At 40.3% G+C, this 64,774-nt stretch overlaps 1 protein-coding gene across 1 annotated transcript; it reads left to right on the top strand.

Moving 5' to 3' along the window:
* The first annotated feature begins 11,799 nt into the window (after positions 1-11,799).
* On the top strand, positions 11,800-52,086 carry CTDSPL2 (CTD small phosphatase like 2). The gene is made up of 13 exons (XM_065412150.1): positions 11,800-11,878; positions 15,622-15,831; positions 21,675-21,813; positions 25,422-25,571; positions 26,044-26,259; positions 27,074-27,152; positions 27,449-27,560; positions 28,646-28,732; positions 42,365-42,427; positions 42,539-42,618; positions 46,085-46,211; positions 51,146-51,241; positions 51,741-52,086. The coding sequence occupies exons 2-13, from the start codon at positions 15,646-15,648 to the stop codon at positions 51,804-51,806; spliced, it is 1,401 nt and encodes a 466-aa protein (XP_065268222.1). The 5' UTR covers positions 11,800-11,878; positions 15,622-15,645; the 3' UTR covers positions 51,807-52,086.
* Positions 52,087-64,774: the final 12,688 nt, after the last annotated feature.

Below are 64,774 nucleotides of genomic sequence, written 5' to 3'. Positions count from 1 at the left end.
TCCTACCTTTAGATTAATCTTCTGTTCTAAATCATACATTTCCATGCACTGGCCACTGCTTTGCCTATGTAGTTTTGTTTTGTTTATGGTGCAGTAATTGGAGGTACAGATTTCTTCATTAATAACATACGGTCTCCCAGCCTACATAAGACTGTAAATTATATGTTCTTTCTGCTACATGAGACTGTCAGCCAATTTTGAGATATGTTAACTATTTTAAGATAGATTCATCCTCAGCTTGTCTCCATTGGGGAGCAGTCTGAGTCAAAATACAAAGACTTACTTTTTATCATTTTAGTGTGCATCATACTATCAAATACTATCAAACTACAGAAAATGCTGCGAGAAGTCAACACAAAAAGCAGCCAACTCGGACTGAAAATTAACCGCTCCAAAATTAAATTTATGTGGTCTGATACTTTGCCAAAAGTCCAAATAACAATCAAGGGAGAACAAATAGAAGAAGTTGAGCAATATGTCTATTTGGGCCAAGTAATTAACATGCACCATGATCAGGAAGGTGAACTCTCGAGAAGAAAGAAAGCAGGTTGGTGTGCATTCAGTCCTATCAAGGATGTCCTCCAAGGAAAAATCAACAAGGCAACACGCGCCAGCCTCTTCAACTCAACAATACTGCCAGCAATGTTGTATGGCAGTGAAACATGGGCGCTGACGAAGATAGAGGAGCAGCAACTGTCTGTCACGGAGAGGGCGATGGAAAGAAGAATTCTGGGAATTTCAATCTGCGACCAAGTCCCCAATGAAGTGATCAGAGAGCAGAGTGGAGTGCAGGACGTCGTTGTTGAGAGCAGGCATAGTAAAATGTGATGGGCTGGGCATATAGCGAGGCTTACTGACAATCGATGGACTGCAGCTGTCGCCGAGTGGTACTCCCGGGAACTGAAACAACCACTCAGACGAGAGGGAAGATTTTATCATGAAAAGACATGGCTGCACATGGAGAAGGAAGGCCAGGATACGAGAAGAATGGAAGATGTGTTGTGATGGGTGCAATCTATACGAGGGCTGAAGGACCGATCGATCAAGGTGATCAAGGTGAGTGTGCATCATTTGTTACAGGGAGAAGACTTTTATATGGAAAAATAAAATAAGAACAGCATTTCATTTTTTGGGCTATCTAGGCTGGGAGATCATGCATTATTAATGAAGAAATTTGTAACTCCAACTTTGCACCATAAACAAAACAAAACTACATAGGTAGGCAAAGCAAGGGCCAGTGAATGAATGGAAGTGTATGATTTTTATATCAGAAGAATAATCTAAATGTAGAATCTGTGTACAGTTGCCAATTATAAACAAACGTCTTCATTCCTAGTCAAAGATATAATCTTTCTAAAGAAGGCAGAAAGTTATTGGGACAAATATGGAGTTGATATATGATAGTTATGAATACTTCAGCAGTCCAAGGAGTGAGTCTTCAAGTTTTTAATTTCTAAAACTTGAGTCGCCTCACAGCAATGAAATTTGCTGATGTGATCTGACTTGGATGATTCATCTAAAAGGAACTGAAAGATAACTTTTACTCTAATTAAATTTCTGTATCTCTGAATCTGGCTTTTGTGTTACTGTTTGTCTGTCCCAAATCATTTAAAAGTAACATTGACAAAGTTTCTTATCAATGAGATCTGTTTAACTGAGGTGATTGTTAATGGAATATTGAGCTTTTCACTTCTAGGGTCACTGGTTCAAATCTAGACTAAGTTAATAGTAACAGAAAGTTATCATTGGAGCAGTTCACTGCTCTATGTGAAGTGAGTTGATCACAGACAAGTGTCCACATCATAAATGGCAGTAATTGACATCTTTATGAATAGTCTCAGTAGAGGGATTATGGAGAGACTGAATTACCTTCTTCTCTTTGAGAACATTGTTAGAGATGCATGGATGGGGCAGTGTGGGAAAATGTCTACCACTCTAAGACCTGAGCACAGATGAGTAAAGTATAAAGATTCCTTCCTTCTTCCATTCCAACCCTTTACCCTAAACAAAAGATGTTCCACTTCACCACAAAAAGTCATCACTGGCCAGGAAGAGCCTCTTCCAGACATCAGCCAAGCAGAATCTCCTTAGTCAGAGCAGGGAGAAGAACGAGATTTTTTGAAATGCACTTGGGTCTACATATCTAATCTGCCTGGAGAATGCTTAGATCAGGGGTGGGCAAACTTTTTGGCCTGAGGGCCACATGGGGGAATAGAAATTGTATGGCGGGCCATGAATGCTCACAAAATTGGGGTTGGGGTGCAGGAGGGGGTGAGGGCTTTGGTTGGGGGTGCAGGCTCTGGGGTGGGGCTGGGGATGAGGAGTTTGGGGTGTAGGAAGGTGCTCTGGGCTGGGACTGAGGGGTTCGGAGGGTGGGAGGGGAGTCAGGGCAGGAGGTTGGGGCGTGGGGAGAGGCTCAGGGCTGCAGGCTCCGAGTGGCGCTTACCTCAAGCGGCTCCCGGAAGCAGTGGCATGTCCCTTCTCCAGCTCCTACGTGGAGGCGCAGCGAGGCGGCTCTGCACGCTGCCCCATCCGCAGGGCCATTGGAGCGCGTAGGAGCCGGAGCAGGGCCATGCCGCGGTTTCTGGGAGCCACGTGGTGCGGCCCCGATCCTGTGCCCTGGCTGGAGCACCAGAGCAGGGCCGAGCCGCGTGGTGTGGCCCCCACCCTGCGCCCCGGCTGGAGTGCCGGAGCAGCCCCCGGCCAGAGCGGGGCCAAGCCGCGTGGTCCGGCCCCTGACCCAGCACCCCGGCCGGAGGGCCAGAGCAAGGCCAAGCTGCGTGGTCCCCTTACCCAGCGCCCCGGTGAGCCGCGTGGTCCGGCCCCTATCCCAGTGGGAGTTTGTGGGCCAGCTTAGACACTACAATAGGAAAAAAACAAACAAATGAAAAACAACTCCAAACTTTTTCACATACTTTGCTTAGTATTCATTTGCTCCTGCCATTCATTTAAACCACACACCAGCAATGACTTAAATTTCAGTTCCTGCAGTGCTGCTATTAATCCTCTACAGCATATACCATACTTATTCTTGGAATATATAGGCTCTTGAGTGATGGCAATCCAACATTACTGGTCACCTCCATAATTCTTAATTTTCTTATCAAGCATAATTTACTGTTAGTCAGCATTATCATGTGTAGCATAGTTCTTGCTGTTTTACCTTCTGTTTTGTCTTCCAACTTTCCAGTTTGGGTGGCATCTTCCTCAAGCAGTCTTTAGCGATTTAAATTAATGATATGTGCACACCTAAATCTGCTTTTAGTGGTTTCATAGAAAATTAGATCCTGCTCCAACATCAGCGATGGAAAAAATTAAGAAAAATTCATTCCTGATTGACAATGGTGTAGAAATATGCTCTTTATTTAGAAATGCTAGTCATACAAAGGAAGCTCTTTCCAGTACACACACAATATCTGAGCTGTAGAACAGAGATAATATTTAAAAGGTAGTGAACCTTTACAACTCAGTATGTAAGAACTTGAGGGAATAGAGAGAAGCTCTTTAAACTTCTTGATTTTAACTGTTCCTTTATTACTTATTTTCCCCTCTGTCACATATTGCTGAATCAAGGCTGCAGTTATAATCAGGGTGGATTTGTATGAATCAAGCCGATTTAAATCACCAAGTGGAAAGCATTGATTTAAATAATTTTAATAAATTTTTCCATTTGTACTACAGTTATTTTTTAAATACAGATGAATTCCTATTGGTTGATAAACCATTAAAACATGTTGATTTACACAGCCTTTATACTAGATTTGGTACCTCTTTTTGCTACTTAAGAGGGTAAACTATAACTATATATATTTATTTAAGTAATTATATAGATTAATATTTTCAGATTCTTATTAATTTTACATTTTTAGTGAGTTGCAAATGCTGAAAGATGTATTGCTTAATTACTAGTTAATTAACTTCTTGCTCATGATTTGTGTCAAGCTGCATTAGGATGGTGCTTGGAATTAAATTAAACACACAACAGCAAATAAGATTTATTTTTATTAAACAAAACAAATGTTTTGTATACATAAACTTCTATAAAAGTATGTTTCACGTTGTAGTCAGATAGTTAAACTGATTATTTCAGGTCAGCCTGGAAAAATTTTCAAATATGCCTAAGTGAAAGTGACTGGAGCTTAAGTTCCTGCTTGCCTGACTCTCTTGAAAATGAGACAGTTTCCTAAGTTACGTAAGCTGTCCTTCAAACTTTTAATACTAGTAGATCTCACCCTCTGCTTCCTTGTTTTTATTCATTTTAAACAGGTTTACAATTTTATTATAAATTAAATAACACAATAAAAAGATATTTTTTTAAAATCATTGATTTTTATCCACCCTGGTTATAATCCCATTCTACCCATTCCTTTTCTTGAAAGAATGAATTTCAGAATATTGTGAACTCATAGTTTGTCTCCAACCTTTCATCATATGTCTACTTTGTTTTTTTGTTATTTTTTAAGATTTGGATAAGGAAAGAAGGGAGGCAGGATATTTCTCAGAATTTTTATGTTATATAAATAAAATACGGAGACACCAATGACTTTAATCTTTTAGTGTTGGGCATACCCACGGTTAATGTATTTATTACATTTATTTATCTTCAAGTTCTTTGTCAGCTTTTCATGATGTTATTATGTAAATGCTGTTATTTTATAAGGTGGGAATTCCAGATTGGCCAAGCTATCTGCTCTTGAAAGAGACTCTGCTGCAAAGGAATTTGTTTGTTCTAATTATTTTTTTCTACTAAAACCCCAAATGCAGTACAAATATATAGGTTTTTATGCATCCTCTATTGTACAAACATTGTAAAGACACAAGCAAGTCTTGTCTTAGCAGAATGTGCTTAAGTGAAATGTTCAGTTACATAGTATATTGGTCAGGCTCTTAATTGAATAGGATACTATGGTCGCTAGCTGAATAGTATGTGTGTGAGCAAGGAAATTCATGTGCATATTTAGGCTAAAGTATTTATACACAGTCTAGTAAGTCAGTTTCTTTTGTGCATGTTTTAGAAAATCACACAAGAAGTAATACAAGTAAAAGCAGCACACTGCTGGCTGCATTGAACATTAGGAAAGCAGACTTCTGTCAGCGAGAGGATTGTAGGTAACTGTTGCTAAGTTCATTAGGGATATTTATAACTTGAGGCTTGATACCCAGGATGTGAAGTAAGCCAAAGAACTCTTTGGCATTAATGTACAGATGAGTTGAACAGTACCTTAACAGGATAAATATATATACACCATTCGGAAACATTAACTCAGTTCATATTTTGATTTCTTAACTTTTGTTCCCTTTTTGAAACAGGTTACATAACTTGTAGTTATAGTACATTTTATGAGATTTCCTTTAACAAGTTCTATGTTTATATAACTAATGTTTCTTGTAATTAAATATTCTTTCTGGTATCTGAATTTTACAGGTATTTGTTTAAACATATACATGCACATTTGCTTGTTATAGTAGAACTTCGCTCATTCAGACCCCCAAAATGTCAGTCTTATGCCCAAATAAAGCTTATGCCCAAATAAATTTGTTAGTCTTTAAGGTGCCACTGTACTCCTCGTAGTCTTTCTCTGTTTCTCATCAGAATTTTATTAGAAGATTGCTGTAGAACTGTCATATTATTAAGGGTTGTTATTACACTAAATATACTGCAGTACTTTTGCTAGGACTTTATGAAGCATAAATAAAATTTGTTCATTTATTTTAACAACTGTAGTTTAACTTTTGGGATATATTAAACCATGCCTTATTTTATTGTTCATTCACTTAATACCTAACTTGTAATATTCAGTAGTTGATAGGTGTCTCAGTCAAAAATGTGAATTAGTGAGGTTCTACTGTGTTCTTGTGCTGGGTTTTTTTGATTTTTTTTTTTTTTTTTTGGACTGGATTAAAAAAATCTACTTGAGTATAATTTTTAATAATATAATCAGGAGATAATGAATGTTTGAATGATCTGATGAAAACTATTCCTAAAGTATAAGAGCTAGAGTTCATGGAATGTCATTGGAAGTTTCACTTTCTTTAGATTGATCAGTTTATGTACTTATGACCTCCCATCACCTTAGCGTGATTGTCTCATAAACACTAGTGAATTTATTTTTGTAACACCCGTGTGAGGAAGACTAATATTTATCTCCCTTTTCAAAAAGGAGAGCTGAGAAACAGAAAAATGGTGATGTACAGATGATCACACGTGGCAGAATTGATCCCAGATCTCTGAGTTCCAGTCCAGTACCTTAATCTTGATGAGCAAGAAGGGAGGAATGTCTCAGATTTGACCTTTCTGTCACAGTAATTTGGCCATCTATGTACCTATGGGTACTCGTATTAGTAATTATATATTATGTTTATATAGCATCTTGAATACCAAAAAAGATCTGGAGCAATATGCAAACTTTGCCTTTTTAGGAATCACTGCAGCCATCTCTGGGGTGGAATTGGCAATTACTTTATAACACCCTGCAATACTACATAACACTTCAGGAATACTGTATTAGATTGAAACTACTGGAGAAATTTAAATAGATTCACAGATTTTTCTTAAGGCCTTAAGGTTATAGTTATTCAAACTAGAATTTGATTAGGTTTAACTCTTATTTTATTTTCAGATGTAGCTATTTTACAACTGTTTTTATACCGTTAGAATGCAGGCTGGAAATGGTATTGGTTAGTTTTGCTTGAATTGTTTTTTCTGTTTGTACAGTATGTATTTCTGTTTATATTATGTAGTAGAGCTTACATCGCTAATTAGTAATGGATGTATTAAATACATATCATCCTAATAAACTATCTTAAAAGAATGTAAAAATTGTAAAGTCAAGCTCTCAAAAAGTTAGGAAATGCCAGAATCAATGTTGTGTGTACAACCTTAATTTGCCCCCCTGTGTATATGCATATGTAATTAAAAACTGAATCATAATGCACAAGCATAAGGGAGATGAGTTAGGGTTGCATGGGCATTATTAATTCTAGCATTTCCTAACTTCTGAGAGCTTGATTTTGCAATCTCATTCTTTCAATGTATTTTTTTGGAACTACTTTACTACATAAAAAAATGACTCGCAGCAGGGTCATCAGCAGGGCTGGGATCTTGGGACAGTTTTATACTGCTTGAGCTGAGTAATTCAAAGCAGTAGACTCCTGTTGTCTTCTATAGGCATGTCTACACTTTTGGAGGCGTGTAGAGAACAGACACCACACATAAAGCTAGCCTGGGTATAAATAGTTTTGTAGATGGCGAGGCACCACTTGGGCAAGTAAAGTACAAACATGCCAGAATCTTGTAGTACAGGGTACACGGTTCTCTACATGCCCAAGCAGCGCCTCCCACATCTACATTGCTATTTTAGCAAGATAGTGTCCCACTGCCTCCTTGCTGCTGGAGACTTTTCCTGCCACAGTGAAAGGTTCTGGTGGGGGCAGGAGGCGAAGGGGGAAGAAGCTCTGGCAGCTTCTGGATGCTTTCCCCGCTACAGGGAAAGGCTCTGGCAACAGGGAAAGACCCCAGCAGCTCCCTGCTGCTGGAGCCTTTCCCCACTGCCTCTCCCTTGCCAGAGCCTTTCCTTGCCTCAGTGAAAGGCTCCGGCAGCTGCGAACTGCTGGAGCCTTTCCCTGCTATTTCCCCCACCAGCTGCATGTAGCTATACACTGCTGTGGACGCACTGTGGACGTAACCTACATGCCACCACCAGGGTAGAAAAGGCCTATGTGGACCAGCCACTAGATGAGGATGCAGACACACTTTGCTGGTGGGTTTCACAGATTTTGTTAGACAGCAAAGGAATGTTGAGAGTCAGAAATAATGGGTTCAATTCCAGGTTCTGTAGGGGGGTGTACCCTTGTGGTTACAGAGCCTTCTCCTCCTGTCCTTTCAGCCTCTTCTTTCACCCCTTCTGCTCTTTTCCGACCGCCTCCATTTCCTGTCCATCTTCTCCCCCTGAGTCCTGTGCCCTGCCAGCCCTTCTGTACTCCCTCCCCCTCAGCTCCTGCTCCTGTCCCAAGCTTCTGCCCCTGTGTCCCTCCCTTCCAGCTCGGGAAACTTCCCCCCTTGTGCCTTATATTTCTGCCTTTGAGGGGGAGCATTGAGAGTCAACGAGAGACAGTCTCTCAGTTCCTGTTGTTACCCAGAGTTCTCAGAACCCAAAGCAGTGGTAAATTAACTGTTTCACTGCAGGTGGTATCAGGAATAAATCAATGGGAACACAGCACTTCCAGCTGAATAAAGATTAATGCAAGTAAGCGTGCTCATATCTAAAACTACTGTTTGTTAGATTTAAGTACACACAGACATAGCAATAGGTTAGAGCGTTCCAAATAATTACCTAGAATCTGAGATGGTATGGAGTAATAAGCAGCATGTCAGCGATGGCCGGTTGCTTCCCCACCAGGGAGTATGGTGTCGGGAAAAAAATCTCAAGCTAGCTTCAGAGAACTGCTCCAAAGCACACTCTATTGTCTAGTCTTTTTAGAACTAATTTTTACAAAACACATCGCTCATAGTGACCCCTATTGGGTCATCTCTTCTCCAACTTCAATACACTATTTATTAACAAAACATTTCTAACAATCTTATGCTATGTCTACACTACGCAGCTTTTAGCGACACAGCTATGCTGCTGCAGCCGTGCTGCTAAAAGGCGCGCAGTGTAGCTGCTGTTTGTCAGCAGGAGAGCTCTCCTTCCATCCCAACGAGCGGCGGTAGCTTTATTTGCAGGAGAACGCTCCTGTTGACAAAGCGCTGTTCACACCGGTGCTTTTCCTCGACAAAACTTTTGTCTTTCGGGGTGTGGTTGTTTTTTTTTAACACCTCTGCCAGTGTAGACAAAGCCGTAGTCATAATAAGCTTCTATATCAAAGGCGCCCAAACTCAAGATCTCCATCCACTTATTTTCCTTCAGTCTCAATTTGTTGACCCTTTTCTCACCTTCTCCCATTCTGATTAGCAGAAACTGCAAGTCTGCAGCTAGCATTTGACCTTGCCACCAGAAGCTCTGCTTGTTCAAATTAACCCTTAACTATGTGGTGTTCTAGTTTATTAATTCATGGTGGCTGAATGCACACAATATGGTTGCAATTAGCTTGTTCAAATTCTGGGATAACACACCCCTCCATTCCGGGGCAGCACTGTGCCAACCGCCACAGTGGCCCCTGGAGGCTGGAAGAACAGTTATAGGAAAAGTCCTGCTCAACTCCTGCAGCCCTACGATGAAGCATGCTCTATGAGGATGGTGCATAGGAGCTATGAGCTAAGTTCTCTGTAAGCTGTGTGGCCATGCAGTAGCCTGTTTAGCACCGTGCAGGCACTTAGGGAACCCACCCAGGGCCCGGCCAGGGACGGACGCCCCGGCCCCAACCTAGCCCGGCCCCCAACCTGCTGTGGCCCGGAGGGGGGCCTGGCCTGGCCCCGGCCGGAACAGTTCAGCCCAAACCCAGGTGTGGCCGGGGTGCCCCTCCCCCGGACTGAACCCAGCCCCGGCCCGGACCCGCTGGGGAAGGGGCACTTATCCTGCATCCTCAGCCCCGGAGCTGCTGCGGCACTGAGAGGCGACTCTCTCCCCCAGCCCAGGTGCTGCTGGGGGGACAGAGAGCTGGGGGGAGTCCTCTCTCTCTCTCTCTGCCATATCCCCGGAGCACCCTCCTGCACCCCAAACCCCTCATCCCCAGCCCACACCCCCAGCTGGAGCCCTCACACCCCTGCATCCCAACCCTCTGCCCCAGCCCTGAGCTCCCTCCCACACTCCAAACCCCTCGGCCCCACCCCAAGCATATGAATTTTGTTAAGTGCACCAATATAGAGGTGATGTGTCACACATCACCTCCATATTGGTGCACATAACAAAATTCATTCTGCACATGGGTGGGAAAAATTAGAGGGAATACTGGCTGTGAGTGAATGGAACATGCACAATGCAGACAGAGCCTTTAGAAAATTTACTCTAACAAGTCTCTGCTGAGCATTTGCAAACTGCACTTTTTCAGAGGCTTGTAACTTGGGCAAATTTTCATCAGGATGGCAAAAGATATATCTCTGAGAGCAGGGCAACCCATCTGCCAAATTTCAAGTCTCTGTTTCAAAGCATGGAGGCACTGTAGCTTCTCATTGAAACAATTGTCAGATTTTTTTTTTAACGTGACAAAACAGCATATTTTCCCCTAACCTCATTTTTAGACACAGCAGAACCATTTTAGTTGAAACTTTCCCAAAAAATTCAGCCTGAGGCAGACGGGTCATGGAAGATTTCAGCCAAAACAGTTGAAGTTTGGCAAAGTTATAAACAACTGAAAACAGGGACATATAATGGAAAATATTGGAGAACCTTGACTATAGGTGTCACTACTTCCATTGCCTATAGCCAACAACATGAGTTTAGTTTATGATGTAAGCCTTTAAAGCCCCTTTAACCCACAATGAGTAGATAAAAACAAAATCATCACGAACTTATATATTTTTAATATTAAATTATATAATGTAGATGTTAAAGTATCTTTGGCCCAAACTACCAATAAATATTTGTCAATTTCTTCCATTTTATAGAATACATTTCCTTTAGATTTGTACATAAGCACCTAACTAGGGTTCTAGGTGGCTGTCAGGACGGCCACCACCAATGCACTCCCTAATGATTTCAGGGTAACCCTGCAAGCAGCTCTTGCTTTGTTGTCCCTCTTCTGGTGTCACCGCTTTTCAGGGGCTGATCTCCTGTCCACATTTTTCCACCATATGTGATAAAGAGGGGTTCTACCTGGGTTGCCCTTCTATGTCAGGCTGTGGCATGCCCAGTGTGCCTGCCTCAGTTTCCCCTTCCCCTTCCCAATAACTCAGTACAGCTTAGTATATAAATCGACCTTTGCAGGGTTAATTTATTATAAAAGTCCCACAACCACAGTCCAGAACCCCCAGCACAATCCAAAAGTACATCACCGTCAACAGTCCCCAGCATTTCATCGACAATCCAAGTACAACTCCAGCACCTTTCACAACAGTCTGCAGCTCTCTTGTACAGCTCGAGCATCCCTCGCCAAGCTGCACCATTCAGGGACCACATGTTACCCAAGCTGAGATACAATTCCAGCTCTTGTCTGGAGACATCAGTGGGCCCTGGCCTGCAACCCTCTTTGGCCCTTTGGCTTCAGCTCTCTGGCAGGCATCTCCATCTGCTGCTCTCAGCCTTCAACTCTCTCTAGCCCTTTCTGGCCAGGGCTCTCTAGCCTGGGGAAGTTTGTAGGTAATTCCCCCTCCCCCGTTCTGCTTTCTTGCCTTCTGCTTTCACTAGCCTGATTTGACTTCACTGCTCAACTAGGCCATCTCACTACCCCTTCCTTCAGGGGCATCCCCCTTCCTGAAGCTGTCAACCCAGCTCTGCTCTTCCTCTAAGCTCTCTCTGGACTCAGGGTTCTGAACACCCTTTTGGCTTTGGTCTGTCTTTTATTTATAACAACTCCCGAGGCAGCCCCACCCTCCTCATATTATCAAACGAGGACACGCTTGGACTGAAACAGGAGAACTGGGCCTGATTTAATTCAAGGGGTGAACTACCCTGTTAAAGTGCCCCTGCTATAGATTACACAAAAAATGAATTTAGCAGCCTCAGGTCATGAAGAAGAAAATTATATTAGTAAATGCTGTTATTTTGAACCTTCATGTAAAAAAGTTGTAAATAACTTCATGTTCTTTTTCAAGTGATTGTCCCTATTATATTCCACTGTGGGTTATGCATGTGCAGCATCAGCCTGGAGCCAGAAATTTTGAAAGTAGTGATGGTTGTTCCACATGTGAGCCTGGCTCACCTCGTGCCTCCGATGGAGGGGTAAAGGGAAAGGCAGACTGTTCGCTTCTCCAGTTCCTTCTCGTCACCTCATGGTCCAGGTCAGAACCCTTAGTGTCTGCAGCTTCGACTTCACCTACAAACAATAAAGAAACTTATTGTAAATAGTTATCAGTCTTAATCGTTTATAGTTTTAGCCGTTTTAACAGTAGTTTTAGCATTAGATTAGACTTCATCAGGGTAACCCTAAATTCTGTCACCACAGGGGTGTACCTGCTCATGGACAGATTTCAGACCATGAACAATATCATAGCTCACATCACACGCAACCTTCAGGTACCGGTCAAAACACGTCTGTCCCTACTAGGTCACATGACCTGTGCACTTATATCACCCTGTTCTCAAGTCTCCACTGTTGTTGCCTTCAAACTTGGCTATAGTCAGTATACTCCCCAAGGCATCATTCCATGAACCCCATGGTACAGTTCCAGCCAAGGTACTGTCCTCCCTGTTATGGTGGACAAATTCCTCATCAGGTATGTGTGGGGGTCCCCTTTCTCTCCAGACAGGATCATTGTTACAGACACATCCCAACTAGGTTGGGGAGAGCACAGAAACAACCACAGAGCACATGGGACTTGGACATCTCGAGAGGCCAGGATGCACATCAATATCCTGGAACTACGGACAGTATGGAAGGTGTGCAAGTCTTTTTTTCCATCCGCACTCACCATGTCCTTATGTCAGACAACACTACAATTGTCTTCTACATCAACAAGCAAGGGGAAGCGAGGTCTGCCTCCCTGGGTGCAGAGGCAGTCAGCCCCTGGAACTGGTGCTTCAGCACCCTACGAGCAGCCTACCTTCCGGGAAAGCAGAATATGCTTGCAGACTCCTTCAGCAGACATTTTGCACTTGACCATGAGTGGGAGCTTCATGATGCAGTACTCCGCAACATTTTTACTCTATGGGGAACCCCAGCCAGGGATCTATTTGCTTCTCAAGCAAACAGCAAATGCACCACATATTGCTTCAGAGGAGCCCATGGTCATCACTGCCAGGACGATGCTCTGCTTTTTACTTGGTCAGACCATTTCAACTATGCGTTCCCACTGCTACCGCTCCTGCCATGAGTCGTATGCAAGATCCAGCAGGACAGAGAGAGGGTCATCCTGATCGCCCCCTTCTGGCCCAGACAGTTCTGATTTCCCAACCTCCTAGCATGTCATCCTGCCAACTAATCATCCTTCCAAAGTTCCCCGAGCTATTTACCCAGTGGAACAGCAAGATCAAACACCCCAATCCATGGCAGCTCCACCTCAGGGCCTGACATTTGGATGGGGAGCATCCTTAGAATGTTCTTGCTCTTCAGCTGTATGAGACATTCTCTCTAATAGTAGAAAGGAGTCTTCTAGAAAACGTTACCTAGCTAAATGGAAATGCTTTTCGTCTTGGACACAACAAAGAGGCCTTCTACCAGAAACTATGGATATTCCTCTCATCTTAGACTATATCCTATGCATGAAAACATCAGGTTTATCTATCAGCACTTAGGAATCCAGTTGGCAGTGATCATGCATGCCATCCACCTTCTCAAGGGTACTCAGTTTTTGCACACCCACTGACCATAAGATTCTGGAAAGGTTTAATAAGAACCTTCCTACCTGTTCAGAAGCGCCCCAGTGGGATCTGAATCTCATTCTCTCAGTGCTAACAAGGCTCCCCTTTGAGCCTTTAGCTACTTGTTCCATGTCCCTCCTTTCCATCAAAGTCATCTTTCTCGTAGCTATCACATCAGCGAGAAGGTTGGTGAACTTGGAGCAATGATGGCAGAACCTCCATACACAGTATCCCATAAGGATAAGGTTTCTTTATATCTACACCCCAAATTAATCCCTAACATAGTTTTGGAATTTTACCTTAACCAATCCATTCACTTACCTGTGTTCTTCCTGAAACCACATTCTTCTGCAGAAGAATGAAGACTCCACTCCCTTGATGTTCGATGAACGTTGTTTTTTTTACCTGCAGAGAACACAACCAATCCCTGAGACTGTTTGTTACTGTAGCAGAAGGAGTCAGGGCATGCCATCTTCACCCAGAGAATCTCCAAATGGATATCTGGTTGCATTCTACTCCTGCTGTCAGCTCTCAAAAGTCCTCCTGGACATTTGCAAAGTGGCCTCATGGAGTTCCATTCACACATTTGCAAGGGATTATGCCCTGTTGCAGGACTCTTCTGCTGATCCTCCTTTGGGATGTCAGTACTCATCCTCGCACCCTCCTCCTATTTAGGTACTGCTTGTCAATCACCCACAGTGGAATACAGTAGGGACCATCACTCAAAGAGGAGGAGGAGGAGGTTACTTACCTGTAACTGGAGGTTCTTTGAGATGTGTATCTGTATTCCACTACCTACCCTCCTTCCCCTCTGCTTTGGATCTTATCTGATTCATGGTAGAGAAGGAACTGGAAAAGCGATTGGTTCGCCCTGCCCTTTATCCCCTCAGTCGGAGGCATGAGCTGAGTCAGGGCATGTACGCAGATCAAAGTACGCTACTTTTGAATTCCCCAGCCCCAGAGTATAGATAGGGACCACATGTCTTGAAGACCCTCCAGTTACAGATAAATAACCTCCTCTTTTGGTGGATGGGTGGGAAGAGATAAAGTGGATTAAAGTCTTATCGAATGTTTTCATTATTTCTTTGCCTTAACCTTTCTGTATACATTGTTTTACAACTAAATGTGATTTTATTGTAAATATTAATATGAGGACACATAAACCTAGACCCTGAGTTGTAATGCTTCTGTTACTTGATACACACAAGATTATAAATGGTCAACTTTTATAAATTTGTGTTACTGTTTCTGTGAGCCTTCATTAAATTCTGGAGAACACTAAGTATTTATTCCAATCTTTGAAAAATCGTAACTCCTTTTACTCTTTGATATAATAGTTGGCAAATTTGGTGCTGGTTAAAAGCTCCAGATTAACATCTGTGGAAAATGAAGCCCTATGTTTGTCAACAGTTATAGAAAGTACAACATAACTAGCAGCAGCACAAATCATTCTAATGCAGTTCAACCTTGTTCTGTTGAAAGGCCCTGCCAATTCATCACTTTGCTGCCTGTTGAGTCTACTAAAAAGCATGTAGGTAATGATACTTTTTGTTACACGATCATCTCTCTACTAGGAATGGAAATGAGACTACCCAATTGCCAGCATTTTTTTGTAACTTTGGTCACTGTTTACTTGGGTTGGATTTGAAGTGGCCTACGGGTGAAAAGCTCAGAATCATATCACTGTGACCATGAACCATCCACTTCCCTACTGGTATCTTTTCCTAAATCCTCAGAGCAGTTGTTGTTTTGCAGTACCTAAACATCTACATAGTATAGGTAATTTCATCTGTCTACTCAGCAGTTGGAGTTAGATGAGCACTAAATTTCTGAGAAAAAAACAACAACCAAGTGATGGGTATTTTATAACTAACTCCTATGTCGTAAATATGTTTAGGACATAAACATCAGTCTCTTATGATAACTCCAGGTATGGTAGTCCAGAAGATCAGCTTTCTATTCCTTTGGTAAATTGTGATAGCCTAACACACATCTAATGCACAGTCTCTACTATGATTTATACTTCGGTGCAAAGCGTGACACCAAGTTAGCTCTATTACCCGAAAATGCAGTATTCTTTAAATTAAGGGAGATACATATTGAGTGAAAAACTAAGCACAGTGCATCAGACTAACATTTATAAATATATAACTGTGGGGGATTCATACTTTCAAGCTTAATACAGTACCTCAGTAATCTAGTATTCTTGTTTTTCCTTTTACAGTTTTACATGTGGTACACTTAAAAAATGAGGCTGAGAACGCGGAAGGCTTCTCAGCAGTCAAATCAAATTCACACCCAGCGTGCTTTGAGAGCAAAGAGGAAACATTCAGAGGTAGAAGAGAGCTTACCTGTTGGAGGAGGAAAACCACAGAAGAATGAAACCGGTCTGTTGTCATCAATCAAAAAATTTATTAAAGGAAGCACGCCCAAGGTATGAGCTCAGTGTTTTGTTGCTTTTTTTAAAAAAATTGAGTCATATTATTTTTTTCTAAAATTGGATCAAGTATTGTATTAAGAAGAATAAGAATTTGTAAAGGCATGTTCTGTGGAGGCAGAACAGCTTTATAAACAATAGAATACAAAAATTGCCCCATAATAGTTGTGTGTGAATGCAGAGATAGAAGTTAAATTGCAAAGTTGCTGACACTGTCCGGCTGTAAAACAATTACAGACGTTTATGATAGTGCCATAAGTTTGAGGATTTAGTATCAGATGTTCCATTGGAGAAATAAGAAAAGTTGCCTTATAAATACAAGAGGCAAAATTCAGCTATAGTATAATCAGGTATAATTTCCGTGTGCCTCAGTGAATTTTGTATCTACTTATCGCACCTTAGACATGAAGTTTCAGGGCTAAATTACTTGAATCTTTTCAAACTCTATCTAGGCACAGATCTGAAGCACACAGATTTTCATATTAAAACCTGCTCAGTGCAAATTCTTAGGGGAAGATTATATACAGTACGTTACTTTTATTGAGTGAGTGCCACTTTGAAATAGTTTTCAAAATTGTTATTTTTATTGTTTTTTTTAAAAGATGGTCTGATTTTATAAAATCATTCTTCAGTCAGTGTTATCAGTCAGAAGTTCTGATATTGCCATTTTAAAACCGTAGATATTAAAAGAAGAACAAGAGCCAGGATGCCAGAAACATACAAAAATGTTTCAGAGAAATACATGGCAGATAAATGAAGTTTAGATCAGAAAATAGTTTTTTAGTGTTAAAGTGAAGTGTTAAAAATGGCAGCTTTATAATTTTGCATTATAGTTAAAATAATATGTAAAGATGCAGTGAAGTTTAAAAAATTCTAATCAAATTGTCTCAGAAAGCTGGGTGACTAGGAAACAAAATGGCAGCTGAAATTCAGTGTTGATAAGTGCAAAGTAATGCACATTAGAAAACATAATCCCAACTATATATATAAAATGTTTGGTTCTAAATTAGCTGTTAACACTTGAGAAACAGATCTGGGAGTCATCATGGATAGTTCTCTGAAAGCATCTGCTCATCTACAGCAGCAGTCAAAAAAGAGTGTTAGGAACCATTAGAAAAGAGAGAGATAGTAAGACAGAAAATATCATAATGCTACTATATAAATCCATGGTACCCCCACACCTTGTGTACTGCATGCAGTTCTGGTTGCCCCATCTCAGAAAAGATACATTAGAAATGGAAAAGGCACAGGAAGGGCATAAAAATGACTAGGGGTATGGAACAACTTCCATATGAGGCGAGATTAAAAAACCTGGGACCATTCATTTTAGGAAAGAGATGACTAAGTGGGGAAATGTTAGAGGTCTATAAAATCATGAGTGGTGTGGAGAAAGTGAATAAGGAAGTGTTGTTTACCCTTTCACATATCACAATAACCAGGGGTCACCCAATGAAATTAATCAGCAGCAGGTTTAAAACAAACATAAGGAAATACTTCTTCATACAATGCACAGTCAAACTGTGGAACTTTGTTTCCAGGTGATATTGTGAAGGCCAAAAGTATAACTGGCTTCAAAAAAGAATTACATAAGTTCCTGGAGGATAGGTCCATCAATGACTATTAGTCATGGTCTGGGTGTCCCTAAATCTCTGACTGCCAGAAATTGGGACTAGACCACAGGAAATGGATCACTTGAAACGGTCCAGTTCTTTCAATTCCCTATGAAGCATCTGGCACTGGCCAGGATACTGGGCTAATTGGACCATTGATTTCACCCAGTATAGCTATTCTTATGTTCTTAGATACCATGCAACTCAATGTGTTCTAGGAATTTGTTCAGCAGGATATAGCAGGATATAGGCACTGACTTAAAGGAACTGTAAAAATTATGTATATGTTAACATTTTTCTTTACCTGTGGAAAATTGTGTATTGTTAAAACTGTTTAAATTTTGCATATCACTAAACTCAGGCAATAAATTGATTTCACTTTCTGACTCCTATGCTCTAGCATAGGGATCTCAAACTCAAATCACCACGAGGGCCACATGAGGACTAGTACATTGGCCCGAGGGCCACATTACTGAAATCTTTTCATACAAATATACAAAAGCCCCCCCTGCCCCTGCCCTTGCTCCCACTCCACCCCTTCCATGAGGCCATGCCCCTGCCCTGCCTCTTCCCACCCCATTCCCCGCCGCCATTCCAACCCCTTTCCCAAAGTCCCCGCCCCGTCCCTGCCCCTATTCCAACCCCATCCCCGCCCCACCTCTTCTCCGCCTCCTCCCCTGGGCACGCTGCGTCCCCGCTTCTCCCCCCTCCCTCCTGGAAAGTCCTAAGCGCCACCAAACAGCTGTTTGGCGGCAGGAAGCACTGGGAGGTAGGCGGAGGAGCGGGGACGCGGCGCGCTGGCGGGGAGGCAGGGAAGGGGGAGCTTGGCTGCCTGCCGGTGGAGTCAGCACCTATGGCGGGCCACAGGAAATAACTCCGCAGGCCGCGTGTTTGAGACCCTTGCTCTAGCACAAAGCAAAATACTTTAGGTTGCAAACACTTCAGGGAAATGGTTAAGTCCAAACAAAAACAGTTTTCATTGGAATTTAAAAAATAAATGGGGAGATTTCTGATGATTTAGGTTTTGTAAAATCCCCCCCATCCCTTTTTTAATCTTAAATTTTCATCCTAAATTTTATCTTCACAGCTTCCCTTTAAATATAAAATTCCATGTTTTTCATATATATTGTCTTTCTTGTCTTCTGTGTCCAGAACAGCACTTGTAGTGGTCCCAGTGGCATTAACATGCATGCTATTGAGTGATATTGCTGGGCTATACTGCAAAGCTCTCATGACAACACAAAGTAGTCTTGTGGTTACCATGGTAACATCAGAACTCTTTCAGGTGGTATGTGTGTTATATTATACAATAGTTCTGTTACCTGTATATTATAATATAAATTAAGAGATAGATTGTGTGGATCTGTGACAGTAAATGTATAGGAACATATACTTTAAAATATACTAATTCTGACATCAGAGTCATAGTCCATCACTCTGACATCACAGTGATGGCTTGTGGGGGTGGGTCTTTAAAACCCCCCCAAAAAGTTCAAGCTATTTACTTACATAAAAGTAACTAAAATATGGTCAATAAAATTCTGATGACATTGGGCCTTATCTTATAAGCTACATAATGCTCTCAACTCCCATTTAAGTCAATAGATAGAGTTAGTATGCCTGTTTTAAAGTTAATATCAGAGTTACAGCCCACCAGTCTGATATCATAGAGAAACTAATACAGATAAGGATGTAGTTTAGATCAGGTACCTTGCAGGACTGATCCCTGTTTAATAAGCATTTTTAACAGTTTGTAAGAAGTTTAACAAAGTGGGTTTTTTTAATGATATACACATCCAGTGATATTTTTTAAAAAGTTTTAAAACTTGAAACATTACAACACATTGACTGAAGTAATTTATACCAAACTTATTTAATTTGTGGGTTCTGGTAACATCATAAATTACACTATCTTTGCTTTTCTGACTTGCAGTGCATCCTCTTCTTTGGAATCATTGCAACCCATTCATTAACTTGCATTTTTATTCCATGGTTTCTGAAAAATCCAAAAAACAGACATCCTATTGATATCAATGTGACATTGCCATATTAGTTTCAGTATGATGCAATTAGTAATACTAATTGGATATATTTGGCGTATTGATTGTAAACAGGTTTCAGAGTAGCAGCCGTGTTAGTCTGTATCCGCAAAAATAACAGGAGTACTTGTGGCACCTTAGAGACTAACAAATTTATTAGAGCATAAGCTTTCGTGGGCTACAACCCACTTCTTCGGATGCATTGTAAACAGAAATCTTTACGGTAGAAATTTGCTGATATAAAGCACGTAGAACAATGACCTAATATTGTGCAATTTTATTCTTGAGTGCTGTTGACAGACACTTAACTCCACTTTTATTGATTGTGATTTTGCCAGAACCCCTCTTGTTCATTGGCTTTTCTTTCCTTATTATATTTATTTGTATTGCTGCTTTTAGTCTTTTCTCTGGGTATTTTATTTTAATTCTTCTTCATCAAATAAATATCTTTTAGAAGTAGTGGAGTTTTCTTTTGGCTTTTCTTACAAGAAAAGGAAAGATGTCTCTACAATTTGGGTTTTAACTTTTTAGTGAATGTAATGCTCCTGAGAGATGCAAGATTGACAGTCCTGGAGACGGAAATCCTTTTTTTACAGAACAGTTACAGCAAGGGCAGCAGCAGCGGTAGCTTCCCCACACCACTGTGATCTATTCTTTTGGAGGGACCACCTCTAGGATGAAAGGGTAGTTCAGTCTCCATGCTCATTCAATTCTTTGCCTCTCTGCTGAGTCTATCAACAGGAATTCCAGTAGGTGCCAGTCAAGATAGTGGTTTTTGTGATGATTCTGTATCTGTCCACTAGGAACTGGAATGAGAACACCAATGCTTTTCAGTTAGAACTGAACAGCCTTCAGGTGGTAATGGCTTTCTGTCATTCTTACCTGAGCTAAATTTGAACTAGTGACCTGGAAGGTAAAAGGCCTTAGTTTCCTTTTTCCAGTCCACTGAGCCATCTAGTTTCTCAATCTCTGCAGTTGTATTTCTCAAAGATTTAGAGTTTGCCTGTACATATACAGTACTGTCCATTGGAGAAAGCAGGAGATCACAGGAACTCCCAGTTATTTTCAGTGGGAGGCTTGTGGGACCAATGAAGTGCACACATTTTCTTCCTATGTTGATGTCTGTGTAGTACCCCTATATTATAAAATAGTCTAAAACCTTTGTTTGGCATAATGAGGCCATACCGCGACCCCTCTAAAATAATCTTGTGACCCCCTGCAACTCCTTTTGGGTCAAGACCCCCAATTTGAGAAATGCTGTCTCCCCCATGAAATCTGTATAGTATAGGGTAAAAGCAGGCAAAATACCTGATTTCAGGGGGGGCAGATTTCACGGTCCGTCACATGTTTTTCAGGACCGTGAATTTGGTAGGGCCCTATTAATGGGGCAATTTGAACCTATTGAAAGAACGGGGGGGGGGGGGGGGGGGAGGGAGAAGGGAGGGAGGAAAAAACACACACACACGACAAAGAAAATGTACAAAAAGCTTTGCTTCCATGAGAGCCAAATAATATATGAGTCATAAGAGGCCAAGTCACCTTACCCTAAGGTAACAAAAAACAGTGGAACATGACCCTTAACTTTTAACATTTTTGACTCCTATTTTTTGTCATAGCCCCGGACACAGTTAGTTCTGAATATGTACTGTGAATAACTGTACAATTCTTGTATCATGAAGTATAGCAAGATTCTGTATTGTAGCAGACACTATATTTCATAATATTAAGTAACGATGGCCACAAATGAAGGATTTTATATTGGGTTTCGTTATATACTTTGCTTCCTGTGTATGCTAGGATCCAAAGAAAGCAAGTCACAGTTAATTTTAGTCATCAGATTTATCTGTTAATTCAACCAGTATGGCATGCCATTTGTTTAATGTCATTACCCTTAATATTTACAGATCTGTTCTTCAGGGGAAAAAAAATCTGAAGAAAGTTTTTCTACAACAGAAATTGCATATACAGTTTTCTTTCCCAGTACTCCACTTTTTACATTAATTTCTGACATTTTGGGGGAGTTTGAAATTCCAGATATGTATATCTCCTCATTTCCAGGTGAGAAATGTGCAGTATATTTATATATAGATATATGCTGCACATTGCTCACCTGGAAGTGAGGATCAATAAAAGGACCTTTTGTAGAATTTTCTGGTGTATTCAGTGTGTATTTTTCCTTTTCTGTTTTAAGGAAGAAAGAGAAAATCCTGCAAAGAGAAGTAGAATTGAACGTGACATAGATAACAACTTGATTTCTTCCACACCTCGAACAGGAGAAAAGCCTAATAAACAGATCTCTCGAGTAAGACGGAAAAGTCAAGTAAATGGAGGTTTGTAAATATTCCATTCCTATATTAATAGGACAGAGTTAGAGGGTCAAGCTCTAATACTTGTATGGTGACATATTAATACAGGGCTTGACTCTGCCCTGTTGGAGTAAATGCGAATTTTGCCATTAACGTCAGTGGGAGCAGAGTTGGACCCACAGTATCTGAAATGTTCTTTCCTGGAGAGTAATTGTAAGTATACGGGGGGTGGATGAGACTGAGAAACAATCTGATGAATATGTTTTTTCTTTTTAAGAACCATTCAGTTATGGGAAAACCACCACATATCTTGGAACTACTTATCCATAGTATTCTCCACTTAGAAAGGCAAGAGGATACTTAGTGATGTGAAATTGCTCCTCTTCACAGTGTTTTACAAACAAGTGAAATGTCATTCCATAGCAGGTGGTTTGTATGAGAATCATTCCACTTTCCAGGTGCTGAAGGCACTTGGTCAAATAAGTGCAAGAAATGGAATTCTTTCACAAATGCATACACGGGCATGTATTATTCTGTGCTTATAGTAATGCCAATTTTAAAATGTAAAATTTACATTCATATTTTAACGTCCTTAGCCACCTCTGCTGTTCTAGCCCTAACCCACTCCATAAAGTCAGGCTTCCAACTTTAAACAGGGTTCCCACTGAACTCAGAACTTAAAATCTCCCCCCCTCTTTTTTTTTTTATTGAAAAGCAAACCCAGAAGTGTTTTGTTCTTTGGATTACTTAAAACATTTTAAAATCTTTTTAAAGGTTTGTTGAATAGCTTAGTGATCTGGTTGATAGATAGACTTTCTATTTTCAACTTGTGTGTTTATTGAGATAATTACATGACTTGGAATTCTTTGTCAGCTGATCAGACTGCAGCTTTCAAGCTATTTTCTAACTTGCCGTGACTTGTCTGGTACAGTAACAAAGGAATGTTCTATTTTCAGAGAATGTAGGGATTATTCAGTGCAAAATTTTCTTAATGAACTCATTATTTTACATCAATTGAGTACAAGTTCTTATATTTGACAAGAAAAATAGTTGTATAAAGAATAATGTGTTCTTAATTACCTAGTAAAGCAATAATTCCATCATTGGAAACTGGTGATAATGACCTAAACCATGAATCCTATCTTAGACCAGAATAGTCTGTTTGTCACTAGTATCCCAAAATGAAATTACTTTAATGGGTTTTGGATTGAGTTGATAATACATAGGTTGAGTAAAACAGTTTATTTTTGTAGTTGTGTTTCATCGTCCTTGTCCCTGTTCTTACTTCTTCCCCTTCTCCCCCACTTTTTTTGGTATCTCAGATTCCCTTTGTCCTCCTTCCTTCCTTCCTTCCTTCTTTCTCTCTCTCTCTCAGGACAGCTTGCATTGATGGCTGCGAGATTGGCTGTGATCTGTTTATCAGCCATTCAGATGCAACATGGATCTGAACTACCTGTAGAAGTTTCTTAAAATGTGCTGTCATCTGTCCTTTGGTGAACAGATCAACTAAATGTCTGCTAGGGAATTATGATTTTTCCCTACCCCTTTCAAAGAGTCGGGTGATGGTGTTCTGATATTCAATGGCTGTACAAGAGGTCTTGTTTCCAAACAGAAAGACATACCTAGTTAAATGGAAATGCTTCTCATAGTGGAGTCATGTTCACCACTTGGACTCTTCTGTTCAGAATATAATGGACTACTTATTGTCTTTGAAACACTCAGGATTCTTATTTAGTTCTGTTAGAGTTCATCTAGTTGCTCTATCAGCATATCTGCTAGAGGCAGGTCATTTGATTTTCTCTGACCCAGTGTGTCTAAATTTTTTAATGGCCTGATTCATGCATTTCCAGCATTTAAAGAGCTTTTCCCTATCTAGGACTTGAATATAGGACTTGCATCTTTTTTGAACGCATGTCATAATGTTCTTTATATCACTTTTCTGTTAAGACAATGTTTTTGATAGCCATATCTCAGCTCTCACAGTGACTGAAATACAGGCTGTGATGACTAGCCCGCCATATGCTGTGTTTCATAAGGACAGAGTAACTTTCAAGCTGGATCAGAAATGTTTACCAAATTGGGTTTTGGAATTCCATATGAACCAGTTCATATGCTTACCAATATTTTTTCCTAAACCTCATGACTTTCTTACAGAGGTTAAACTCCACATGCTGGATGTTTCTAGGGCTATACCTTTTTATTTATCCAGGTCCAAGCCATTCTCTAAATTGGCTAGACAGACTTGTTACCAAAAGTCACATATAAAGGGGCCAACTCTGTCATATCAGAGACTCTATATGGGTGGTGGATTGTGTTAAGATTTCCTGTTCATTAAACAAACTACCCCTTCCCTGTCGAGTCAGGGCACATTCAGTCAACATCTGTAGCTTGTTTCGGGGAGTCCCTGTTTTTGAGATTTGTTAGAACAGCTGCTAAGAATTTGGTTCATATATTTATTAATCGCTACTCCGCTGTGACAGTTTCTAGATCAGATGCCCTGTTGGGCAGAGGTGTCTCAGTAATTTAGATAAGACTCCTGTTTCCTTAAGGGGTAACTGCTAGTCAGTCACCTATAGTGGGATCCATGTGGACAAATGCTAAAAGCAGAGGTTATTTATGTTACAGTAACTGGAGTTCTTCAAGATGCCTTTGTCCACATGGAACCCATGGTCTGCTCTGCTTTCCAATTGGCATGGAATCCTTACATGGATATTAAATGGTGGTTGCAGCTGCTCCACCCTTAATACCCTTGCTGTAGGGGGTGTGAGGGCATCCAAGGCACATATGCAGCCCGACGGATACTGCTGGCTAAAAGATTCCAAATTCGCATGTGTGAGGCGCACATACCTGCGGTGGAATCCGTGTACACAAAGGCATCTCAAAGAACTCCAGTTACTGTAAGGTAAGTAACTATCTTTGTTTCAGCATCAGAATGACACCACTTTATTTTCTGGCTCTTATCCAAACCAGTTCTGAGCTGGCACTTTTCAGCTCTGGGATGCACATGATAATACACACACATTTATAAAAAGCCTTACTCACTTGTTAATTAAAACTGAGATTTGCTTAATTATGTTCCATGGCTGTTGGTATCTGTGGTTACGAAGAATAGTTCTAGTATTTTACTAGAGAATCAAAAATGGCATACAGAATAGCTAAGAACTTGATCCTGGGACATGACAAACATATTATCCATTGGAGTCCCGTTGACGCTGGAATCAGTGGGCACTGAAGGTGCCCAGCACCTTGCAGAAGGCACTCTGCACCTTGCAGGATTGATCGCTAAATGTTTAAATAAAGTATTTCATAAACCTCTACTCATTAATTTTAACTTTTTTTTTTCTTTTTATAATAACTGATTCTTGCTCATTTTGATTGCTTATTTAAAGTGCTGTATAAAACTGATGTTATTTTTGATGGTGAGATATTTAATTTTCAGTAAGTGATGGTTCTTTTTTAGTAAAATTCATATGCCAGCTTATTTGACTGTGGAGTAGAATGAGGAAAATTCACTGTAGCTCATATAAAAAAAAATTACAACAAGAAAAGAGCTCAAGTAGACATGAGGAACAAAATCAGTCCACTGCAGTTTTATCTCTTTCTTTTTTTTCTTTTTTTCTTTTCTTTTACAGAAGCTGGAAGTTACGAAATGACAAACCAACATGTAAAGCAAAATGGAAAATTAGAAGATAATCCTGCCACTGGCAGTCCGCCCCGGACTACATTATTGGGGACCATATTTTCTCCTGTTTTCAATTTTTTCTCACCAGCAAATAAAAATGGTAATTATTATCTAAAGCTACATAATATATATTAACATAAAAGCTAAGTATGGTTCATAATTTTTTTTTGAAGTTGTTTAGACTGCTAATGGAACAGATGATCCTTCTTGTTGACCTGCAGAGCAAGAGCTACAGTTGCCATAAAGGAAACTCTATCTAACTATTAGAAGGGTTGCTTGAGCTATATAAGAGGAGGCATGGGCTTAGTTGCATTAAAATATTTGTTTCCTAGTTGTATATGTCTCACACTTCACTTTGATTTACAAGGTATAAGAAACTAATTTGGTATTTTTCACCCTATCTAAAATGGATTTCTCCCTCCACCCACCTTTGGTTTGTATTGTAATATCATGAATTAAATTAGGGACATCTTCAGTTATTCCAGAACACATTATCTCTGAATCTACGAATATTGATACTCTGTTAAGTAATTCAACATTAGGATAATGATTGTACTGAAACCTCATTTCAGGAACATCAGGATCAGATTCCCCTGGGCAAGCTGTTGAAGCTGAAGAAATAGTCAAACAACTTGATATGGAACAGGTGGATGAGATCACTACCAGTACTGCAACATCGACCAATGGAGCAGTTTACACTAGCCAAGCAGTGCAAGTCAGATCTACTATCAACAACGGTTTGGAAGAAGTGGAGGAAACAACTGATCGTGATCTACCACCACTTACAGGTAAGAAACTTGCATTTTCCTGGGACTCTTAAGTTAATTGTGCAATAATAAAAATGTGTTTGCACATTTGAGTAGAAGCTTTCTAAGAAAGCCCAGAGTGTTCCTGTATTTTATATAAACAAAGCTTCCCCAAAGTGTTTACTTGCATGCCGATTTTCGTGAGCAGTAGCCTAGGAAACACACTTTGTTATTTGGCAAAAATAGAATCTCATTGTAAACTTCTCAGGCCAAATCCACTCCTGGTGTGGCTCAGTTGACTTCCAAATTTAAATAAAGCCTAATTCAAATGAATATTGTGATTCCAAGTGTCAGATTTTCTGACTCAGTATGTTTAATGCCAAATGTATTAAAATAAAATGTAAAATGCCCATCACCAAAAAGAAGTTCTCAACCCTTTGGTTGCTGTCACCAAAATAACATAGACAAATGACAGATTTATATAGGTCCCTCCTTAATTTACAATGTTTTCTTCAAGAGAATCATCATGTCCTTTTTGGATGAAAATTCTAGAAACATTAAATTTACCATTGTGCACAGGGCCATCACAAGCCTATGCACTATTTAAGTCTCACTTTAAAGTTTCACAAAATTGGTATTTAAGTAGAGCATATATTTCTGTGGGTTCACTGCTGGGAGGTGAATTTCACCCTACAAGATGTAGGGCTGAGGTGAGGAGAAGAAGATGAAGAATTTTCACTGTTGCTATGAAGACTTGCGCATTAAGTGCAAAATTTTCACATTTTAAAACTGCACTAATAAGACTAGCTCTTGTGGGGCTTTTTGTTTTGTTTTGTGCATTTCCATTGAATTTTAGCACCAGTATCTCCAGACAGTGGTTACTCATCAGCTCATGCAGAAGCCACCTATGAAGAAGACTGGGAAGTCTTTGATCCGTAAGTGTTAATATTTTTACTGAAACATTACTTTTATAATTTTGGGCATTGGATAAAAAAACCTTGAATTTGAGCAAGTACTTTGTCACGTTTAGAACTTGCTTGCTGTGGTGAGTTCTGTTTGAAAACTGCTAATTGTAAAACTAGTATATTGTGACTGGTCATGGCTTGTTATATTCAGTTTAAATTATTTATTTCTTAGTCTTAATTACTTTAAATTACTTTAGTTGACTTACTGTATTGTCAGTTAAGGTAATGTGAACATAGTTATACAACAAATTCTCTTTCCTTTTTAGATATTATTTCATCAAACATGTTCCACCACTAACTGAAGAACAACTTAATAGGAAGCCAGCTCTTCCACTGAAAACAAGAAGCACACCAGAATTCTCTTTAGTTCTAGACTTGGTAAATATGCATATAGACATGAGTTAGTGTAGTGGGGGAAGAGTGAATTTATGTTCCACTTATTTTGCAATTTGACACATTGGGAACATGATGCTCCCATTATTAAAAAGAGACCTTTTATTAAATGCACATGTTGAAAGACTATAAAATATTCAAAAAGATTTAAAAAATTTCAATTAAAAAGACACCAAGTTTAAAGAAATAATTTGAGAAACTGTCACTGAGTAACAAGAAAGGAAAATTCACTGCATTTGTTGCATGATTCAACATTTTTCTTAAACATTTCAATTTTTTTTTAAATCTTCATGAACAAAAGTTAGCTGACCTCCAGAGGACCTTCCCAAAAGAGTAGTGGAGAAAATCAGATATAATAAAGGAGAAAATTCAGCATCACCTGTATTTGATCAAATACAGTACTTACAAAAGGACAAGTCTCCCAGTGAGATTCCCTTAAGTCCGAGAGGACTTTTCTCACAGAGAAGAAAGCATGCTTCTCTTTAGAACTATTTGTTTTCACCCTCTGTTGATCCATTTTATTGTATTTAAGCAGTTATTACTGGATAATTCAGTCACTGGCTATATATGGTTGTCATTTAATGAATAAAGAAGTCTAATTTTTTTAATGAAAGGGGGAAAAAAACAAATAACTTTAGGAAGACTCATTATATAACAACTAAGTTGAGATTGACATTATAAGCACTGTTTTATCATGTGCTATGTAACCTGTTATACACGGGTCATATGAATTGAATACTCATTTCAAACTGATAGGAACAGAGTTGTATTAAATAAGAGGAATTTGTTGTACCTGTAAAATCAAGATTTCTTTCTCTTGGGATTCTGTGTTAGTGCCACAGTTACAAATGAAATTCTTTTAGCTTTGCAACATCAATGAATTGTATAATATATTAATAGCTGTCTTTCAAACCGTAGCAGCAATACATTCAAAATTAAATTGACCATACTGAATTATAGAGTATATTTCCCTTCCAAAAGAACATAACGAAGCAAATAGTCTCATTTTCAATAATCCTGTCACAAAAGCTTCTTAATTTAGTATGATCTTTTTATTTTATTTTTTCTAGGATGAAACATTAGTGCATTGTAGTCTAAACGAGCTAGAGGATGCTGCACTCACTTTTCCAGTGCTTTTCCAAGATGTCATTTACCAGGTAATTAGAAATATATAGGAAAAATGTACCTTTTTGTTTGTTTAATAGATAAAGTTATCATGCATATGTAATATGTTCTTGTCAGGAGAGAGATAAACATTGATTGGCATCTAAACAGCCATTTGAGTTACATGCTGCAGATTTGAAATTTTGAAAGGCAGGTGGTCATGTATTAGAAGTATTGTGGAGTACTTTTTATTACTACAACGTGGTAATGATGATTACTAGTAAAAATGTCAACAATGATTAGTAAGCAAATGTAAATATTCTTCTTAGCAGCAGTATTCTATAGCAGCCTTTCTCCTTACCAGCAGATGGAGGCAGGAACATTGAAAGTTCAGGCAGTTTCATTTCCCATGTAATAGCTTGCTACAAACTGTTAACTTTCTTCCCTGCCTGGGGAAACCAATTCATGCTGGTTGATCATTTCTTACTGTGAAAAAGGCTAATCTTCAGAGCCTGAAGTTAACTAGTTTCTATCTAGCACCTAGTCTTGCATATCCTTTGCCGGTAACATTTCCACCTCTTCCGCCCCAGCTAGATGCTACTTGGTGATTACAGTTACTTTTGATTGTCTTGTGGAAACTGCTAGTCATTTTTCCTGCTTCAGGCAGTATTATTAGCTTTATATGTTTTACATTGACATACCATAGAGGAACAAGCATGGGAAAGAGGAGATCTGTTCCAGCAACTGCCAAAGATGCTGCACTGACCCAGGCTATTGTTCTCAGGTCCTTTTGTGTGATGTACCTGGGAGAGGCAACAGCTTCCCCTCCATGTAGTTCGCACGATATTGGACCCCTCTGTAGTATCTTTGGAGAATGAGCCAGTCATCAGGCACCTTAAAAGGACACTTGTCCAGGTATTTTTCCTAATTTTAAAAATGTTTTTCTTCATTGTTGCATATAAAACCCCTTGGAATTTTGAAACTAAAATAATTTTTTTAATGGGTTTCTTAACTTGTCTCCTATTTGGTGACTGCCATTCTCAGTTTCCTCCTGGATGAGCTGGGGAGGAAGCTTCAAATTAATTCTTTGGGGGCAAATAGATTCAAGCCTGTTTTTTCCTTCCCTCTCTGAGGCTCTCAGTATGATTTGAGTATTTCTGGCTATAACTGTGCTCTTTTGGTGATGGTGTGTTTTACTGAGTGTAGCTGAGAGCCAGCTTAGGGTCTGATCAAAAGGAAATTTAAGTCAATGGAAAGACTATCTTACAAGGTTTCTATATCTGTATTTAACAACATTGTACGTAAGCCTGTGCCTCTTTTTATCCAATCAGATGATGATGCAGTTTCATCTATTGTGCCTTAGTTATTTCCCAAGTTTAGAATTGCAAAGGAGCAGTACCTTCGCAAGGTAGACTTGATAAGGACAGCCTGTGTCTACATCAAGTATGTTGTTTTAGGATTCCTAACCATCTGTTTATTTTATTGAGGTGCTTATACACCAGACATGGCAACCCAGAAAACATTCACCTCTTGCTACATGAGGGACAATAAGCAGGAGACTAAACAGTCAAGAGTTTAGTTATAACCGTAAAACATGTAATTAACTAAGGCTATGGGTAAAAAGAGAAGTCTCCTCTTCAGATAATTGCTGAACAGAAACTGGTTAATATTACATACATTCTTAGCTTTGTATTGTAGACAATAACTCACTATTTCATCTGCTTTTGAAAAGTGATTCTTTCAATTATCAATTTGGTCATCTCCTATGCAATAGGCCCATCTGAATTTCAGTTCTCCAAACTTGCCCATAGAGTGTCATTTAAGCTTTCACTGGTGTTGTCTCCTCCTGCTGGCAAGGAGGAAGTAAATGTCTGAGCAAAAGTTGAAGACAGATTATTAGGTAAGAAAATACTGTTATGTATTTATAAACTACAATACAGTGTAGCTCATTGAAAACAATACCTGACATGTAAAATCAGTTTGTGAAGATGTTTTCTATTAGTCTCTGAACATTTAATACCTTCAGTTAGACTCTTTAAGAAATACTATGAAACTAATGATCAAAAACATGCTTAAATCTTTTTTTAAGAGAGAGTAAAACTTAGCTCAGTACTTCTTTTCCTACAGGATTTCTCCATTCTCTCACACCCAGTTTCACTAATAATTATGCAAATGGAGATCTGGGCTTCATACCATTATTATTTCTCTACTTAACTGAAGGCCACGAACTGATACTTTTGCAGTAGTGGGAGGGTGGATGAGCAAGCAGCTTACTTTGAAGTATATTCCAAAACTGGCCAACAATGCTGCAGTAATGAAGTGATTATAAATATAGTATATATTGAATGCTACAATACTTCTGTCTCTGGAGAAAAAGAGTAGATGTTTAATTCTTTAGTACTAGTGTATGGATTTATTTTATAATGTATTAGCACTGTGTGTCAGGCACTCCCTTTTGTTACTTGGTTAAGAGGTTTGCACTGTATTTAGTTTATGCTGCAGAGCCACCAATCCTAGACACTAGGTCATCTTGCTCCCTCCTCCATCCAGAGAATACCTTCCCTTTACAAGTAGGCCTTACCCAGTCAAGAGATTTCTGTTCACTTAGTTCTTGGGCTCAACAGTCTCACTGATCTTCCTGTTTCAGCTACAGGGCCCAATAGAAGCTAATCAAAAGACATTTCACATACTCTACTCCACTGCAGCCAAACATAACTGGATTGTTCAACTTACCCCTGCCACATCCTGTCAGAGTAATATCTCAGAATTTTCATTCCCCTTCTGGTGAAATGCTATCCCAGTAGTTTCTCTAAAAGAGCAACAAAACCAGCAGCCTTTGGATCAGTTGTTCAGACTTCAGTCCGTGGTAGACACCCACAAAGAAAGCTACGATCAGATTGGGATCTCTTAACCTTGATCTAATTGGACTTTTAGAACTATGTTTTTCTCACTTGGAGAGCCACAATCAACTAAGAACCTGCTGTTTCTGTTAATTTATATGATGATCTTCATCTTGGGTCTCTTACAGTTGGGTAAGATGAGTCTAGTTGCAAATCCAGAGCTGCTGAACTTCATTGACCTATAACTCCTCAGCATTTCTTTCAAGGACAGAGGAAGACGACCCCTAAAGCACTGCACAGTGATGACATCTAATTTAATACGAAATATATATCTGGAGTTCTGCTCCTGTTACATTCTTCCTTTAGTAAAATAGCATTTTACTGATTACTTCTATTAAAATACAGGTCAAGCTGTTTATTTAGCTAGGTTGCTGTTGCTTATCCGTATAATAAGATTCCAGGATTGTCACTCTGTGTGTCATTCGGAAGCCTACAATGTCTGTTGAGTAAGTGTGAAGCAATGGAAACAGCTACAAACATGGTTGAGAGCTCTTTTGGTTTAGAATGTCACCAGGTTACCATCCAGTTTTAAAGTTCTCAGCCACTTGACTTTACAAATTACATCCATGTGAAAGCAAGGCATGTATCTATGCCATTCCAAGAGTCTCAGGCTGTTGTGACATCAGAGGTAACTGAGCCAATCACGACCCTTATGCTATAGCTAAATGCAATGCACTGGTTTCATTGGTTGTATGAGGGAGACTGTACAGATGGTGGATTACTTGGCCCAACTGTCACATCTTTGCAACAGCATGGGCTTTCAGCTACTAGTAGTCATCATCATCTGATATCTGCGTAACCAGACAGATATTTCTGTGGGACATGAAAGAAGGAAGGGAAAAATAAGTGGTTAGTTCATCTGGTATGATAAAGTCTTAATGATTGTCTAGCTAATTATGGGATTTTTATTTAGAGCTGTGTGGAAGTGTTTACTGTATTACAGAATATTTTCTCCTTCTCCTCTTGTTTGTAGTAATTCCTTAGAAATTTAACTAAAATTTATGTCCTTACCAGTTTCTACCCCTCTTCTGCACAGACATTTTTGTTGTTGAGCTGCTGGCATTGTTGTTTGAAAAAACATAGTAACAATATGGAAACATTGTGGGGGCGGGAGTTGTACATGTTTTCATGGATGGAAGTCGGATATACACAGTTACATGGACTATATATAGGAAGAAACTACATGGCTCAAATTTTCACCTATGATCATTAATGCCTCCATTTCCTTGTTAAGAGAATGTAAGGTTTTCATTAAAAAACAAAATAACTTCTTTAACGAAGATTAACTAGCTAACTTAACCAGATCATGTTTAATTTTTCTTTTTGCTCTTGCAAATTACTGGATATCATTATTAAGCTATTTTAAAATATCTGTTTACTTTTTTCATTCTTACTAGTTTTGAAACTTGTAATTGATCATTTTTGTCTTAAAAATATAGAATACTCATTCTGAGAGTCACATTAAAAAGCCCAGTTTCTTGAGTTCCATAGCTCTTTATTTGATTTATTTTTCCTTTAGAAGAATTTGTTTCATACTGTACATTAAATAAAATAAATGCTGTATGCTTTTTCCAAATTAGCCACTTGATGACATTTTCAAACACTTATACACTTCTACCCCGATATAACGCGACCCGATATAACACAAATTCGGATATAACGCGGTAAAGCAGCGCTCCGGGGGTGGCGGGGCTGCGCACTCCGGTGGATCAAAGCAAATTCGATATAACGCGGTTTCACCTATAACGCGGTAAGATTTTTTGGCTCCTGAGGACAGCGTTATATCGAGGTAGTGGTGTAATTACAAATAATTTTGGTTTTCTCAACAAAGATTGGCTAATAGTGTAAAGTCTGACAGCTGGCTTGAAAAATTTTAGTATTTTCAAAGTATTTTCAAAAATGCTTTGGTCCATGTTGTGACTTTTAAGTCATGGTTCGAGCTGAAGGGGTGCAGTACAGCAGGAACCCCATAAGGAATCCTGATTTAGTCAGCTGGCATTCCCTCTCAGGGGTTCCAGGTAGTGCACACTGTAGGGACAGTTCAACAGGTGTACTTGCCTCTTCACTCCGTGGGAGTGGAGCCACAGCATTTTGGCATCTAGAGGTAAGGCTCCTTGTGTCATTATCTCTTTCCCTGCTCCTGTACACCAGATTAGACACAATCAAGCCCTATGTTTATTACCTGTTATGATTGTAACTCAGGCCTGGTCTACACTTACCCCCCAAGTCGAAGTAAGGTACGCAAATTCAGCTACGTGAATAACGTAGCTGAATTCGACATACCTTACTTCGAATTTACCGCGGTCCACACGCGGCAGGCAGGCTCCCCCGTCGACTTCGCGGTACTCCTCTCGCGGAGCTGGAGTACCGCAGTCGACGGGGATCACTTCCTGGTTCGATTTATCGCGTCCACACCAGACGCGATAAATCGAACTCGGAACTTCGATCCGCAGCCGTCGAACTACCGCGTAAGTGTAGACTAGCCCTTACTCTCTACACCCTACTACGTTAAAAACATGAGGCACTCCTAGTACCTCTCTACATTGAGACAATACTTTACTGTGCAAATAAGAGACAGTCTAGTATGATTATAAGTTTTCATCTTCATTCTGCCACTGACTCAGTGTGGCCTGGGGCAACTGAGCAAATCTCTCTGCCTCAGTTATGGAAAGTAATGGCAAAAATGACCGTTAATCATAGCTATTTCTTTTAAAAAACTACGTGGTGCACCAGATTCAGCAGAAAGTGCCGGAGTTGGGGGTGGGGTGGGGCGGGGCGGGGCAAGATTGTATGTGTGCATGCATGGGCAGGAGAATGTAGGCAGTGAAGGAGGGTGGGCAGAAACTGGTGTGTGAGTATGCAGGACGATGAAGGGATGCAGGTGGGAAGGGTACACGTGTTCAAGGGAATTTGGGGTGCAGAGGAGAGAGGGAAACTTGGGTTGTATGAAGGAGAATGTAGAAGAAAGTAGGGAGGGGGCATTTGGAGTGTGTGCACAGGGATATGTAGGGAGTGACAGAAGAAAGGGCAGATCTGTAGGATGGGGAAACTGGGATATACCCTCTAGTTGCCTTGTTATGCTCTGGTGAAACAAAGCAGCTGTAAATGCAGTTTAACTGGCTAGTATGCTCTGGCTGCAGAGTGGCATAAAGGAGTCGCAGCACACCAGTGAACTGACCATAAAAGTTAAAGTTAAAAAAAAAAAAAAAAAAATTAAGGTTGATACTTCGTATCTTCAAACAATTGGAAATAACACATGATAATATTCTCTTTGGGTTATGAAATTTTAAATTAAAAACAAACAGGGAAATTCTTAGAGAAAGGTATGTTAATATGGAGGTAAGGTTGAGTATACATATCAGTAAGGCTATGATTTTGTCAGGGATATTTTTAGTAAAAGTCATGGACAGATCACAGGCAATAAACAAAAAGTCACGGAAATCATGACCTGTCCCTGACTTTTACTAAAAACATCCCTGACAAAATGGGGAGGGAGGAGGATCCAGCACCATGACGGGATGTGTGGGGATTAAAATCTAATGTACATTTAAAGTTCAGTTTAATCTAACCTGGGACCACAAATACTAGAATGCCATAATCCTATAAGCAGCTGTTGATCTACTGGATCATGGTGTATGTGTAAAATGTCTAGTCAGGTGCCTGATGAATCCGCTTATGGTTGACAAGCCGAATTCGGGAGCGACCCAGCTTGTTACAAATTTCACAGATCCATGTGTTGTTCTTCGAGTGCTTGCTCATGTCCATTCCATTAAGTGTGTGAGCTCGCCACATGCACCGGTGCCAGAAGTTTTCCCCTCAGCAGTATCCATAGGGGACCGGCTCTGGCGCCCTCTGGAGTGACGCCCGCATGGCGCGGTATAAGGGGCACCGCCGGCTCCCTCCACCCTCAGTTCCTTCTTGCCGCCAGTGACAGTGCTGGAACATCTGCTGCTTCGGCTAGCATTGTTTCGTTCTCTGTTCTTGCGAACTTTGAAAACCTGTAATATAGTTGTATATAGTTAGTAGTTGAATTAGTTACCCTTAGTAGTAGTTCTCAAACTCTTCGTTAGTCCCGAATGGGACTCAGCCGGGGGACGGGGCATGCCCTGATCCCCAGGCTTAAGCCCTGCAATCGTTGCAAAGAGCCTATGCCCGTCAGCGATCCACATAGTAGCTGCTTAAGGTGCTTGGGCGAGGGGTACATAAGCGACAAGTCCTTCAAACCCAGCACGAAAAAGGAGCGGGACAGTCTCTTGAAGGCGCTCCTGATGGAGTTAGCAATCACTCCAGCACTGGAGCAACAGTCCAACTCGGCACCGAGCACTGCGGCATCGGGGCGCAGTGCTCTGCCGTCACCATCCATGAGCTGGCACCAGTCCCCCTCCGTGGCTCCGTCCAAGAAGCCAAAGAAGACAGGGAGGGGAAGATCCCCTACTTCCAGCAAGGGAAAAGAGAGGGCTGGGGGTTAGCCAAGACCCACGATGGGCAGCTCAACGCCCCCTTCAGGAAGTCAGGCCCCAGCTCAAGCTGAGCACTCCTATGTTTGCTTGCGACTCCAGATAGTGGTACAGGCCTCCGTCAACTCCAGGTGCCGTTGATGCCCGAGGCTCTGCAGGCAGCTCAGGAGATCCTGACGCTTCCTATGCCGTCCACACCGGCTCCAGCGGTATCCAGGTCTTGGGGTAAGCACACCTTGGGACCTCCGTGTATGTCCCTGCCTCAGCGGCACCATTCCCCATTGTGGGGGATGTCCTGCCACCACTTGCCCGCCTGACGCCATCACACCTCAGATAGGCAGGCTCAGTGGAGCCCTCTTTGGTCCCTGGACCTTGGGCACTGACAGCAGGATTCGAGGCGTACCTCGATGGTAGCCTGGCGCAGACCCACTGAGGCGTGCTCTCCTTTATCGTCCCCCCCTGACAGGAGCAGCGAGACTGACCCCTCGTGTCGCAGAGAGCTCGGTACAGATCCTGTGACCAATTGAGGGATCGATTGTTGAGAGACCGTTGTTGGTCTCTGAGACTGGGATCGCCGCATTCCAGGAGTTCCTCCCGGCAACCGGCACGTGATAGCTACCAGTCCCTCTCGATGTCCTGGTCAGATAGCATAAGGCGTAGATCGCCGGGTTTCCAACACCGATCCGCCAAACACTGTCAGTCCCCAAGGTCACGACCAAGACGGTTGTCTCGCTGTAAGCGAGGACTGGCCTGCCTCCCAAGGTCTGTGAGAGTGAGGGATCATTTTCCAGGATAGGTTGTAGATCCTGGATAATGCGCTGGAGAGGTTTTAGCTGGGGGCTGTATGTGATGGCCAGTGGTGTTCTGTTATTGTCCTTGTTGGGCCTGTCCTGTAGTAGGTGATTTCTGGGTACCCGTCTTGCTCTGTCAATCTGTTTCCTCACTTCCCCAGGTGGGTATTGTAGTTTTACGAATGCTTGATAAAGATCTTGTAGGTGTTTGTCTCTGTCTGAGGGGTTGGAGCAAATTCGGTTGTATCTTAGGGCTTGGCTGTAGACAATGGATCGTGTGATGTGTCTTGGATGGAAGCTGGAGGCATGTAGGTACGTATAGCGGTCAGTAGGTTTCCGGTATAGGGTGGTGTTTATGTGTCCAGTCCTCGCTTACAGACAACTCCCCAACCTGAAGCAAATACTCACCAGCAACTACACACCACACCACAGAAACACCAACCCAGGAACCAATCCCTGTAGCAAACCTCGTTGCCTACTCTGTCCCCATATCTACTCTGGCGACACCATCAGAGGACCCAACCACATCAGCCACACCATCAAGGACTCATTCACCTGCACATCCACTAATGTTATATATGCCATCATGTGCCAGCAATGCCCCTCTGCCATGTACATTGGCCAAACCGGACAGTCCCTCCGCAAAAGAATAAATGGACACAAATCGGACATCAGGAATGGTAACATACATAAGCCAGTAAGTGAACACTTCAATCTCCCTGGTCATTCTATTACAGATTTAAAAGTCACTATCGTTGAACAAAAAAACTTCAGAAACAGACTTCAAAGAGAAACAGTAGAACTAAAATTCATTTGCAAATTTAACACCATTAATCTGGGCTTGAATAGGGACTGGGAGTGGCTGGCTCATTACAGAAGCAGCTTTTCCTCTCCTGGAATTAACACCTCCTCATCTATTATTGGGAGTGGACCACTTCCACCCTGGTTGAATTGGCCCTGTCAACACTGGTTCTCCACTTGCGAAGTAACTCCCTGCTCTCCATGTGTCAGTATATAATGCCTGCATCTGTAACTTTCACTCTATGCCTCTGAAGAAGTGAGGTTTTTACCCACGAAAGCTTATGCCCAAATAAATCTGTTAGTCTTTAAGGTGCCACCAGACTCCTTATTGTTTCAGTGAGATGAGTTTCTGAGATTAGAGCCTTGACCTCAGAACCGCTATACACGGTTTTCTACAAAGACCAGGTTCAGCTGCAGCCCCACCTGGCCTTCCTGCCGAAGGTGGTGTCTACCTTCCATATGCACCAGGACATCTTCCGCCCGGTGTTCTGTCCCAAACCGCATAAGACCAGTGAAGAGAGGCATCTTCATGGGCTGGACGTCCAAAGGGCCTTGACTTTTTACTTAGAACGTACCAAGCCTTTCCGTAAATCAACGCAGCTCTTCATCACTATAATGGATAGGATGAAGTGCCTTCCTGTGTCCTCGCAGAGGATTTCCAATTGGATCACCTTGTGCATAAGGACCTGTTACGACCTTGCATTACAACCATCCAGATTGGATGGGATTCTGTGCGCTCCACCCAGCTTTCTACATTGATGTTAAACGACGTCATATCATTTTTGCACATGTCGTGGTACTGCCATAAAGGGCGACCCCGCTTTCTAGAGCTATTTCGAATGTCGCTGTACAAAATGCTCTTGGGGATACGGTCTTCTTCCATTCTCCTGATATGACTGAGCCATTGCAACCTCCTCTTCTTGATAGTAGTTTCTAAGTGTGTCAATCCTGTGTGCTCCAGCACCTCTGTGTTTGGCATTTTGTCTTCCCACTCTTATTTTCAGGATCTTGCCCAGCTATCTCATGTGGAAGCTGTTCAGTCTCCTAATGTGCCTAGCGTATGTAGTCCATGTTTCTGAACATAAAGCAGGGATGACAGCACACAAGTCTCATAGATTTACATCTTCACCTTTGGTGATAGTTAGCTGTTATTCCATGCACGTTTCTGTAATAGCCCAAAATTCTTAGCTGCTTTTCTGATTGTTAGTTCAGTCTGAAGGGCAAGATTCCTGCTGATCATAGAACCCAAGTAGCAAAAGCTGTCAACAATGCAGAGATTTACCCTCCAGAGTGATGTCAGGCATTGGTTCTTCCACCCTTTGGTACATGATCACAGTCTTCTTGAAACTAATTGTCAATCCGAAGCTCTTGAATGACACTCAAAATCTACCCAAGAGATTTTGCAGGGAAGATTCACTGTGGGCAACCAAAGCTGCATCATTCGCAAACAGGAAATCTCTCAGAACCAGCTCTTTCCCCTTGGCTTTCACTCTAATTCTTGCTATGTTGAACAAGCCTCCGTCTAGTGTGGTTCGAAGATCAATGCCATCATTGCTGTCCTTAAATGCATGAGAGAGCAGGAATGCAAAGTAGAAGTTAAAAAACACAGAGGTTAGGACACACCCCTGTTTCACCCTGTTGTTGATGTCAAAGGCACTTGATTTGAAGTCAGCAACGATGGCCCAGTGGTTAAGGTGCTAACCTAGGTCTAGACCTGGGTTCAATTCCCTCCCCAGACTGCCTTTGTGACAATGGGCAAGTCACTCAGTCTCTCTGACACTGTTCCCCATCCTGTGCTTTGGATGATTTTGTTAGCTATTTTTTAAAAAAGCCTCATCCACTTCTTCTTTTTGGTTAGGTGGTCTGTAGTGGACCCCTACCATGATGTGAATTAAGGTTCTTCTTCAAGTATGTGTCTCTGTGTGTTCTCCACCATAGTATGTGTGAGTGCCTGTATGCACTCAATTGGAGATTTTAGAAAGCAGTGTCTGAGTACACAACTGCACACCATACATCGGCATGCTCCAGTATCAAGGTTTCTAAGGAGGTGCAAACCCACCACCACTCCAATTCCTTCTCCATAGTCCTTTGCTCAAGATATATCTTAGCCGTGTCCGCTGCTAGATTTACAGCTTCCTTGCTCTTGCTTAGTATTTTATTTTAATCTGTTTTTTTCAATTTTAATGTTTTAGCACACATTTATGCTTTTTTGAGGGAGAGGTTCCCACATCTAATCCCTTTCCTTTGTCACCAGAACCTTCACTTTCAGCCGTTGCGTCTTTTCTGTCCTTTTCCTGCTTAGGTTATTCCAAAGATCCCAGGCTTTAAAACCTGCTACACCTGCCACAGGTCTTTTCCCTTCAGTGACAGTCATTCCGTTGTGTCTGCTGATTTGGAGAGTCCTGCGTCCTTTGGTCACGGTTTCTATGACTGTGCCAGTGCCTTCAGTGTTGTTGAGTGAGGACCATGGGTCAGCTTCAGAAGTGAACCATTCCACGAGGAAGAGACCCCACTCCGTGGTGAGAGACTCCAAAAGAACAGAAAAGTCACCTTCAAGGCCAGGACTTAAGGAGAGCTCGCATCTGGGTCAGCGAGGCCCTTTATGCTAGCCCTATGGACGTGCAGCACCAGATGGTGCCAGGGCCAACCCGATGGATACCGCTAAGGGAAAAATTTCCGGCGACTGTACTTGGGGCTTGCACACACCTACAATGGAATGGACATGTGCAAGCATGTGAAGAACTTGTCATGAACAGGTCCATGATTGGTCGAGCCCATCTGGAAAAGGTCTGAACCAACTGCTTCTTCAGGGACCACTCATGCATCTGGGAGGCATCTCTCCTGGGGCGATCTGCAACCACATTGTTTTCCCCTGCCAAATGTATTGCTACAGGGTAAATGTTGTGGCGGATCCACCAATCCCATTTCTTTATTGCCTCCGCATACAAAGAGGCGGAGGGAGCAACCTCTTGTTTGTTTATATAATACATTGCCAATTTATTGTCTGTTACTACCTGCACAGTCTTCTCTTGCAAGTGAAGAAGGAACGATCTATGGGCCAGGTGAACAGCTCTTAATTCCAGTACATTGCTGTGCAGTGTTCTTTCTTGAGAAGACCAATGTCCTTAAACCATTAAGTTGTTCAAGTGTGCTCCCTAATCCTTTGTTGGTACATCTGAAGTCATTGTCCAGCATGGACCTGGAGGAGTGAACTGCACACCTTTGAGCATATTGGTCCTGTTTGACCACCAGTGTAGAGAGGCTGTAATTTTCTGGGACATGGTGAGACACAACTGAAGACCGTCCAAATTTGGACAGTAGACAGGGATGTCCAGTGTTGCAAAGGTATCATTGTCAGAGGGGCAAATGAAGTCATGTAGATAGTGGCTGCTACAAACCCCTTTGAGATCCAGGAAGAACTTTATCATCAGTGTGGGGCAACTTTGGATCTTCATAGGCATTGCTCCATTTTGAGAAATCTGTCTTCTGGCAGAAGGGCTCTCCCTGCTGTTGAGTCCAATATGGGACCTACAAAGGGGATCCTTTGAATAGGACAAAAGACCGATTTGGAAAGCTGAGGAAAAATCCTAGACCTGATAAGAAGTTGGTTATGGCTACAAACACTGCAGAAAGCTTTCTGTTCAAGTAAGATCAGGTCTTCGGTGGTCAAGAAATGTGTGCTGCCATCAGAAGACCAAGATCAATTGCAATATGACTGTTGATGATATGGAACTTCCTATTAATCTGTGGAGTTCCCTGTTTGTTCCTTCTGAGTACTCAGACCTTGCCTACACACAAAATTTACACCAGTTTAGTGAAATCAGTGCAAACCCTGTGTGGACACTCTTATTTTGGTACAAGAGTGACTTATTTCAGTTTAGCTTAAATTTGTTCCTAATTGACTTAAAGCTAAACAAAAATAAAGCTGGTTTAAAACAAAATAAAAGTGCCTGCACAGTCTTTTGCACCAGTTTAACTAATTGGTTTAAAATAACACCTTTACTTAAACTGGTGCAACTCTATATGCAAACAAGTTTGTAAAAACGGTAAACAGAGGACAATATCCTCCTCCTTGCCCTTTGGTGGCCTCCCTGATCCTGGTGTCCAGTATCTCATCCCTACTCAGCAGTAGTAGAAATTTCCATTTGCCAATTGTAAAATCCAGTGTCACAAGGCCAGTGGTATATGACAGCTTAAAATCCTGTCTAAGAATCCGTCGTCTTAATTCAATTTTAGATTTTCTGCCATGTTCAGGATGCAGCAGTTAAGATTATGCTGGGTAACACTGATGATTTGCCATTTGACAGTGCGATTTCTTTTGTGGTTAAGATTTTCTTTTGAAGTTCAGTGTGGCTGCTGACTGACAGACAGAACCTGAAGCAGATTGAGGGATCAGAGTTGCAAAATACAATTTTTAGTTAAGAAATTGCCTGGTTCCTGTATTTTTAAAATGATTTCTGACTTCATCAAGTTTTCCAGTAAATCAGATAAAGATTACTTTACCATTTTACCTTTTCACTCATAGAAGAGTTGAGTGATATTGCAAGTTGGTTGAAATATTTTTTGAATGCTCAAATATTACTATGAGTAATCTATCATTTCTGTTAAGTGTATTCATAATGACCATTTTTATTTAATAATCTGTACAGACTATCTATAGCTTCAGCTGTCCCTACAGTAAAGCCACTTTGAATCTTTCTGTATTATTTAATTAAATCCATCTCTTATTTCTATAGGTTTATGTGCGGTTAAGGCCGTTCTTCAGAGAATTCCTGGAACGTATGTCTCAGATTTATGAGGTAATAATACTTCGATATCTCCCTGAAATTTCTTTTTATATTATATATACTCATTTATATGATGCTAAATAATGCAGTAATGATGCAACTTTTTCCTCCTCTAATTTATAGATCATTCTTTTTACTGCTTCTAAGAAGGTGTATGCAGACAAGTTACTGAACATACTAGACCCTAAAAAGCAACTGGTCAGGTAAACTTGATTAAAAACTCATGTAAATATCTAATGTTAGGCTAACCAATTTATTTTTCACAAAATTATAATTAAGAAATCAATCATTACACATTAACTTCTTTGTTGTAGTGTGCCTCACTAAATTGACCAAGTGTGTATGCGTGAAGGGGGGAAATGAGAGGTAGAAAGGTAATTGAATTATTGTACAAGGGATAGAGACATAAACCCTAATCATTGTTGTACTCCATTCTGACGCTTAAAGCATATGTATCCCTTGATCCATCATAACATATTTGAGAGTTACTCATTACAAATGTAATTCTTCTAGCACCTGTTTCTCTGCTACATCATCAATATTTGACTGATTTTTAAGTGTATATCAAGAAAACAAATAGTTTGACAGAAAATAATTCATTATTTGATGACTTTTTAAAATGAACTACTTTTTAAAGGACAATTCATAAAATTAATTTTAAATCTGTTATTTGCAGGATCAAAATATTTGCATCTTTCATTCAAGCATGAAATGATTTGTTGATGATTCTGGTAACAGTTATTTAGCCTTGTTCATTTCCTAGTCTTTTACCTGAACCCTGAGCTATGATGTAGGGGAGTGTCTTGCATTGCTCAAGAACAATTCCTCAAGATTTTTAAGGAAATGTTGGTGGAGGAATTTGCATAGTGATCCTCATCTGGAAGGATGATAGACTTTTTGGATGGGAAAGTTAAAGCAGAAAAAAAGGGGAAATCCTCAGGGATCCATTCAAAATGTGATATCCTTATTAAGGGGAATAAATCATTTCCGCCTTCTCTGATTAGGGAATGCAAGATACTATGCCCAAGAGCTCATTTGTAAACTTCTCATTTGCATCATGTTAGCTCAGAAAACAGGGTGAAATCCCAGCCCCATTGAAGTATATGGAAAAATTCCCATTGACTTCAGTGAGATCAGGATTTCTCCTGTCGTTTTTAAAGTATAGGACACCAATCATAATTTACTTTAAGGCTTTAAAGATATATTGTCAACTTATTTTAATCCAAATATTTTATACTTTCTAAAACTTCAGTATTCTAGAAGCATTTCACCTAATAGATATTTTTCTGTAAATAATAAGCACTCTGGGGCAGAGACTGTCTTTTTATTACTTGTATGTACAGCACAGCAGAGCCCTTGTCGATGATTGGGACACTTACATGCTATAGTCAGACACATAATAATAAAGTTTTGCAGTGTATAGATTCTGCACCCAAGCTAAAGCTATATTTAGGCCTGGCAGAATTTGATGTTTATTTTGGCAGATATCTGTTTATTTTTAGGCATTTTTTTCTTTAATTTTTATTGATTTAAGTTTTCACGGTTGCAGGAGATTATGGGAAAGTCAGATAATAGGGTACTCAGACAGTAATTTAATGATAGATATTAAGATTCAAAAAGTTAAAGCTTTATAACCGTTAAAACACTAATTGTCAACATCCCATGTCAAAATATACAAAATAAATATCCTCAAATCCAACTCTAATAAGTTCTCAAGCAGCATTTTCCTTACTTTGCCCAGCTACATTTTGATTATTATCAATGCACATTTTTGTTGTTGGTTTGTGTGTGTATGGTGAAATCAACATTTACAGACATTTACTGATAAAAATCGAATCCTGACAACTCTAGCCATATGCTAGCCTAGCTCTAGGAATTATGTTAGGGAAGTTGTACAGAAAGTCAGACTGAGTGATCACAATGGGCCATTCTGGCCGTGAAATCTATGAGTTTATATTTAAGGACTATAAATACAGAAGTACTTTTTATCTATTTATGGAATCTAAACTGGGTGAGTTTCAGTTAAATAGATCTTCAGTATATGGTGTGTGGAATCTGGACATATTTCTTGTACCTTTAAAAAGTTGTTTATTCACAGATTCACCACTATTATATTCATCTTGCCAGTGTCCTCCTTAACATGCAGTAATAATATTCTTTTAGATTATTTTTAGGAAACCTAAACAAATGTTTTTAGATGCATTTTATCTCATTTAGTCAGCATTATAAATTTGTTTTTGATTAAAGTCTATAAATATAATCAAATATGAATAATATAAAAAGGAATTATAAGTACTGAAGGAATCTGTCCCATTAATGTGTGGGAAGTTACATGGCTATCTCATTCTTAATGGGAGTAACTTATGTAATACTTCACAAGTCTCTCTGAAAAAGTCTTTTACAGCTCTAATTTTTATGACTCAGAATGCAATTTTAAACATATTGGGACAGGATGGATATAATGAAATGGGGTGGTGCATCTGAACTATCTTCTAAGAATTTGAACTGGATCCACACTTGTGATTCATGTGCCACTGAAAAGCTGACATCAAGGCTTGATTAGTTTTGACTTTAGCCTAAAGGTAAACTTGTCAGGCACGCACACACCTGACTCAGAATCTACATATCAAATTGTTTGTCACTGAGCCATCAGCTTATTTATAGTAACAGTGGGCGCTCCACCCCTTTGTGAAATTAAACATTTCAGATACAGCTTTTTTTTTTTATTTCGTTTGATCAGATTTCCTAAATTGTTGAACAGCCTTAGAGAGATTGTCATAATAAGAAAATGTAAAGCTTAGAAAGATGCATTTACATTGTAATATGATTTTAATGTAACCTATATTTGAAAGTCAGTTTATTCTATAGTTAAGGTGATGAAGCTTCAGTTGTATTTTTAATACTACTTTAAACAACCTGAATCCTTGTACACTATCCAAACATTTCTAATTATTATACAGCGTCTCTCTGTTGAATTAAATGGGAGCAGGGTAATTGGGGGAAAAAAGCAGTTGATGGAATGTTTTGGCCTTGAGGCTTTTCTTAAGATATTGTAACTGAAATAGATTAATTGCCAACACAGGTAACAGTCCACAGAAAACATTCCTTCTAGTATTTTCTATTCTGGCAGGTACAGGGATAGGGAGGCTCTGTTCTCTACTGGTTAGAGCAAAGGACTGGAAGCCAGGGTTCCATTGAGGGGCTAACCCCTGACATACTGTGTGACCTTGGGAAGTCACTTGAGGTCCTTGCTTGCCTCTGTCAACTCATCTGGAAAACTGGTTAAAAATCAGGACCTCACTGACAGCCAGATACCGCATCTTAACTGTCGTGGGTAAATGAATTACCAAAAAAAGTACAGAATTGCATTAATCCCTCTCTTTGGTTTTAAACATTATATTTTTAGAGAAACACACAAGTTCCATGTTAAGGCATGGCAATACTTGAATATAAGGTCTACCTATTTGCTAAGAATTTTGATGATGAAAGAATAGCCCAAAAGAGAGAGCCAGTTTTTAAAAGGGCAGCTTCTTAAGAAGAGCTAAGCACATCAAGAAAGAAAAATTAAGATTTTAACTTCCATAACACTTGGCAGCATTTAATTTTCTTTTTCTCTCTGCAACATATTTTTTAAGTTACTAAATTAATTAATTTTCCTTTAACCCATAGGCATCGACTTTTCCGTGAGCATTGTGTTTGTGTACAAGGAAATTATATAAAGGATTTAAATATCCTTGGTAGAGATCTTTCAAAAACGATCATAATTGACAATTCACCACAAGCCTTTGCCTATCAGGTAAGCATTTTTGTGATAGTCACACTTTTTAGAATTTGTAAAAACCTTCTCTGAAAATGAAAACATAAACTTTTAATTTAACTAGGTAAATTAAGAAAATGCTAGGTGTAAAAAAAAAAAAAAAAAAAAAAGTACCTAACTCATTTGTAATAAATTCACCTCAAAATATGCTGGGTACTTTTTTAATAGGAACATTTTAGGTGTTACTTGACCATTTCAAAAATAGTATAATTTTAAAAAGTAAAATAATGTAAGTGAAAAGAATTTCTGTGCGGCAAACGTTCTTCAGAAAACTCAGAATACTTCACCATACTCACAACATTTCCTTTGTATTTTGATTATTTTTAATGATAAGAAGGGCTTTAACACTTTTACTCAATCAATTACCTCTTCTAGAAATTCAGAAAAATCCAGTCTGTTAGGATTATTCACAAAATATACCCTTTCAGAATTAGTAGAAGAATTATTAGCAAACAAATTGCTGGTTGAGGTGAAGTGTGTACAACTATCATACTTCTGTATACTAGAGGTGTTCAATATACATTCCATGATCCAGATTTAGTCCAAAAATATGCTCTATATATAATCCAGTCTCCATAATTGTATAGACATGAGGGAAGTGGAGATTAATCTCAGGAGTCCCTCTACATTAGAGAATAGAACTGGTGTTGAAAACAGTAGTCTGCCTACTAGTGATACAGTTTTGTTGTCTATAAATTCAGCACTAGTTCAGGGAAATCCACTGCTCACAACTGATGTCAGTTAGCACGATTCAATTTCATATTGTAAACTGGGCTTCTGAACCAAGATCCTAATCCAGAACCCACTGAAGTCAGTTGAAGGAAAGGGCTTTTTCTGATGTCAGTGTAGGGTGACCAGACAGCAAGTGTGAAAAATCGGGATGGGGGTGGGGGGTAATAGGAGCCTATATAAGAAAAAGACCCCAAAATCGGGACTGTCCCTATAAAATCGGGACATCTGGTCACCCTGTCAGTGAGTACACAGGGCCGGCTCTGGCTTTTTTGCCACCCCAGGCAAAAAAGCCTCCGGCCGCCCTCCCCCCCCCAGCGCGGCAGGGGAGGGTGCGGGGGGGAGGGCGGCCGGAGCCCCGGGGGGAGGGCGCCGGGGGGGAGGGCGGCCGGAGCCCTGGGAGGAGGGCGGAGTGCCCGGCCGGGGCTCCGCTCTCCCCGGCGGCCAGGGGGAGGGCGCTGGGGGGGAGGGCGGCCAGAGCGCCGGGGGGAGGGCGGCGAGCCCCGGCCGGGGCTCTGCTCTCCCCGGCGGCCAGAGCGCCGGGGGGAGGGCGGCGAGCCCCGGCCGGGGCTCCGCTCTCCCCGGCGGCCGGAGGGAGGGCGCCGGGGGGGAGGGCAGCCGGAGCCCTGAGAGGAGGGCGGAGTGCCCGGCCGGGGCTCCGCTCTCCCCGGCGGCCGGAGCCGCAGCGCTGCGCCGCCTCCCTCCAGGTGCCGCCCCAAGCACAAGCCTGGTGGGCTGGTGCCTGGAGCCGGCCCTGTGAGTACAGTACAGGTCCTGATTTTGCTCCTGAGACTTTTCCTGGATTTGGCGGGCAACGAAGATCATGTTGGTTGTCCCACGGGATGATCTAAAACCGCACTGAAATTCCAGCAATATTTCCTCAGCAAGGGGAAATAATCGATTTAAGAGGATACGGGCAAGGATTTTCCCTGCTGTAGATAGCAAAGCAATGCCTCTATAGTTTCCACACTTTGACTCATCTCCTTTCTTAAAAATTGTAACAATGTTAGCGTTTCTCAAGTCTTCTGGAATCTTCTTCTTATACCAGATATGAAGAAAAAGTGTTTGGAGCTTCCTTACCAGTTCTTCACCTCCAACTTGGAGACTTCAGCTGGTATGCCATCAGGCCCTGCTGCCTTGTTGTTCTTAGTTTGCATAATGTCTTGTGTTACTTCTTCAAGGGGCGGGGGGTGTCAGCAAGAGATTCTTTTTCATGTTGAGGTATAGATTCAATAGTAGCACCAGGGACAGTTGACTCACAGTTCAGGAGTAACTCAAAATGCTCCTTCCATCTGGCTTTGATGGCTTTGCTATCCTTACAATACGTTGACCTGTCTTTGGCTTGGAGTGGTGTGGGTCCATGGGAGCATGGACCGTAAATGGCCCTTCTTGCCTGAAAAAAACCCTCCTCATGTCATGTTTATCAGCATAAAGCTCAATCTCCTTGTCCTTTTTGGACACCACTTATTTCTGATGTCACGGATTTTCCTTTGGGCTTCAGCCTTGAGTTGCTTGTATGACGTTTTCTTCTGCTGGTGTGATGTCATTTTGCCACATGCGATGAGCTTTTCTTTTTTGGTCGAGCAGGCCCTGAAGCTATAGGGCTGTAAGGTTAGGTGCCACCACCTTATGTGCAGGTTCCAGTCATTCATGTCATGGAGCCAGCATAGAGGAGCATGATCTGTGATCAAGGAGAAGGGGCTGCCCAGCAGGTAATATCTGAGGGAATACACAGCCCACTTAATCGCTAAGGCCTCCTTTTCAGTAATTGAGTGAGCCTTTTCTTGATGGAATAGCTTCTTGCTCAGATGTAGGATCAGGTGTTTTCCCCCCACCAAGTTCTGCAAGAGCATGGTGCCAAAGTCAACATCTGAGGTGCCTGCATGTAGTATGAATGCCTGGGAAAAGTTGGGGCTGATGGGTTTCAGCTACGGAGCCCTGCGGTCCCCCTGAAAGGGCTTGCAGACTTCCAGTTGAGAACCGCTGCCATAGCATATTGATGATGAGGGCTGATGATTTTATTCGTAAACATCTGGAAAACATCTGTTGCGGCTCCATGGAGTTCTGAAATGCCTAAAGGGGTTGAGAAAGAAGTTTTCTCTTGTGAGGATGGAAATAAAGAGATCTGTCAGTAATCCTTCATCAGTTTATTAGTGCTCAGGTACTTCACTGGTCCCAGCCACTCTAATAAATTGTCTACCTGTAATATCAGATAGGCATCAAATTTTGAGATGGATTTACCTTTCCTGAAATTGATGCAAAACCGAACCGTATGGTTTGGGAACCACAACTATGGGGTTCCGCCATTCACTTTTTGACCCCCTGATTATCCCCACCTGCATCATGACTTCTCAGACTGTATCCTACAGCCTCCATGGTAAGGGCCTGGGGTTCTCTCTGACACATTAGCCCGAGATGGTCTCTAGGGTAGTGTTGGATTAACTGTGTTCTCCCAGGGAGGAGTAAAATACAGTAGCAAAGACATTGGTCAATTGGAAGAGTTGCCTCCTCTTTACAGCAGTAAGTCCCTAACCTGCAAGAGTTGGTGTCGGGTTTTGGCCACTGGGTGTTCGGAGTCCTAGTTCAGGCTCCGTAGGGAAGGGAGTTATCAGCAGGTTTTCCTTGCGTCTTCTAAGGTCTAAGAAGATTCACATGGTAAATTTTGGTTTCCTTCCTTCTGCCTGTCATTTTTATCTCATCATCCAATGGCCCTACCTGTTTAATAACTTCAAATGGACCCTGCCACTGGGCATTAACTGACTCAGCCAAAGGAAGCAGTAAAAGGACCTGGTCACCCAGGTAAAAGACCCGTAGTCATGCCCCTCCATTATCATTTTGCACCTGCACTTATTCAACCTTTCTTAAATGTCCTCTGGTGAACACCCCTCGTCTCTGAGTCATTCCCTTAGTTGTATGATGTACTGAATCATACTTAAAGCACCTACGTCTTGTTCCTCCCAGCCCTTTCAGAGCAAGTCCAAAATTCCCTGCGGCTGGTGGTCATAAAATAACTTGAAGGGAGAGAGCCCTGTAAAGGCCTGCAGGACCTCCCTCATGGTAAAAAGGAACGGTTGGACTAGCCAGTCCTAGTGCTTGGGGTCATAACTAACAAAGCGTTTCAATGTTCCCTTTGGAGTTTTATTAAATTGCTCACGTAGGCTGTCTGGCTGTGGGTGGTACACAGAGGTTTTCAGGGACTTGAGCTTCAGGAAGGCTGAAGTTAGTCCCTTTATCTGTTAGTATTTCTTGGGGAAATCCTATGCATGGGGGGAGTGGTCTGAGCATTGGCCTGCTAAACCCAGGATTGTGAGTTCAATCCTTGAGGGGGCCATTTAGGGATCTGGGGCAAAAATCAGTACTTGGTCCTGCTAGTGAAGGCAGGGGGCTGGACTCGATGACCTTTCAGGGTCCCTTCCAGTTCTATGAGATAGGGATATCTCCATATATTATTATTTATTTATTTTTAGCTTTGAGAGCTCTGGGGTTATAGCTGGAGTTTTCACTGAGCGAAGGGGAACAGCCTCTGGGTACCTGGTTGCTTAGTCAACAGTTACTAATATGTACTGGTGTTTGGATGCAGTTATTTCCAGGGGCCTCTCTGCCTTTTACATGGTAATATCCTTATAAATTGTCCGTTGACAATCAACATGGGCAGTGGGTTTCCTCACAAATACCCAAATGGTTCAAAATGGTGGAATTAAAAATGTATTTACTGTGTATATCAGAGTTAATGCTGTTAGGTTTTGAAGGAATTTTATATCTTCTAAACAATTACAGAAATACAAATTTTGTCAGTTTTATGTCATTAATTTCAGTGAGTAGCTGTTAAACTCAACGTTGCTTGCATATGTAAACTGGGGTCAGCATTGGTTTTACAAAAGTCTGCAGTATCTGCCTATATTTGAACACTTTCTGAACATTTCTATGTATTTCAGTCCAGCAGAGGTTTTAGTACTAAAAATGTCAGTGATACTAGAGTATCACTAGTGTTCCTTTTTAACAGTTTTGTGCAAAGGAAGGGAATTTTTTACAAGTGGATTTTAAAACAACTTCTAGAGCAAAAAATATGTATTGATAAGTTCTGTTGGCACAAAATTTGTTTTACATAAAATGCACTATATCATCAGTGTTTTTTTCTGGAGATATTCAGCATAAAAATTAACATACCTGTGATTTTACTTTAGCTTTCAAATGGAATTCCTATAGAGAGCTGGTTCATGGATAAAAATGACAATGAACTCCTAAAATTAATTCCTTTTCTGGAGAAACTTGTAGAGCTGGTGAGTAATGTATTCATCTTTTTTCATATACACTCTAGGTAGTTTCAAAATTGACTAAGTGATTTAGGAGCCTACATCACTTGGAAACTTCTGAAAATGTTACTTAGGAACTTTCCAAAACTCTGTCTTGTCTGGACAATAATCCAAAATATGTATAGGGAGTACTTATTATTTTATTAGTAAAAAGCAGAATGTATTGGGTTGAGTACATGGTTAGAAGATTAGTACCAGCTCTGACACTACCTATGGGACCTTCAGTTAAGTGACTTGCCTACCCGCACATCTGTTTCCTCATTTGTAAAACTGAGATACTACTTATCTCACCGGGCTTTTGTGAATGTTAATTAGTTAATGTTGTAAAGCTCTTTGAAAATACAAAGCACTGTAAATGGTGTTGTATTATTATGTATACTAACATAATTTAAAAACATAACTCTTAAAATCTGAAGTATAGATACATTTATTATTTTAAAAACTGTAATTTTATTTTTTTCTACAGAATGAAGATGTCCGACCTCACATCAGAGACAGATTTCGCTTGCATGACTTGCTACCCCCAGATTAAACACCAAGCCTTTTATCAAATTACTGAAGGGGGAGAAAATGCAGGACCCTTTTGGACTAAAACAAAAACATTGCCATTACTGTTGAAATTTTGCATTTTTGTACCCCGTCTTGCTTTTCTTATCTTTGGTGCCCAACAGTAATCAAGGGTTACAGAAAGAGACTTTCTATATCTCAGATTGAATACATACAGTACAATACAGTAGGTAGGCGAGAACAGAAAAGTCTTTAGAACTAGTGCAACTCCAATGAAATTTTTTTATGTACAGGACATCTGCAGTTTATAAAGAATTCTGTTTCTGCCACCAGCAGTTTGACCTGTAGAAACACAGGATTTTATGATATAACAGAGATTGAAAATGGACTCTTATTTTCTCTCTGTTTGGTGCTCTAAGTGGGTTTGTAGCCACTTTTCTGTTACTTTAAGATTCTCATTTCAACAGGAATGGCCAGTAAAAGTTGTTTTATTTTTCCTGTTAAGGTTTATAACCTTTTTACATTTTTGACCTGTATTAGCTTAGAATTTCATTATGCATTCCTTTTAGTTGAGGCGCTTCATAGTTTTTCTGGAAATAGCCAAATTTTATTAGTTTTTTATTATACAATTGAATGGCCGTTTTCCTGCTTTGTCTGCCTGCATACTGTATATTTGTTTAAAAATATTCTCTAGTTTTAGTCCATGTAAGTTTCATTTAGAAATACCTGCATTTATATTTTGTTTCTGTAATATTCTACTGTAGTTGAAATCTTTTCAAAAATCAAGAGACTGGCTAGATAAGAATATAAGAATTACTAATATTCAGAATATTTAAACCATTGTGATGGCATGTACTCTGGACAGACAATATCTTGCAGTGGCACGCTCAATTGATGGACAAGGAATACCTCAGATTATACTGTGCATACAAATCTTTAAGGAGAATTATTTGGTAACCTGTTGGGTTTGATGCAAATCAATTACTGCTGCCTTCGGATTCCTCCAAGAATGAAGTATTCTGCACAGTGGCTCAGTATTTTAAGATGTTTTGCATGGGCTGGTGGTACCTCCTGTTATGCTGTTTGTTACAATCAGTTTTAAACTTTGTGTAACAGTGAAGGTACCTAATAGTAACTATGCATAATCCTGTGATACAGTACACTCCCATGCCACCAATGCAGTTAATATGCTATCATAGTGGTTTTCTATGCTATATGGAAATAGTCTTCAAGCCTTGGTTCTCTAATGCAGCTACCACAAGAGGTTGATATTTTTATAATGGTGTGTAATCTCCTTTTCAGGAGGCTTTTTATGGAAGGTATAATTTGTAAAAGTTAGGATGCTTTGCCTCTCGACTGCATTAACATGCCACAGGCTTGGACTGTTTTTGTGTAAAGGATGTCACAGAACGGCACTTTTTCTAAAGAGAAGTTTGATATTTTGTATGCTTGTTAAGAAAGTACAGTATTGGAAATTAAAGGTGGACAACTGATAATTGAGAAGTATGTCAATTAATTTTTTATGTATATTACCTGTTTACTTGTACAATTTTATTGTACAAATTACATGCAGCTTCATTTTCAAATGAGTCCTTAAAATAAGGAAAATCTTTTTAGGAAAACATTTAATTTTGTATTTTTGATTTTAAAAGGCATGAGTTATGTCAACTTTTTCCAGTGTATTAATGAAGATTTTAACTTTTCATCAGGTTGAGTGTTTTCTTACTATATTATCTGTTGTGTATGTAGCTAGCACATTGTGTCAATGAACTGTTAAAAAAATTAGCATGTAGAGCAAGCCTGTTTTGTGGAAAATCCTTATTCATTAAAAAAAAAAAGTCATCATGGCAGATTTTCTGCAAAAAAAGTGAAAAGCATTTGCAATTCAGAATACTGATTTTTTTTTTTTTTTTTTTTTTTGTATTTAAAGAAAGGTATTTTGCTTGCAGGAAAGAAATACTACAGATTCATTTTAATGAGAATCTTTTAAATGTATTTATCTTTAGGGCATCTGGGCATCTTTACGCTGTTTGTCTTATGTCTTTATTGAAATAAAATGTACATAACATTACCTTTATATATATATATATATGCTTTTGCGCAGACGTGTGAACCCCAGAACTATCCCCACCCCTCCTGTTTTTATGCTAATATAATGGATACACTTACAGATTTGAAAATGGTCAGTTTGTGTTTGAGTTGCTGCAAGATTCTCCCACAATTTTTAAATTATTATTTTTAAATCTCCCTCTCAAACGTAAATCTAAGAATTTTTTAAGTTAATTTAACAATGAACTCCTCTTCAGAGTGGAATTTCTTCCAAATTACCATAAATAATATGTTATACCGTATTAGGATTTTTTTAATTCATTGCTAAATAAATCTAGCATAATGGAACTACCTTGAATAAGTTAATCATGGACATTCTCTGTGACTCAATAAAATGGTACATGGTTACCACCAATTAGAATCATTTTCCTAAGCATTTGCGTTCTAATTTACGCCATTTTGAGTAAAACTATTACAAAATTGGTATTTTTGGTTAAGGCAAAGTACACATTTCATTTTATACATGTATCTATGTCATGATTTCAGATCACTGAGGAAAATTAGAATGTGAGATATTGCAATCTGGTTTCTAGGAAATGTAGGGAAAATTGGTGATTTGGTACTATCTAGATGCACAACAAAACTAATCTATATAGACTGCTCCATAATACATATTAAATACTTGAATGTTAACATGCTGCAAATCTGATTTTTATAATTATAATCCTGCTTTGCTGAGAGAATGTCTTTTTAAAAAAATTAAGCTTCTAAAAATGTCAAATACTTCTGATCTACGTAATCTTTCCATCTAGTGCACTTAAATGTAATCAGATTTTTTTTCCTGTTTTTCATTTTATTGGATTCTATGATGGGGTGGAATGACAAGGATTAAGTACTACTCTGATTTTTAAATATCATACACAGCTAATTACAACCCAAAATTATCGCTGATAACTGGGAGGGGAGGGGTTGGGTGTACAAGGTATTCAGGCTTGGGCCCTTTTTGAGTTACTTCACTATTATGCAATTAATCTTGTAACTGTATCACTTACTCTAATTTTCTTATTTTTAGAGAATTTATCAGAGGCATACCATAACATCCTCTTTCTACTGTAAATTCTTGGTGATTTTGTTTGCTCTCTTTCACTACAGCCTGCTGTTTGTATGGTCCTTTTACGTGTTCTGCACATGTTCTAGTCTAGCTTTGATCATTTTTACTTCTGACAGCAGAACTATGCTCGGATGAAAGATTATTACAGTTTCTTAGGATTTTGCAACGTTCAATACATGTGGAGGCTTTTTTTTTAATTTACTGTTTATATAGAAGGGTAACTGCCTCGATTTTACTGTTTTGTTTGTTAGTTAACATTCAATTGTTTCACCTTCCATCTACATAGGAAAATATCTTTCATTATTACTCAGAAACTTTTTAAAGTCTGAATTCTGTGAGGCCTGATCAAATATTGATCAAAGGCATCCTTCTGTTGGCAGTTCTTTGTCAACCAAGTGTAAACTAAGGATACTGTGTCAGCTTCCCTAAGACACTGATTCAAGCATTTAAACACTTGATTAAAGTTAATTATGTGTTTAAGTGCTTTATTGAATCACGCTTTCATCCACAGAGCTTGTTTTGGACATTTGACAAACATTGTACAAGAAAGTAAACAGTCACGTGTGCATCCATTTTCCTTTGCTTTCTCTTCTGGTCCTAGCTTTCTTGGAGTGTTCAAATTGCTAATCACGTTACTTTATTCTTCTTTGTCTAAACATCTAGCTCCATTCTGTTATCATATTACAATTGATTCTAAGTATTACAAGTCATTTGGCAATTTAACTTCAAATTGCTAAGTCATCATCTGATAATACTTTATCAGAATTGACAAGAATATGCTCTTTCTTTATTTCTGACATTGAAACCGACAGAAAATAATTCATTTTGCTTTCCCATCACTTTGTGGGTTCTGGAGGGCAAATGGGAGTGGTATAAATTTATTGTTGTCACTAAAGTCAGCAGCTATGAGCCAGAATTAATGAGCCATTGTCATTTAAGCATAATTTTTCCAACCCCTTAAGTGGCCCCAATCTGGGGCAGCACACAATCTATTTCGCACCGCTCCATTGGTGCAAAGCACTCCTAAATCCAGTGGATCCAATCAATAGAGGGTCTCCCTTTCATAGGATTCTTGAGTTGCAGAGCCATAGTGGGTCCCTGTGATCTGTGACTAAGGTACTATCCTTCCCCTGTGATTGGGGACAACTAGCACAGAATGGAATTGGGGGAATGGAATAGGTGACTTTGCACCCTCTTCCATCCCACAGCAGCGCCAAGTACTCCTTGATGGCAGCTGTGTGGCTGGACTGGTAAACCCTATTAGAGAAGCCTTTGTTAAACTAGCAACAGAGGGTCCTGTGGCACCTTTAAGACTAACAGAAGTATTGGAGCATAAGCTTTTGTGGGTGAATGCCCACTTCATCAGACGCCATTATTATTATTTGTTAAACTAATAAACTTCAAAATTATTGAAATATAAAATACTAGATCGAGATAAAAGATGCTTAATAGGATAACACTACCCATATCATGTACGTAGACATTAAACCTGCTACCAATTAAAAAACAAAAAGTGACCAAGTCTGTCTACTTGTTTTCCTGTATAAATTCAGACTGACAAGTTGTGTTTCTACATTCTCAGCAGGTGCAGAGAGAAAGCAATCACAATGTTTTTTTTATTCCATTGATAGTAAGACTTTAAAAGCTGCAGCATTTTTCTAGTGTGGAAATTATGTATATATATGTGGCATGGGGAAGCATGCCATCCAACTAGTCTACAATCATTCTGGTTATATAAAAGTAATTAATCCCTTAAAGATTTTTTTAAACTACTTAAAGACTGACACAGAGGTAGATTAATGCAAGAGCTTCCGATCTAGGCCCTGCTCAAAAAGGACCCAGATGGAGCAATGAGGTAGGGCAGTGGTTCTCAACCAGGGGTACACACACCCCTGGGGGTATGCAAAGGTCTTCCAGGGGATACATCAATTCATCTAGATATTTGCCTCGTTTTACAACAGGCTACATAAAAGCCACTAGCCAAGTTGGTACAAACTAAAATTTCATACAGACAATGATTTGTTTATACTGCTCTATATACTGTACATTTAAATGTAAATACAGTATTTATATTCCCAATTGATCTATTTTATAATTCTATGGCAAAAATGAGAAAAGCAAATTTTCAATTAGAGAGTGCTGTGATGCTTTTGTATTTTATGTCTGATTTTGTAAGCAAGTAGTTTTTAAGTGAGGTGAAACTTGGGGTACGCAGGACAGATCAGCCTCCTGAAAGGGGGACAGTGGTCTGGAAAGGTTGAGAGCCACAGAGGTAGGGTACCAGACCGCCATGCACAGCTGACTGATGTTGGCCAGCTGCCTTCTGAGGTAGGCTAAACTTCCTCTTTTGGGAGAAAGACAACTATTTGTCTAGGGGAGGGAGAGGTGCCTCAAAGTTGTTGTTTTTTTCTTATTTTAGGGGGGGAAGTGATTCTAATGGATTAGCATCCCTTTACCATTAATCCGTCCCTGACTATACAAGTTTGTATAAAATCGTAAGTGTGAATGGTGCTTTCCATGCTAGAAGAAAGATGAGGTCTTACAATCTACATAAATGTGTAAGGAAAGGTATTTCTTCTGAAAGAAGGAATAATAAGCACACTGAAGTCATGCACCTGAGGTTAGGTTTCAACATTACAGACTGTCTGGGAGAAGCTAAAGGGATGCACTCAAGGACTGCTTAGACTAACAATGTGTCACTCCAGATTTACACCATTGTTCCTGATACTGAATATTTAAAAAAAAAAACTTGAAATGAACCAGTGTGTATCTGATAGGAAATAGCATAGGTGTATCATTTTGTATACTATAAATTAAATATCTCATTATGCTATTCATATTTTTCAGCACAAGCTGCAATCTTTTTTTCTTTTCTTGTGGGGGAGCAAGCAAGGACAGATTGATGAAGGTGAAGATTTATTGACTTGGTCCACTGTTGAGGCACATCAATTTTTAGCTTGTTAATCTTGATGGTAACACGTGAAACAATTTATTTTGTTTTGGTTGATCCTTGTGTCAATTCTGGTACTGAGGAGTGCTGAATCCTGAGTAAGTATTTTTATAGAGAGAACTGATCTACCAATTTGTGCTGCTTCTGACAACACTGCTAGTACTAAGAATCACAAGATTTGTATTAAATATTTGTTTTAGCTACTATATTGGGATTTTTAGCCTATATTAATTCTTTCAGCTGGCATTTATCAGCAAATGCCCTTCCTGCCTACACTCGCTGCAGAAACAGTTTTCTTCAGAACATGGATTTTATGTAACTTTTAGGCTCTAAAATTGGAGGAAAATATATATATATTTAAAGTCAGTAATGGAGATCAAACAAGAAAAAAAAACCAAATACATGTACTTTATCTGATAAAATTGTTATAGCTGGTTCATTTTGGTTAGTCTTGATTTGATTCTGATGTTCTATATTGTACATGGTCCAATGCATATCTTTTGTAAAACTATCATAGGTCAGAATTATTCACATAAAACTCTATCTTATCTTCTAAGCAGGAACCTTTAGATATGGAAAGCATTTATATTAAATGAGAGCATGTGGTCTAGGAGATGGGAGGGAACTGAAGTCAGAAACTCATAATTCTGCCACTGATGCAGCAAGTGATGTTGGGCAAATTATTTTGTCTATCTATACCGTAGCTTGCCCATCTGTAAAAGGGGAATAATACTTGGACGTTTTAAAGCAATTTGAGGTCCTGGGGTGAAATGTGCTATAGAAGTGCATAGTATTTTTATAATTAACAATGCCCCTTTCTTCCCCCAATATTTCACAGTAGTCTCATAAAGATGACTCCTACCATGGAGCTTATGAAAATGTGTTTGAACTTGATGGTGTTAACATTTAGTTATGTCTTTGCTTCTATTACTTCTGCTCCTATGCCAAGTAAATGGGCAATAGAAGAGGAAACCATGTATTTTGAGGTCTTTTTTTCTCCAACTGATTCAAATAGATCTTCAGAGCATCTTCCAGTTGTTAAAAGCCAGACTGATAATTCATCTTCAAATTTGTCTTTGGAGGAAGAAGAAATTTCACATTATTTTAATTTTCCAAGACTTTTTTTAATCTCTCACTTCAAGTGACGCCACAGAGAAAGAGGTAGTGAAAGAGCACATCCATCATCTTTACAGGTAGTCAAAAAGACAGTATGCTTTTAAAAATCATAGCAAGGAAAATCAATTCAAACATGATGTTTTCCAAAAGCTCACACATCTATATTTAAATAGATTCAACCACTTTGTATAACTGCAGAAAATATTTAAATGCTAATAATGTATTCAGTGCTGTACAAGATGTAGTTTTACAGTCCTTGCTCTGAGGAGCGTACACTTGACAAGACAGATACAGGTAAAAAGATACATTCATGTAGGAAAATGAAAGGTTATACAACTAGGAACAAACGATGTTGGTCACACTCATAGGTTGTAGGATTGTGTTCTGTAAATGTGACTTACATTCTTTGTTCTTAGATGTATAACTTGTGATTCTGAAAAGGATGTGGGGTCACAGTGAATAAATAGAGGTTTCTTACCCCGTGCAGTAACTGAAGTTCTGTGAGATGTGTTCCTCTATAGGTGCTCCACTCTTGATTGGAGATTTTCATTAGCAGTGTCTGTTCGGCCCATGCACGTGCCGTTGGTATCCTCATGCCCTGCACCGAGGCTATGTCAGATTGCACAGGCAAACCACTCCCTCAGTTCCTTCTGCACGACTGAGTCTCAGAAGAAACTCCAAAGCAGAGGGGAAGGGGGGTGGGTAGTTGAGCACCCATGGGGGATACATCTTGAAGAACTACAGTTACTGCACAGGTTGAGTAACCTCTCTTTCATCTTTGAGTAGGGTCCCTATGGGTGATCCATCCTTGGTGACTCCCAAGGAGTATTCCCAGAAAGAGGAGTGGGGGCATTTGGAATGGAGTCCATTGCAGAGGCGAGAACTGCCTTGCCAAATGTAGTGTCAGATCTGGAGGCATCAACCAGGACATTGTGTCTAGAGAGAAGACATGCACCAGAGACCATGTAGCGGCTCTGCAGATCTCTGAAATAGGAACATTTTTAAGGAGAGCCATAGAGGTAGGTTGTGATCTAGTCAAGTGCACCGGTAGAGATGGACTGTCGATACTATAGTAGCATACTACAATACACTTGGAAATCCATTTAGAAAGTCTCTGGGTAGAAATGGCAGACCTGTCTGCAATCAAAACAAAGAGTCCAGTGGATTTACGAAATGGTTTAGTTCTATCCAGACAGAAGGATAACGCCCTCCTGACATCTAGAGTTGGAAGTATGTGGTTTTGGAAGGTTGGAAGTATGTGGTTTGGGAAAGAAAACTGGTAGGTATATGATCTGATTCAGATGAAATTCGGAAGTTACTTTAGGTAGAAACCTGATCCTTGTAGAATATTGTGAAGCGGGGGAGGAGGTCTGCCATTAAGGCCCCAATCTCTCTGACTCCGCAGTGTGAGGTAATAGTCACTAGGAAGGCTGTTTTACTAGATAAATCCAATAAGGAGCAGGTGAACGTCAGTTCAACAAGATTTTCTGAGGCTTTTGAGAAACAAGTTCAGGTCCCAGGCAGGGGTAGGAACCTTTATCTATGGGAAGACATTCCCCAGACCTTTTATAAATCTTGCAGTTGTGAGGTGAGCAAACAGAGAAAAACCCTCAATAGTAGTACGAAAGGATGTTAGGGCCACCAGATGAACCTTGAGGGAATTATGGGACATCCTGATTTCTTAAGATATAGCAGGTGCTTGAGGATGAGCGGAAGCGGGGCAGATTCGGGAGCAGCATTGTGGAGTTCACATCAGTGGCCAAATTTTGTCTACTTTTGAAGGTAAGTAGTTCTGGTGGAAACTTTTCTACTATTTAATAGTATGTGTTATATCTCACAGAGCAGGATGACTCTAGCCCCATGAACCATCAAGGAACGACCCTTCAGGCAAAGAATTCCCAAGTTGGGATGCATCAGAGGACCAGAGTGCTGGGAGAGGAAATTAGCAGTTGGGAGATTTATCAGCTAGAGAGCAAGATGAAACAGGTAAGGGAACCATGCTTGCTTTGACCATGTCAGGGCTATCAGAATGACTCTGGCCTTGTCCTGTTTGATCTTATTGTCTTGAGGATGAGAAGCATTGGAGGGAAGGTATAAACAGCCTCTTCGTCCATGGCAGGAGGAAGGCTTCCCCCAGAGAATTGTGATCCAACCCGCCCCCCCTGGACAAAATAGGTGGCATTTTTTGTTTGTAGTTGTGGCAAAAAGGTCTACTTGTGGAAACTCCTAAGCCCAAAAGATTCCAGCCAGAATCTGGGATCCAACTCCCATTTGTAGTCTTGGAAGAAGCACCTGCTGAGCATGTCAGCTGTGACATTCTGTATGCTGGGCAGCCTTGTTGCTAAGATTCTTATGTGATACTTTATGAACCAACTCCACTCATTTTATTGCCTTTGCACAGAGGGAAGGTGATCTTGCTCTTCTTGCCTCTTGATATAAAACATGCAAGCCATGTTGTGTGTCATGACTTTGATGGATCTGTGTCTGATGAGAGGAAGGAAATGAAGACAGGAATTTCTGACAGCTCTGATCTCCAGACCGTTGATATAGAGGGTGGTCTCAGGATGACCATCTGCCCTGGATTGTTAGAGAGCCAAGATGCACCCCTCTCTTCCCTCCGATCCAAACAGAAATGTATCCGTGGTTATGGTTACTGTCGACACCAGTTAGAGGAAGGGGACCCCTGTCCCTACACTGTGATGAATCTTCCACCAATCTAGGGAATATTTTACATGCTGGGGGACCAACACCTGCTTGCCTAGACTCTGTCTGCTTGGCGAGTAAACTGTTCCGAGATACCCCTGGAAAAAGCAGAGGCGTAACCTCACATGCTGTGTCATGAAGGTGCAAACCGCCATGTGACCCAGAAGTTGAAGGTCCGGGGGCTATCCCGAGTCATTTTGACAAGGCTTGATAAAGTCCGGAATCTCTCCAAGGGAAGAGATGCCATGGATGTTAGGGAATCCAAGGGCACCCCTATGAATTGTATGTCCTGAACGGGATTTAGTGTTAATTTTTCCATGTTCAGCTGAAGGCGCAGGTCCAAAAAGAGAGCGAACACTGTCCTTGGGGCAGAAAACACTTCTTGGTAGGATCAACCCCGAGTAGCCAATAGTTGAAGTATGGGAATACCATGATAGCCTGATGACATAGATAAGCAGCCACTACTGACAAAACCTTTGAGAACATTCTCGGAGCCAAGGAGAGGCTGAAGGGGAACACGCAATACTGAAAACCCGAACCACCAAAAAAGAAAATCAACCTTCTGCTGGTGGCATCTGACTAATATGTCCACTCTGCTTTGGATCGTTATCGAGCAGAACCCGTCATCAGCATGGACGCATGTATTCTGGAATGGTGGTTGAAGCATGAAGGGACACATGAATCTTTAGCGCATCTGGCACGTAAATATCTTGTGATGCTGACTACAACAGTGCCATGAGAACACCTGTTTTCACTTTCAGGTGACATTGTAAACAAGATGTGGGCAGCATTATCTCCTGCAAACTTGTTTGAACGATTGGCTGATGTAGGACTGAGTGGAATTGTAGGTTCTAAAGTTTTACATTGTTTTATTTTTGAATGCAGTTTTTTTTTTTGTACATAATTCTACATTTGTAAGTTCAACTTTCATTATAAAGAGATTGCACTACAGTATTTGTATTAGGTGAATTGAAATATACTATTTCTTTTGTTTTTTACAGTGCAAATATTTGTAATAAAAAATAAATGTGAAGTGAACACTGTACACTTTGTATATTCTATGTTGTAACTGAAATCAATATATTTGAAAATGTAGAAAACATCCAAAAATATTTAAATGGTATTCTATTATTGTTTAACAGTGCAATTAATCGCGATTGATTTTTTTTAATCGCTTGACAGCCCTAGTCTGTAGTGATTGATGCCCAGACATAGTAAAAAGGGTGTAATCGGTGGCCAAAGACCTGGTTGGTATTCGTATTTGCACTGTCAGGTGAGGGAGGTTATGTGTCTTGACTCCTTGTCCTTCCGATGACTCGGCAAAGGTCATGGTACCAGAAGTGCCCAGTGCCGCAAAGGTGCTGACCCGCAGGATGGTTGGCACTGAGGACAGCTACCTAGCAGAAGACTGTTTCTTTTTAATCGCCTTTCTCTGCGGTGGGATTGTAGCTCTTATCCTCAATCTTTTAGAGGAATGAGCTTTGCCTTTAGTTGAGGGCGATGTACCCAGGGAGCTCCTGGTGGAAGGTGTCTGTTGCTCTGGGTTGGAGGTTGATCGGATTGTATTTTTATAGGACCGAACCTTACATGAGGGTAGCATGCATGTGGACGGTGAATACAACAAACAGTCAATCACTCAAACCGGCAGATTGTTTCTCTGTCTTTGACTCAGATGTTATCTTGACCCCATTCTAGACCCATACACATCTGTTTAAATTAATGCTTTACAGTGTAAACTCACCTATTCTCACCTATCATAGTGTTCCTCTAGCCCCTTTCTCATCATCAGAGTGTATGCCTGTGATAAATGAAAAGGGGTGTGTGTGTGGTTAGTTCCCTTTTATGGACACCCAGCCAGCCAGGTATAAAATCCCTACTTGCTTTACCTGTAAAGGGTTAAGTCTCCCTGCATAGGTAAAAGGAGGGAGTGGACACCTGACCAAAAGAGCTAATGGGAAGGCTAGAACTTTTTAAAAAAAACTTCCCCTTTGTCTGTCTGTTATTGTTCTCGGGGAGAAGCAGAGACAGGGCTGGAACTATGCTGTAAGAAGCTTGGGGCCAGGTATGAAAAATCATCTGAATCATACCTAGAAACTACTCACTTGAAACCCCCAGATATGTAAGTAGATCTGGAAATGTCTAGGAAAACGCGATTAGGTTTATCTCTGTTTATTTCTTTATGGCTTGTGGACTCCTCTGTGTAACCCCAAATGCTTTTGTTTTGCTTGTAACCTTTAAGCTGGACCTCAAGAAGGTTATTCTTGATGCTTAATTCGTATAAGTGGGTTTTTTAAATCTAGCAATAGCCTGAGTTTTCAAATGTATTTTCTTTCTTTTTGTTTTTAATAAAATTTACCTTTTTTAAGAACAGGATTGGATTTTGTGTCCTAAGAGGTTTGTGCACATGTTGTTTAATTAGCTCGTGGCAACAGCTGATTTCCTTTGTTTCCTTTCTCAGCCCTTCCCCGGAGGGTGGGTGAAAGGACTTGAGGGTACCCCACAGGAAGGAATTCCCAAGTGCATCTTCCTGGGTTCTCAAAGGGGTTTTTGCACTTGAGTGGTGGCAGCATCTACCCATCCAAGGTTTGAGAGAAGCTGTAACCTTGGGAGTTTAATACAAGCCTGGAGTGGCCAGAATTAATTTTTAGAATCCTTGGGGGGCCCCACCTTCTGCACTCAAAGTGCCAGAGTGGGGAATCAGCCTTGACAATGCCTAAACTACAGTTGCCAGTGTGACAAAGTCAGGCTGGACGGCTGCAAGAGGGTCTTGGAAGGCCAATATCTTAGCCCCAGAATGTAAAGGGCCCTGTTTCGGACAAGCTGAGAAGAGGTTACCTCAGGTCAATTAGGGACACCTGAATCCAATTAAGGTCCATGAGACCTTTAAAACCCCTCCTCTGTTGAGAGAAAAGGGGGAAGAGAGAGAGACAAGCTACTGCCGGGCTAGTGGCAGCAGGGAAACAAGCTCTTCCAGGCTGAGAGGCTGTGCTCCTTCCCATAGGGCAGTGTTTCCCAAACTTGGGATGCCCCTTGTTTAGGGAAAGCCCCTGGTGGGCCGGGCTGG

The sequence above is a fragment of the Emys orbicularis genome, chromosome 10 (genome assembly GCF_028017835.1).
Source record: "Emys orbicularis isolate rEmyOrb1 chromosome 10, rEmyOrb1.hap1, whole genome shotgun sequence".
NCBI classification, from domain to species: Eukaryota; Metazoa; Chordata; order Testudines; family Emydidae; genus Emys; species Emys orbicularis.
This window is presented reverse-complemented; position numbering and strand designations above follow the sequence as displayed.

Coding starts and splice junctions, on each gene's coding strand:
- CTDSPL2 (XM_065412150.1), top strand. CDS start 15,646: ATGAGGCTGAGAACGCGGAAGGCTTCTCAGCAGTCAAATCAAATTCAC. Junction 25,572..26,043: donor CTCACCAGCAAATAAAAATG/GTAATTATTATC, acceptor ACCTCATTTCAG/GAACATCAGGATCAGATTCC. Junction 51,242..51,740: donor TGGAGAAACTTGTAGAGCTG/GTGAGTAATGTA, acceptor TTTTTTCTACAG/AATGAAGATGTCCGACCTCA.